A 71026-nucleotide genomic window follows, 5' to 3' on the forward strand; every position below is an offset into this window, starting at 1 on the left:
CTGCAGCTATAGTGGGAAAATCTAACCTAATGTTTCTTTTAAAGGCTAAGCACCACTTAATGGACCTCCATGAATACTTCACATTATTTTAGTTACTGACATATATAAGTATTTAATTAAATTGACGGAAAAACCCGAGCTCGCCACGGAAATTCTTGAACGCGACCGTGACGTCACTGGTGGACAACAGCTGAACAACGCCGCAGTAAAACACCGTTATGACTGACTGTTATGACAGTATCTAGCCAAATAACCAACATTATTCATGACAATAGCCTAGCAATAAGCTAAACTCAAATGTAGAGGTACCGTTATTCTTGTAAATGTGATCGAAGTCGAACTTGAATTCATCCGACACTATAAACCTCCGTAATGCAGCTACGTAGCCGAGTATAATCTGAGACACCGAGTTTAGCAAGTCAAGCTAACGCTAACTAACACCAACTAAAACAGGCGAAGTGAGTGTCCTTACCCTGTTTACCTCCATGTTACAGAGGCTCTTGAACACCTTTCGTTGGCGTCGCCAGTGAAATGAGCTACAGATAACGGAGTGAGCGGATGGTCCTTTCCAAAGTGCCCGTTTAAAGTTGACAAATTTAGTCCATTTTCTGGATATTTTGGGATCTTTGTGCACAGATGTCCCACTGTACATTGAATGATTGCAGCCAAAAACAACACACCTTTTCGTCATTTTGCATTAAATTAAGTGCAGCTTCTAGAGTTGTTGTCCACCATCTACGTCACAGGCAAGACGCCTATTAGAGTTTCCCAACACCGTTGGGGGGGGGGGGGTCTTTTAAACCTTTTCCTTGAATTAGTAAGAAATAACATGTTTTCTGACTATCAATAAACACAAGTTAGGAACTCAAATTCCACTGTATTTGTTTGTTTGACAGTTTCATATCGCTGGTGCTTAGCCTTTAAGGGGACATCTATGATTGTAAACGATAATGCAGTTAGCCTTCTCCCGAATTTGGAGAAGTAATCAGAAACAGCAAAAATAAGTCAATATTACCCACCTTTGGAGCAGGAATAGACTTTTAGGAATAGAAGCTTTTCCACAGTAGAGTTTTCCCTGTTGTCTAAAAAGCTCCAGATGCCTTAGCTCTGCCATGTGCAGAGAGAAAGAAAAGAAAACAGACCTGAGAGCAGCAAATCGTGAAGAAACATCCTCAGAATTTTATGAAATGTGTTTTTTGATTAATTAATTGAATTGTCCTCTTGTTTGTTCTTGTCCTGGGTTAAATAACATGCCCGGAGGAATATGGTTGTGATATCAATGACAATTAATTCTTGACATGTTTTAGGGCGCACTGGGAGATACACACTCATAGAGAAATGGCGCGAGACGGAAAGGTACTTGGCCCCACATGAGAATCCAGTGGTGTCCCTGAATAAGTGGGGTCAGTATGCCAGCGATGTGCAACTGGTGCTGCAGCGCACTGGGCCCTCCCTCTGTGAGAGGCCCACTTCAGAAACCTCTGCCCTCGGGCCAGAGCGTGGTCCGTATCGCCAGAGCCTCCCACCTCTTGCCAAGCTCCGGCCCTCTGCCCCAGACCGCTCCTTGAAGCGGCGTGAACCCAAGCGCAAGTCTCTGACATTCACGGGTAGTGGCAAGGGCCTGCGGGACATATTTGGGAAGAGCCGTGAGCCGGGCCGAACACGCTGTGCCACGCCAGGCCCTGCTCCGCAGGAACTGGGCCAGCTGGTACAGCTACAGAAAGAGAAACTACGCTCACTGGAGCAGCGTCTGCAGAGCTGCGAGCAGGAGCTTCGGGAAGAGCTCCTGACAGAGGAGGAGGAGGAGGAACTGCTTCAGCTTGAGCAGCAGGTGAGGAGAATGGAGGCCGAAATGGAGGAACAGGAGTTCTGGGAGAGCGAGCTGCAAATAGAGCAAGAGAACGAGCGGCAGCTGCGGGAGCGCCTGCAAGAGCTGCGCAACCGTGTGCAGGAGTGTGAGGCCCGGCTGGCAGAGTACCTGGCACAAATCCAGTGCATGGAGGCGTGCCTCGAGGCCGAGCGGCTACAGCAGGAGCTGCGGCAGACCAGGCAGGCGGATGAGGAGGAGTTGCAGGCAAGGATGGAGAAAGTGAGGACAGAGCTGGAGATGCAGGTGCAGCAGGCTGCCAGGTTAGAAAGTAGCTGCAGGGCTGTGGACCTCTCTCTTGGACAGTCCAGCATCCGGCTACAGGTGAACAATGAAATAAAATTATTGCCCTTAAAATTTTGCAACATACAAGAATAAAAACTATTTGGCTCCATAGGTCTAAAATCTTAGGGTTTCAGCTGAAAATTTCAGTACTGACACAGCGTTTTGTAAATAGCACTGCCTTGGACCAGTCAGCACTTATTTATATTTAGTTGCCTGTTTAATTATCTTTCAAATAATGTAAGTAGCTTGGGCAGGAGTCCTGAGGTGGCTTCAACGAGGTACTAGAAGGTTGACTGCTGATGTTTTGTGTACATGTCTTTGGAAATAAATCTGTAGAATGACTTGATGATTAATAATAATATTTCTAAATACTGGTTTATAATTTTTCAAAGCTTGACTTGGCATTGTGACATGGGCATTATTGGCAGATGTTTGCATAGGAGTCAGCCACATACTTTAGCATCATGTGAATGTATTCACTAAAGGCAGCATCCAAGCCTGAAAGTGTAAACAAGTAACAAAGAAACCCCAAACTTACAAAACAAATACTTACAAATCTTTAATTTATTATACAATTAATTTTTAACTGAGGATCACTTGTGGTGACACCCCATCCTCTGACTACCCATCTGCTAATTGCTCCATGTTGATTTGGCTCTAGTTTGTGGTTTATGGGATCAGTATTGTTTGGGAGTCATGACCATGGCTAATAAACAGCCAATCAATGGGCGGCATGATAATGGAGATGCTGGAGGGGTTCACATTACTGTGTCTGTGAGCCTCTGTGAGCTATGTCTAACCATGATTCTGTATCACGAGGCAAAGATGCTGAACCAGCCTCAAACCGTTCAAATACTTGCTATTTAAAGCCTACTTTGCTGTACTTAAATACATGTAGATGAAAGGAACTCTCTTGAACTTTCCTGACCCACAGTGGGAGCTCTGCAGTGTAGGAAAGGTATGCAGATAGGCAGGGAGAAGTGTGTTTTGAGTAGGGTGTGGTGGCTGAGAGTGTGAGGAGGGGTGGAGTAGGGAAGGAGTGAATTATGTAAGAGATCAGAGTGGATTAATGAAAAGAAGAAAGAGTTGGCTAAGTTGCATCATAACCACCATAGTGTGCAATGAAATGTGAAACATTCTTTTTTCCTAGAGCATCTATCCCAAAGTTTATTGAGGTTCATAACAGAGTTTGATTATTTGTAGCTTTGAAAATGTGTGTACAGGTTTTGCATTGTGCCTTTCAAATAAATATTTCTGGTACTGCAGGAAAAGGAGCGAGAGCTGGAGCAGTTAACCAAGGAGCTGCGACAGGTGAATCTTCAACAGTTTATCCAGCAAACTGGGACCAAAGTCACAGTGCTACCAGCAGAACCTGCTGAAGAGGAGACAAGCAGAGGTACACACACTCGCACATTAGTTTAGAGGACACCTCTAAACATTAATACAGTTGCAAACAGAATATGAAGATTTAAAATATAAATAAGATATCATTAAAGATTTGAACACAGTTTAGTTTCTGATTTTTTGAAATAGAGGGAAACAGAATATGGCCCACAGCACAAACTCTGATCCGAAATATTACACACACCCCTTTTTGCTATTTAGTAAATGTAGGTAGTAAAGATTTATTAATTTTTTTAATGAAAAATTAGTGTGAATTAAATTAAAGTGAATAGTTATGTCTATAGAAAACTTGCTTAACTGCAGTAAAGGAATTGTGCCTGATGTTAGGCATGTTAAGACTTGTCTGTTTGACTGTTTGAATCAACCGTCCCTACCCTAACTAAAGGAGGTGCCAAGTACATGCTTTAAATGTTCAGTGTGCAGTACATTGCTATGTTTTTTTGCCCAGAGCCGTAGTCGAACACAATGTAACAGTGTAGTGTAAAGCAGCAAAACATCTCCCTGCTGACCCCTTCTTGTGAAGAATAGGGACAACTGCTGACGTCTGCATGGGCTTAGCTGGACAATCAGCAGTGGCAAAGGATATAGTGAGCCATCATTGATATTCTAGAACAATGTACAGTATTTAGAAATGACCAGCATGTGGTATCTTATTAAATAGTAGTCAAATATTTTAAGCATGTCTATTTATTAAATATTTATTTTGTTTCCTTGTTAGTGCAATATACACTTATTTGCATATTATTCTTATTAATGTTTTACAATTTCTAAAACACGACAATCAACAGCTTGCTCACACAGTATACAAGTGTGCTTACACAAAGAGCTCACTTTCAGAAAGGCACAGCAACTATTAAGGTGAAGGAAAGTGTTAATTGATCATCCTGCAAAAAATAAATGTCTGTGCTCTTTTGTCCCCTAGAGTCTGAGCAGTCCAGCTCTCTGAAGCGCCTAGGATCAGCCCATCCGCTCCCCAACACTTTCCGAGCACTGCAGAGCCCACTGACCTCCTCCTTCAACCCAGAGGGCATTTATGTCTGATCATCCAGTGCCAGTGGAGGTCTATGATTAGCCTGAATACACACCATTTCAAGCCATTAACCTCAAACTAAACTAAATCTTATTCAGTGAAAGTCAGCTGGATTCTTAGATTCAGCAAAGGTCTGCTACACTCCCCTGAGAATCTACTTTTAGTGTGGATTGTGATCTGCTATTTGGATATTAAACATGCTGTTTGTGGTTTTCCTATCAGGTCACACACAGCCACAGGCCATCAGAGTCCTCTGTGGAGGATCAGTGTGTTATACAATAAATTATAAACAACAGTATAAGAGAAGCAGGAAGGAAAGGCATTTGAAATAAGCTCACCTAGCAATGCTATACCTTTACTGATCAACCTTCCATTCACCTGCCATGGAGGATGCCCTCTCAGTCTACTAAATGGAGCCACCTCGTGGTCAGTTTTGATGGACCCAGCCTGCCCACTCGGACTGCATGATTTTGCTTGCCAGCCTTTTTGCTGTGAAACAGTTTCCACAGGCCACTGTTTTGAGATATGTTTGATTTACAGAATGTCGCTCAGCAGCGGACTAACAGGGACGTATTCCCTTAGCTCATCACAGACAGACTCACCTAGATCTTTTACCATGATGTTCATTGCACACAATGGTAAACACTCGGGGTTTTTTTTTTGGAGATGAAGTCTAATTCTTTGCTGCTGGATTATGAATAGATATTATACAGATAATCTACGAGGAAATGTGCACTTTATTGGCCAAAACATTTACAGTGTAATTACACTTATGTCTGAAAAAGTAGAGGAATTTTCTCCTCTGTGGTACAACAATCGCTGCTACTTTTAACTCATTATTGGGTCCTTTTTTAGATCTCTCACATAACTGTCTTGTTTTATCTGGTGCTTCAAGAACAGTAATGTTCATGCAGTAAACAAGAGAAATGCAAGATGATCATGATCGAGAGGAGAGTGAAACAGATTAAATATGTTTGCCTGTTCCAAAGGACTTAAATAAAGAATCATAGGTGTTTGCGTATCAGGTCTCCAGAGTAAGAGTGCTGATTACCTCCTACATTGATTGACACCCGTCCTTTAGTGAAGCTTCGATATTGCTTCTCTTGATTTTCTGTTTCTTTATCTGTTTTCAGGTGGTGTTAGTCTGTAGATAGCTTCATTGTCTGGGCTGAGGTCTGACTGTCCACTGACATTCTTCCTCAAGTGGCCTTTCATTCTCTCACCGCTGCCTACGTCTAAATACGGCCCATTTAAACACACTTAAAACATGCATTTGACTTGCACTGCATAATGTAAAGCCTCCAGCAAATTCACAAGACAGCCAATCACAATGCAGGGAACAAATCACATGATGAGGTTAGTTGATGGCAAATTGCTGAATGTGACTGTGCTGAATTGTTAGCCTGCTGTACTGAACTTTACATAAAAAGAATAGTCTTGTTTGTTTGAGGCTATTAATTGTCTGGTTTCTTGGCATTAATACGATACAAAAATGCTTATGCAACTTCGACTACTGATAATTGCAGGTGATTTTACATATACGACAGAAGCTAACTTATGTGCTCGCAAATTAGTGGAATTAGTGCATGTGGTTTTGATTATTTTAGAACTGCTTCGCATAACTGTCTTGTTGCACTGAAGTTATGTCTCTCACAAAATGCAACCTGCGTTTAGTTGCATGACAGTTTCGCGGTGTACAGCCAGCCTGAAGGTATAAACCTGTTGAAAGGCCTTGCACACTTAGGCCCCCAAGGATCAGTCAAATGAGTCCTCAGTTTTTTTTCCTTTAGGGTGGGTTTCCCAGACAGGGAGTAAGACAAGTCATGGACTTAAGTGGAGAACAACATTTCCAAATGCTGTTAGTGTCACGACCTGATCTCAGATCAGCACTGTTACTCAGAGTATTGTTTTGCAATCTGACAATACAAGAACACTTCTTGGTGATGTAGTCTACGTCTAGTCTAGTTTTGGCCAATAAAGCAAAACACTCCTAATTTTTATTTCATATATATATATATATATATATATACATAAACTTCTGTATCTTTTAAAGTTTAATTGCATATTAATTTATGGAAAATTATTTACTAACAAAACTATTTCAGCAAATATAAAATTTTAATGAATTATTTTATTTAACAGAATTTGTTGTATTAGGTCAAATACTAAGAAGTATATCTTGAATAAGTTGTTTTCCCTCTCTTGAACTGCAGTCAAACTTCCTGAGGAGTTAGAATCTGAATCAGGAATTCATGAACATCTAAAAGAGCATTGCTTCCAGTAGCAAATCAGTTGAAATTAAATGAGATGACTGTTGTCTGGGATTCCTAAATGAATGTAAAAGGACTAAGATGTGTCACTCGCACCTTCACATAAAACAGGGACATTTTCATGAATGTACGTCCAAGAGTTCTCAACATGATCACTCGCGTCTTTGGATCCACGTTTACATCAAAGTTCTACATTGAACACAAGCTGACTGTTGGGGAAGTCATTGGACTTTAGAGTTACAAACAAGCATTGAGTAGTTTCAGTCCTTTGTGGGGATGTTTTACTGAGTGTTTGACATCCCTCAACACTGAAACATTGTATGTAGCATGGTTAACAGAAGCTAGGCTAAGTGTAATTTGTAGAAATGAAAAAAAAACAAATCTCAAACTCAGAAAACACTGGGGCCAAACACATTAATTTTATTTGTACAAAGATACAGAATACAGTTTGTGAAGAGCATCTTTATCTCATTCACATCATAAAATCAGTGTAATGGGCCTAAAGTAAACTCTGACCATTTGTCATAAAAGCGTTATAGTATTAATACCAGTTCTCAGGGAGCTAGTCTTTACTGTAACGGTGACAGATAAGCTTTGTTTCATGAAATAAAAAGACTCCAGAAATTTCCTTTTGCTGCTAGCTTCTAATGATATAGTCATTTTCCCCCTGCCCCTTAGAAAAGTCAAGAAAAATGTATACATTTATATTGCGAATTAACATTAGGTAAAAAATATATATATAATGAGTATTTCCTGGTACATATTTGTCTGTGCCAATGCTGATACATCAGACTGCAGTATTATTATAGGGAAATAGATCATTTATTTCTTCAGGGGTTTAAAAATGCAGTAAAATATATGACCTGTAGATATTTTTACTCTTCTGGAATAAAATAAACATCAAATATCAGCCAATGTTTAACATGTATCCAGTGCTGGTAACGTATTATGCAATGACCTTTCAGTATCAGTAGGTTTCACGTATCATTGTTTATCTCCTAAGAAATACCTTTAAAATGTTACTCTCCATTGATGTCAAAGTTGATGCAGTCACTTAAAGGTGGCGCATGAAATGTATTTTGAATATTTGTACAAATATAAAATGTCTGCCAATATATTTACATTAATACATAAAAGTGAATATTTTCATTAATACAAACTATTTTTTGTTCTAAGCATTTAACAGCAAAATGTACATGTGTTTGTCACAGGTAACTGAAGCACATATGCTTCTCCAGTCTGTCCACACTTTTGGTTCTATTTAATCATGAAACCCCGCATGCACACGGTCCTTTAATCTGAAGAGAGTGGAATTAACAGATGAGCATGCCTTACTAGAAAAGAGGAGTGTAAATATCAACATATCAGTGAGTAGCAAAGAGAACTATTTTTAACATTGTCAGAAATAATGCACTACGGTCTTCTGGTTGAACTATATTCATGGCTGACCTGAACTAAATGTTCTTATTTTTACTCTTAGTTAGTTGCATGCTCTGCTATTCTGTTAAGCCCCATGTGGGGGAGCAGCAAAACCTAAAATCAGTCTTACCACACTTCGTGTAAGTGTATTAAGCATTTTATAGTGATGTTATAGAGACGTCATTGGTGTGTGATAAGTGGGGACTATGCAGCATGGACTGCCCCTGAACTTAAGCAGTATAAATATATATTTGGGTTTACTCTGCCAAATATATCAGCATGTGCTAAAGGATGGTCAGATGACCTTAGATCAGGCTGGAGGCTAACATCGGTCATCCCTTTGGTCAGCCGCCATCAACAAGCAGTACCAAAATCACTGTGGACAATACAGAGAATTGTCCAACTCTATTTTTCCAATAATAATGTTAATGGAACTATGATACTTCCTCCTTTATGAATATTTAATGCCTGGGAAAAAAGATGGAAATTATTTATATGTTCAAAATGTAAACTTGTTTATCAATCAAGCATAACATAAAGTACATTTAGAACAGTACAAATGGCTTTGAGATCGTTCTTTAATTATTATTATTATTAATGCTGGTTGCAGTCATCAGCTTGTGTGTTTCTGGGGTGTGTGTGTGGGGGGGGGGGGGTGAATCCCCATTACAGAATGTCCAACAATGTTGCATAGATGTATTTGATTTGGTAATATATTCCTGATACTTATAAATCCAGGGTCATATACATTAAATGTCCAAAAAGATTATAGAAATCCCTTATAGAGAATTCAGATATTATGGTGCACCCACTGTTCACATACACAGCTTGGAAAATCTCCACAAAAAAGGCATGAGATGAAATTGAATGCTCTGAAACTGGTGAACATGAGTTTAAGGTCATTACGATGTGGAGCCATGTAACTCTCCGTAAAGCAGCACCTGGTATAATGTCCAATCACAATATAGAGTTTGTTTGTTTATATTTGTTTAGTTTATATTTTACTAACATTTTTTTTCAAACACCTTAGTACTCTATTTGCTTTTCTATCATTTATTTAGGCTATATTTTTGCATAGATTTGTTTGATTAAAACCTTTACATTTTGAGCTGGGATCAGTTTCGGTTGGATAGCTTTAAGCACAGGTTGTAGATATTTGCTGGCCATGGCAACCCTGGGCCTTGTATGCAGGACAATGCTCTGGGCATTTGAAGTGCAGACACAGACAAACCCATACAGTCAATCAGCTACAAACCCCATTTCTAGAAAAGTAGGAATTATAAATGCAACAAAAACAAGATCGTGTGATGTGTTAAATCTCCTGAGTGAATGTTTCATTGTGTGGAAATATGTGATGGACTAGTGCCCCATCCACAGAGTGTTCCTGCCATGTGCCCAGTGTTTCAGGGTATATCCTACATCTACAGGCTCTTCTCCTCACTCTTCTCCTAATGCTACATTTCTGGAAATGTAATAATGTCATTCTCAGGCTGGTTATGTGTAATATAATTTATTCTATCACAACATGCTTTAATGATGTGTTTACTGTCATGAAATACACAATTATGAAATGATTCATTTTGCAGCTATACAAATATCTCATGACCAGTAATACAGGACACAAACTTAATTCAATTCAAAATTTATGGAATGTTTCTGAGCAAAAATCTTGGAGTAAAAGTGCTCGAAATAGTCAAAAACTTTTGCCAATTAATTTAATTTACTGCTCAAAATATTTTATTTGTAGTAAATTAAATAACAGACAAGAATGTCATTAGCTGGATAGGAAAATTCAAACTAAAGAAACCCCTTTAGAAAACACTAATGAAAATATTTAATACAATTCTGACTGTGTTTCCTCAGCATTTGCTAGCTTAAGAACCTACAGACAATTTAAACTTCAGCCACGTACAAACAATGTTTTGCATTTTTCCACCTTAAAGGACACAGAGTTTCTGAACTTTAAGAAACTTGAGAGAACATTTTTTATATGTCAGTGACAGGTCTATGATTATGGGGAACTGCTGTTCCCTCTGATTTGTTTATGTTCAGAAGCACCACACCATTTAAGGTGGAACGATGTGTTTGAGGAGTAAAATGACAGTTGTTTGTACATGGCTGAAGTTTAACTTGTCTGTAAGTTTTTCGGTTTCACTGTTTGAATTACCATAGAAACTCATTTGTAACTCGAGTTGTTTAGTTTTGTAGCATTTTCGGTCTGTGTTTGCAGTCATGCAGTTAGCCTCCCCCAAATTTAGTGTGGGGTCCTACCTAAATAATCTGAAACAGCAAACCTAAGTCAGTGTTACCCAGCTATGGAGCATGACTTTAAACATTTGGACGGCTCTTTGCTGTTTTTCTAGCATGTCTGACTGAGCCACTTTTTTTTGTTTGTTTGTTTGTTTTTACTCATTTACTGACACCGGAGCTTTGTAAACACATTAGACTGGTTTCCAGCACACAAACAGATTTTAGAGCTAGCCTTTAAAAATGCCTTTAAAGTCTATAGGCATTACAACATGAATACAAAAGCATATAATGGTTGTACTTGACCGTAGCTCAGTATTCTGCATTTAGTGGGTAGTCCTTGTGCTTGTTTGTCCTAAAAGAAAGAAACAAATTGTCACTGAGTTTTAAAGAGAATTTCTAAGCTTGGTAAACATACTCTTATTCTCTTAACTCACCACTCCATTGCAAGAATTCTCCAGTTCCTGTTGAAACTCAGAATGGTGCATATTTCTTCCTTACACAGCTTAAAATCAAAGACCTAGATTGAAAAAATAGACTATTCACGGCACGAAATAAAGCATGGTACCTTTATATGAAGTTCCCATTAGACATGTTGCACTAGCACATAATAAACATTGGAGTAGGTTTACCTGGAAATTTTCTTTGATTCTATTTGGATTGACAGATTTGGGAATAACTGCAACATTCCTTTCAATCTGGAACCTAAGTAGGACCTGGGGAGAAATTTTGTGTCATGTCACCTAGATTACGAAGCTAATGTAATTCTAAAACAGTGCAAAGCAAACAGTGTTTTTTGAGAGGCATATTCTTAGCTCTTAAGGACAGTGCCTTATTACTGTCAGACTATCTTTGTGGTTCTTTTCATGAAAGAAGATACTCAGTATATTGCTTGGACTCTGTCAAGGATGCATTTGGTCTCCGCTACTGTTTATGGTAATCATGGACAGATTATGAAGATGCAGCTGGGGCTGGTTGAGAGTTCAGTACAGAGGGCCAAATATGATTTCTCTGTTCTTTGCAGATTATGTCATCCTCTTGGCACAATCCAACAAATCTAAGACCAAGTGGGATGCACCTTTTGATGAGTGAAAAACCGGCCCCAGTTGGAGGATATTTAGGTAACTTATTTTGGAAATGTATTCAGTTGTAATAGAAAAATGGAACAGGAGGCAGTGTGAAACACACACACAAAATTATATTATAATAACATGCAGCAGGTACCTGTGCTGGTGTTTTCTTATACTTATCAGCTATGGCCTTGATCTTAGGCTCTTCAAAAAGAGATGGGTCACCTGGCTTTGCCCTGGAATAATACAAGACCACTCAGTAGAATTAAAATACATTTAGAGATGGATTTTGAGGTAATGATTAAGGATGAAAACAGTGCAAGTGCAGTTTACTAAATGAAAATACATAGAATAACCCAGCACTGGTGACATATGGTAAAAGTCCTTATTTTTGCCTACCATGGTCTGTCAGGAGAACCAAGGGGGCTGTATGCAGTCACTGAGATGCCCTTAGACTGACAAAAGTTGATCAGTTTCTCCTGCGTCAGGTAGGGATGGCACTCAATCTGAAATAAAATCAAACAAACTGAAAAAAACAGCATTTTTTGACTTGACTTTAAAAAATATATATATTTATATTGAATTGTTGACAGTGGGGGCGGCACGGTGGCGTAGCAGGTAGTGTCGCAGTCACACAGCTTCAGGAGGCCTGGAGGTTGTGGGTTCGATTCCTGCTCCAGGTGACTGTCTGTGAGGAGTGTGGTGTGTTCTCCCTGTGTCTGCGTGGGTTTCCTCCAGGTGACTGTCTGTGAGGAGTGTGGTGTGTTCTCCCTGTGTCCACGTGGGTTTCCTCAGGGTGCTCCGGTTTCCTCCCACAGTCCAAAAACACACGTTGGTAGGTGGATTGGCGACTCAAAAAATGGTCGTAGGTGTGAGTGAATGTGTGAGTGTGTGTGTCGCCCTGTGAAGGACTGGCGCCCCCTCCAGGGTGTATTCCCGCCTCGCACCCAACGATTCCAGGTAGGTTCTGGACCCACCGTGACCCTGAACTGGATAAGCGCTTAAAGATAATGAATGAATGTTGACAGTGTATTACAGTATTGACAGTATTACTGAATAATAACATAAAGACTACCTGGATGTTGACAGGTTTGTATTTAAGGTCTGGCTTGTTCAAAATGGCTTCAATCTGCGCTCTGTTAAAGTTGGAGATTCCAATGGCTTTGACCAATCCAGCATCCACCAAATTTTCCATTTCCTTTATGATAACATAAGAACATTATAATGAATTTTCTCCATTATATGCATTTCATAGAATATATAGAATCCTTCTCAAAAAAACTGTTCATGCCCAAAAAGTGCAAGCACTGATTTTTAAATGGCTTATTACAGAAATGAAAGTGCAATGGCCACATCATTTATCAAACTTCTGCAAGTTTGCAACATTTAAACAAATCAAAGGAAAAAGGAAAAGCTCCTGAAGTTAGTTATGTAATCATTTTTGAGTTACCTCCCATGTTTCCAGGAAATTGCTGTTATCAGGAATGGCTTGGCCATCATCATCAAGAGGTAATAAGGTGTCTCCAGGCTGAAGATTCATATCCAGCAGTTAGGACCCATACATATGTAATGTTTTTCACAAATTATATATTAGGAACCTTGACTTATTCGTACGACCTTAAAGCCCATAGGGAGATGCATCAAGTACAGATCCAGATAGTCCAGACTCAGTTCCTTCAGGGTCTTCTCACAGGCTCCTCTAACCAGACATCTCTCATGAAATGTGCTCCATAGCTGAAAAAATGTCCAATTAACCAAACTTAACAGTTGTTTTTTTTTTTTTTTTTTGGATTATATCTAGTGCATTTTGACACCGATGGCATTCTGAAGTAAGTACTTTTCCAGACAATGGACAAACCTTGCCATAGCGTGAATGCCATGATGGAAAGTATTTTTTAGACCCATATGTGGATATGGGGTGTGGTTACTTGTAGTCCCCCCACCTGCAGCACAGCCAAAGGTATTGAAAGAATGGCTTTTGTTTTTCAGTCTTTTCTGAAAAACTGGTCTTTAAAAGCTTACACTTTAAATTCTTTGTAATTAATAAACAGCTGGAAAGAAGTCACATCAGCCCGCAAATTTACAAAGCTCTTATTCTTTTTTTTCCATTCAAATATGTTTCGAAAAACCCCAGAAAGGCCAAATAAAATGACTTACCTTGTCAACAACAAAAAGGTCTTCTCTTTTTACCACTCCTTGGTTAATCATGGCATGGATGGCCTCCCCTACCTCTGATTCATTCTCGTAGAAATAGGCCCCGTCAATGTGACGGTAACCAGCCAGAATAGCCGTCTTCACAGCTTCTGCTACTTGCCCCGGAGAGGACTGTAGGGAAACGTCACCAAAATTGTCTTAAACTGCCACTATGTTAAAAGAGCAATCTCTCATTTTTATGTTGTGAAGCAGCCAATCTATTGACACCTAGTGGCCTGGAAATTTCAGAGGTCCAGTATTAAACCCGTTATATGAGCGACCCGCTCTATGGAGCATAAACTGATTCTATATTTATTTACTCATAGATGTTTAAAAATTCCTGATTACATTTTAAATGATTGAAATAGGTCTGTATCCATCAAAGTCTTAAAAAGGTTTACATCATCAACTGTTTTGCATTCTTAAATTCTGAGAAAACACTTTAATGCTGGATAAATAAATTAAAAAAAAAGCACAATATGTGGAATTGTAGTCTCTTACCTTCCATGTCCCCAGCCCTATAATGGGCATTTTCCCTCCGGAACTGAGAGTGATAGTGGATGCCATGATGAAGTGATTGAGAAGTGAAGCGGTGTCACAGTTACGACTCCAGCAGTGATTTCACTGCTTTTTAATGCACGCAAAGTCCAGGATAAAATGCTTGTGTCAGAATTTGATTAGTCATGTTCACCTTTATGTTACTGAAGCTTTAAGTCAAAGGGGAGGAGTTAGCAGCCGCCCCAGCAAAAGCTTGCACTAAGTAAACAAACCTAACAAAAGGTCTGTTTGAAAGATTGATGTCGAATGATGTGATATTTGCCAACACAGGCCCGTGTGGTTAACCGTGCAGTACATTTTGCACGATTAGACTTGGATCACAAAAAGCACTGTTCTTCCCAAAGGTATATGAATGAATGTGTTGAATAAATGCAGCTCACCTTGTCCACAGCCCAGTGCTTAATAAGATGCATACCCCTCTAGCCCACACATTGAGCACTGTAAATTAGAGCTCATGTGTGAAATATTCCACCACCTTTTAAGATTTGTGTGTGTTATCTGTGATCGGATTACCTCTGTACCTTTATTTCCATTGTTATATACAGTATTGTCGCTATCCAAAGAAAAGCATGCGACTCCAAAATAGTTACTTTACAGGAGAAGGAAAAAACCTTCTTAGGTTTCAATGAAAGTCAGTGTAAAAGGATTTAATTACAACTTATTTTGGAGCATTTCTGTGGGTCTTGTCATCATGAGATTTTCACATTCTGAATGTCACTAACGGAGGTTTAATCCCACAGTCCCAAAGTGTCCATAGATGTGAGTGTATGAGTGAATGTGTGAGTGTGTGGTGTCCTGTGTTGCCCTGGCGCGCCTTGTGCCCAGTTATTCTGGTTCGGCTTCAGACCCAGCACAGCCCTGAACTGGATAAGCAGGTACAGACAATTAACAGAGGTGAGACTGGATGCACACAGAAGCACAAGGAAGTTTTGCAAAACCAAAGTAGTTCCAGATTATTCAAAAAATACACAATAAATAACCACAGTACATTAAGGGAACATGTTTTATATGTTTTTCAGAAGTTAACACTCTGGAGTGACTTAGACAGGGGCTCCAGACAATTCTAAAATCTACAATGAACAAGTAGTTTTTCATGATATGTATAACTTATATATTTACATGCTTAGAGAGCCATGTGGGGCGGCACAGTGGTGCAGCAGGTAGTGTCGCAGTCACACAGCTCCAGGGGCCTGGAGGTTGTTGTGTTCTCCCCGTGTCTGCATGGATTTCCTCCAGGTGACTGTCTGTGAGGAGTTGGCGTGTTCTCCCTGTGTCTGAGTGGGTTTCCTCCGGTTGCTCCGGTTTCCTCCCACAGTCCAAAAACACGTTGGTAGGTGGATTGGCGACTCAAAAGTGTCCGTAGGTGTGAGTGTGTGAGTGAATGTGTGTGTCTGTGTTGCCCTGTGGTGCCCCCTCCAGGGTGTATTCCCGCCTTGCGCCCAATGATTCCAGGTAGGCTCTGGACCCACCGCGCCCCTGAACTGGATAAGGGTTACAGATAATGAATGAAAGAATGAGAGCCACGTGCATTATGAAAAGCATCAAGAGCAATTTTTGCTACTTATTGGCACATTGAAAGAAAACTGCCTAGTCATGTACAAGTTGCAGAATTTGGTTGCTTTTACAGGTGTTTCCACTGACAGGTGAGTCATGAATATCAGTAATCCATCACTCGTACTTACACTACACCCAGTCCAAAACAAACAGAGAGTGGAGTTAGATGCATTGGACATCTTTTCAGCCCTGTCCTCATGTTTCAGTGTGTTTAAATGTGAATATTTTGAAGATGTCTGTACGGTTGTTAAACAGACATGATATTTTAAGTGGTTTTACTGGTCTAGTGTCCTTTGTTCAGCTTCTAGTTTATAGTCTTTTTCAAGCTTTTCACAACACCAGGCTTAGAAAGGGACTGTGTCTAAGGGCATACATACAGTGTAGAACAAGGAGCACCTGAGGGCTATTGTTCACTGCAGTGACTTCCCATTATCAGGAACAAGGGAGGAGCCAGGACTAATGAGGAGAGAGGCACATAAACCAAGAACAGCAAGCACTGTAGCAGAAAAGACATGTGCAAATGTACTTTTGGATGGTGATAGCTCTCAAAAATTAGTAAGAGGTTAGTAAGTCTAGAGGGTTTTTTGAGTGACTTTAGCACATGTGCACTGACAGGACAGCAGTAATTTCTCACACTGCTCTGGTTTGTTATTTCCAGCTCCTCTTCCATCCATTCATTCATTCATTCATTCATTCATTTGTTCAGTGATTGTCTGTAATCTGTTGTGGTGGGTGTGGAGCCTACTGGGCCCAATGCAGGAACACATTCTGGAGGGGATACCTGTCCTTTGCAGGGTGACACACAATCACACATTCATACCTACAGACAGTTTTGTGTAGCCAATAAACATACCAACCAAGAGAGAGAGAAAGAAAGAAAGAAAGAAAGAGAAAGACAGAACAAAAGAGAAAGAAAGAACAAAAGAGAGAGAAAGAGAGAGAGAGAGAAAAAAAGAAAGAGAAAGAAAGAGAGAGAGAGAGAATCAGAGACAGAAAGATCTGCTGTAAAATTCTTCAACATTAAACAAATCTAAACAAAAAGCTCATATATTATATTTTTAACTTAACTGTGTCATATTAAAAGCCCATAATATCAAAACAATATCTGCAGTTATATACCTTCAAGGGAATTAACAAATCACAGATCTAAGTGTTATTTATGTTTATTTTACAAAATGTCCCAACGTTTCTGCAGATGGGTTTTGTACATGCAGTAGGTACCTGTGCTGGTGTTTTCTTTTACTTATCAGCTATGGCCTTGACCTTAGGCTCATCCAGGAGCGATGGATCATCTGGTTTTGCCCTGGATAAATAACAAGACCATTCAGTAAAGGAAAGATACATGTACTGATGGGTTTGATCTGGTCACATCCCTTCAGCAGTAATGGTTAAGGATTGTAAAATGTTAGAGAGCTATCTTTTACGGAATGAAAATTCAATTTATAGTAATAGTTTTTATTTTACACACCATTGTCTGTAAGGAGACCCCAGGGGGCAGTATTCAGTCACAGAGAGATGCCCTAAGAATATCAGAGGTTGATCAGATTCTCCTGCATCAGATAGGGAAGGCACTCAGTCTGGAGTAGGAAAGAAAACGATCAGCTATTTTTTATTTAATTTAAAAAAAATAAACACTTTCAAAACATTAATGTGACAGAGCATCTTGAAAAATGAACATTCATGAGTCCAACATCGGCAACTCAACCCATGACAAATAGCTTTAACTATTGGTCTGAATCTGACAGAACCCAACAGCTCATGTCCTGTTTAGAAAGGCACAAACATGACTTTATAAATATGTATTACACAGGTCTGCATTTTCTCCAGTTCATTTCAGTTTACTCCTTACTGTATTTTTCTACTCATATTGTGACTGGGTTTAGCACCAAAGTCCAGAACACATGAGTGAAAAGGGGGGCTGCACTGCAAATCAATTCAGAGTACAGTTTAGTTCAGTGCATGTGAAGTCTGCTATTATTAGCCCACTGTTTAAACAAGAGACAGCATGAGAACATCCCATTAGAGATAGTTTATCCAAACTAAAACATCTGAGATTTCTCAGTCACAAGACTGATCTTGGGACTGAAAATTTATGGCCTCATGCTCAACATCATATTGACTTGGCCATGTATTGGTCTCGGACCAAGCCTTGGTCGGTGCACTTCCTGCTCAGTATCCAGTCACTGAACATGTTTTATTTTGAGGAGAATATTTTGACATTATTGTTCACTAAAGGTACACACTGTGTTAATGTACCTTTAAAGGTTCAAAAGTGGTGTCTGGTTTTGTTCCCTAAAGGAACATTACCCTCTCTTCTCCAGAAGAAGAGTTGAATATTTGTAATCTTTCATTATAGAACTGTGTAAAATAAAATAACGCAATTTAAGTCCACGGTGGGGCAGCAGGTAGGTGTCGCAGTCACACAGCTCCAGGGGCTTGGATGTTGTGGGTTTGATTCGTGCTCCGGGTGACTGTCTGTGAGGAGTGTGGTGTGTTCTCCCTGTGTCTGCGTGGGTTTCCTCCGAGTGACTGTCTGTGAGGAGTGTGGTGTGTTCTCCCTGTGTCTGCGTGGGTTTCTTCCGGGTGACTGTCGGTGAGTGGTGTGGTGTGTTCTCCCTGTGTCTGCGTGGGTTTCCTCCGGGTGACTGTCTGTGAGGAGTGTGGTGTGTTCTCCCTGTGTCTGCGTGGGTTTCTTCCGGGTGACTGTCGGTGAGTGGTGTGGTGTGTTCTCCCTGTGTCTGCGTGGGTTTCCTCCGGGTGCTCCAGTTTCCTCCCACAGTCCAAAAACACACGTTGGTAGGTGGATTGGCGACTCAAAAGTGTCCGTAGGTGTGAGTGTGTGTGTGTGTCTGTGTTGCCCTGTGAAGGACTGGCGCCCCCTCCAGGGTGTATTCCTGCCTTGCGCCCAATGATTCCAGGTAGGCTCTGGACCCACCGTAACCCTGAACTGGATAAGCGCTTACAGATAATGAATGAATGAATGAATGAATTTAAGTCCTGGAGATGAAATGGGGTGTATGAACACAATTTTAAAATCTACCATTATAATAGAATAAGGTACATATACATTCCCTAACTAAAGGTATAGAATATGAACCCTCTGAGGGTACCACCTCCGTAACACCACCTCTGAGTGTATATAATAAATGAAAAACATACAAAGTTAGTTTTCTTTCCAAATTGTTCTTTTTTTGTTTGTTTTCCTGATCTTAATCTGCGCTCTGTTAAAGTTGGAAGCACTGGCTTTGACTAGTCCAGCATCCAATAACTTCTCTTAGAGTGAGTCCTCCACTCCAAGGGCAGTCTACTTTTAAAACTGATAGTGACTCTGCTGGTTCAATCCCAGGTGATGCCTTAGCCATCCACACCAGGAATCCTATGAAAGCACGACTGGCTATTTCATAAAGGCTTCAATAAAACATTTATTACAAAGATTAACCTGGTGAAGTGCTGAAATTTAGGGCTGACCAGCTGGGCCAGGGCCTAAAATGTGTTTTCTTTACAACATGTATAAATGATAAGGGTTAACAAGGCCTTTCCATGCTAAACTTCCTAGTACTTTACCTTACAATGCTTGAAAAGCTGCTTTCCAGAGTGGAGGAGACCCAACAGCACTGCCACACACAGACTTACCTGAACACCAAATTGTTTACACAGGCACAGATGTTCAGCTAACTCAGGGTTCATTAACATTTTCATGTTTCCAAAACCCCAGCAGAGGAACATGCGGCAAATGAGCAGTCAATTATCTCTCAATGGTCTTGGAAATCCTATATTTGAACTCTCAGGGTCCTTCATCGAAAAGAGGAATGCCCTGGAGACCTGTCTTTACACATGATTCTATTCCCATTCACCATAACATGAAAGAACACAAATGCTCTAGAAGACAGCTGTTGTCACACACGGGACATTATAAGTGCCGCTCACACTATGAAGTCTCTTGTGAATTCAAGAGAATATAGATGAACATGGCTCCAACGACTGTCAAAATATTCTGATAATATCTTTTTACCTTAAAACAGCAATGACAGAAAGCTCAGTCTACATGGTTTCCCTTCACTCAATCACCAGAGCTATCTTCTTGGATAAACGGAGCCATTAGCTCTAGATCAGTTTTAATCCAGACCAGTTCAAAGCATGTTTGGGTCAATCACATCATCAGTGGACTTCAGCTGCACCTTAATCAAAGTCAGATTTATGAACTTAATTCAACAGCTTATTTGTTTTTATTTTGTATGTAAAAATAATATAAACACATTTAACTCACACCTTTTTCACCGTGAACAACAAATTGTTCACTTTTTGCGTTTGTGAACAATCTACCCATTATGATGGAAGCAATTTCTTCCATTATGGCAACTGTTGGACTTCCATTCAAGTACTTTAGGTCCTCCAGTTTTCAAAGACTCTTCATAATCGATGCCGCTGCTTGCTAGGATCAAGGCTGCTTCTGGATGATCTTCAACTTTATGGACTATTTGTTTGAGGCTGACTTCATGTTGGTTCGATTCCCGCTCCGGGTGACTGTCTGTGAGGAGTTTGGTGTGTTCTCCCTGTGTCCTCGTGGGTTTCCTCCAGTTGCTCCGTTTTCCTCCCACAGTCCAAAAACACGTTGGTAGGTGGATTGGTGGCTCAAAAATTGTCTGTAGGTGTGAGTGTGTGAGTGAATGTGCGAGTGTGTGTGTTGCCCTGTGAAGGACTGGCACCCCTCCAGGGTGTATTCCCGCCTTGCGCCCAATGATTCCAGGTAGGCTCTGGACCCACCACGACCCTGAACTGGATAAGCGGTTACAGATAATGAATGAATGAACGACTTCTTGTTCTCTCCCCAGCAGCTGGTGCTGTCGCTTATGACAGCCAAGGGTTCTCAGCACAGGCGTCTTTTAATATTCAGTGCTGTTTAATCATGAATTGATAGAGCTTTAACATGGTGACCCATCAGTGTCTACACTCCCTTTTAAATTCCCTGTTTATCCACTGCCACGGTGTCTTATAGAAATTGACTCACTGTTTCAAGAAACAAACACCTTGTAATTCCCTCTTTAAAGCTAGGGTCCAGAGTTACATAAAATTACAGAAGAATCAGGGAGAATCCTAATGCACCGATACAAAAATACCCCCTAATACTACAGGTCTTCAAAAACGATTGTGCTGTTGATATGACAGACAGTAAATACATAAGCAAAAATACAGTACGAATCTTAACCACCATCTCTGCTGGTCACAGATGTTATTAAAAATCTTGAGAAACCCAAATGCGAGTATTTTTAATAAAATGACTTGAAAAGAGTAAAGGCAAATTGTTATTGAAAACATTTGTGCAATAAAAAAAGATGACCACACCATTCAGAATTACCAAATTAGAAAGTATCATTTATTTAAGATGGCAAACCTACATCTGTATGCAACTATTTTTTGCTTAAGTTGACTGTTAAACGAATTAAAAATAGACTGAAAAACTATCCTTTTTCCGTTACAGAGACTGTCTGTTTAACACTGCTGAATGTACTGATGTGAGCAATGGTAGGGAAGTTCCTAATAAAAAAGTGAAATTCAACTCGTCACTGACAAAAGCTTCAAGAAAAAACATTGCCAAATGCTCACATTGGCTCTGTTGGCCTTGTATTGTTTTTCGGTTTGTACAAATGTGCGAGTAAAAAAAAGGCTCTTCCACCAAGCAGAAAAGTGTCCTGGTATATTTGACTCAAATGTGACATCATGATATCTCCTCAGGCCATCACAGACCCTAAAGACACAGGGTACGTCCTTTATGTCACATCATCTGGCAGCCTTCCCGTTCTCATGTACATCCATCCTAGACAATAGTAGACAGCAAAGGAAAAATACAAATAAACTGGTAATAAACTCAAGGACAAAGAACAAAGAAGAAAAGGTTACAAAGTAGGATGTGAATAAATAACCAACCCATTCTCATCTTTCAGATGCTGGTACAGTTCTGCCTTGTTATTGACAGAATTAATCCTTCCAGCGAACTCCTGGTGCTTTCGAGAGTTGACTTGGGTGATTCTACTGGTCCAAATGCTGAATAGTGAGACAGGGCCTAGGAAACAAGAATGAAATTCAGATAATGTGTTCCCTATTTTAGCAGGATCCTTAGAGAAAACTTATAGAATGAATTGCTTAGCTGCACTGATAAATATCAATGAGGTGTATACCTTTTGATTTCTCCAAAGACAGTAGCTCTTCTGTGGCAAGCCGGGGCTTCTTATTGAACGGTTCTGGAGAATCAGGAGAATCTTTGATGACCTCGGTTTCACTCTGATCCTCTTTCTCTCGCTCCACTGCCCCCTTCAGTCTGAGGGAGGATCAACAGTCAGGAAAATCTGAGACATTTAAACTTGGTTTGTTGGCCATATTTATGACACTCTGTCCCCTTTTTGTTTCCTTTTATTACTCACTCATATTTTCTCACTCTCCCACAATTAAGAGATGTTTTGACTATAATGTGTGGTTGGTGATGTTATAAATACTTTAACGAAATCAAAGCTGTTTAGCCTTCTAACCTTTCTGAGTCTTGAACCCATCCTTTCTCCTCAGACTCTTTACCATTCTTCTCTGTTTTTTCCTCTTTATCCTCCCTTTTCCTCCCTCGTTTTTTCCTCTCTTCCTCTTCAGGAGGTTTGCTGCGGCAGGCACTGATGCATTCAAGGACTTGCTGGTGTCTCTCACTGGTTCCAACATGAGTCTTCACCAGTGTCTCCAACTCGTTCCACATAATCCGGTACTGCTCATCCCTAAAGCAAAGATCAGCAGTAAATGTCACAATGTAAAACAGGTCAATGATCTGAAATACACTGCAAGCAAACAAACAATTAAATAAAAGCTCATCTTGTGGTCTTCACCTTTTAGGTCCTTTGCCCCTGGAGCCCAGGGTAGAGATGGGTAACGGGTCGTTTTTCCTTTCCATGTCCACTAGATTGTACACAGTCTTCTGACAGGTCAGAACATCATCCTCTGTCAAGGAGTCTTTCACTATTAGGTTTGCTAGAGGCACCACCTGAAACAGAAGCACACAAAATGAATCAAAGGCATGGTCAAATATGAACGGTTTGTTCACCATTTAATTGTGTACATTCACCTCTGGTATCAGTTTGTGTTTTTGGAAATTGGTCATTTGTTACAATTAATAATAGTTACACTCAGCAGAAATGAATGAGAGGTAAAAGCACAGGTATCTTACAGCCTGCATATTGAAGATGGTGGTTTGGGAAATGATCATTGGCCAGTAACGTGTGTGACGTTCCAACTGAGCTTTGGCGCGTTCAAAAGGTGCTCTCCCAGCAGCGTCAACTGGCATATCTGGAAATGGAGTGAGACGGTTTTCCCTCATGAACTCGCCAAAGTCCTACAAAAAAAGGAATGTCGGAGGATGAGAGATGAGACTGTGCTCCAACCTGAAACTGAGGAACAGCAATTATGGCTGCCACACAAGCAATCATATCTATCTTAGGAATAAAATTTAAAAACCCATTTTCTTGCAACATTTCTATAATGTCTGAGACTTACTGTGATGCGGTAGTCAGTGACACGACCTCCGCAGCCTTCACTGATGGAGGGTGGATCCTCCAGTGTGGAGCGGGTGCTGTTAAGGACGTGGAGAAAAATCTCCCCGCCATGGCAACTTAGCATGTGACTGATAACCTTTGACCCAGATTTGCGAGGCTGCTCAAGAAGAACAGAACGACCTAAAAAATGGACATAGAATACGTAATACATCTCTGTTTGCAATTTAACATAATCCCTATGAGTGTCCCATTCCATGGCTCTAGACCATGACTCTGTTTGTAGTGTTAAACAAATATAGAGTAAATAAAACATTATTAATACACAGAGTAATAAACACTAATAAACAAACCATTCAACAGAAAGTTAGTGAGGCATGAGGAGGGTCTGCTGTTGACGTCCACAGGAGAGATCCGGTATGCTCCAGTGCAGTAATGCAGCTCTGAAACACAAATTTACATCATGTCAATACAAGTTCCCAGTACACATACGTTGAGCACTTCATTTCCCAGAGTTCCACTTACTGACCTACACTGTTGGTGCGTGGAGTGCACCATTTCAGCGTGACAGTCTCTTTTAAACCACTGTCTCTATTGGTGCTGCCTGCCATGTGGAGATCACCTGTACAAATAGAGTAAAAAAAACAGACTAATCAGTGCTGAACAGTGAAATACAAACAAATATATGATTTAGTTTGAAAATGTTAGTCATTTTTGGCTTCCTGGACTTTTCAGTGTTAAAAGAAATGTCTGTACAAGGGGGTCCTCGACATACGACGTTGATCCGTTCCTACGTCGCGTCGTAAACCGATTTTCGGTGTAAGTCGGAACATATGTACATACTGTAAGCACTTATCCTATCCTAACACCTATCCTCCTCTGTCCCGAGCCGCGTAACCGTGTATTCTTCCTTCGCGCACACCACACACGAAGTTCGCGTTAAGACATTTATGACGCAAAACCACTTAAGTCGAAACAAGGCTTTATACAGTAAATGGGAGATGTGTCGTAACCACGAAACATCGTAACTCGGGACTGACGTAACTCGAGGACCTCCTGTATTTGAAAATGTTCACTAGGTGTATGATAACTTGTGTTGTAGTTTTAGAAAACACTAACATCCCACTGTTAAAGCCATAGTCCACTCATTTCCATATGTTTTTCTAACACAATACATATGCTCTGGTGTGGTGCAGAGAGAATGATGTAGGCTATTGTCTTTTGAGAGATTTTTTTAGTGATTTTTTCCAGCAGTTATCTTCTATTGGATTGTGTTTGGGCACAAATATGCCTTAAGGGCTGCCAAGTGTGCCAAAGAACCAGAGTAAGTTATAGGTTTACTTCACTCAATAAAAACACTGCTTTCCAGATGAAACTCCTACATCTAGAGAAATTAAAATTCCTACAGAATAAGTGGGATTCGCAAAATGCCCTGCAGCCCCCTTGGCCTGTACGCTTTTCCAGAATCTGGTTGAATGAGAAGCTGATCACTAACTTTTAGCCATATTATCAACATTTAGAGGTATGGCTTTCAGGGAGTTTCTCTGTTGTTTTTATCTTCTGCACAGACAGAAAATGGCTTTACACACTGTTCACTGCCAATATACCTGGTTGAGAACTGGAAAATGAACAAATTCTGGCTAATTTCCTATTTCCTAAGGGATTTTTAAAGCAAAACAATTATTTTCACTTTCAAATTGAGAGCATGAAAAAGGCACCTCAGGGAATAAATTAATAAAATTAATGAATGGTACATACCACTCTTGATAAACTCCATGTGAGCATCTCGATGGTGCAAAAGCTCCACGTCATAGTTAGCTGAGGTATTTGCATGTTGCTCCTCCTGAACATAGAAAGAGAGAATAAATGTATATGAAACAGAGATAGCGAGGTCCCACACTTTTCGGTTCTAGCAGCACCAGGACAGCTGATTCATCCATGGATCTGGGCAGAATTTCCCAAAAACCACTGATGTAAGAATAAAATAATTTAAGACACACTGGAGTGTTCACAAAAACAAACACACACACACACACAAAAAGACTGCCCCCATTTCAATCATACTTAGAAAAGAGTACAGTGCAAGAGACAGTGGTCTTGTGAAACTTGACCCTATAAGACAAAGTCAACAGATTTTCCTACATCTTTTTGGTTTCATCATACCATAAACAGAAAGAGAGAGAGTGAGAGTGAGAAAGGTAAAAAACACTATGAGATGTAGAAAAAGCAAGGAGTAAGAAGACAAAATCCCAGGAAACACCAGAAACTATTAATGCACAAATAAAAAGCAATGTGCCTAAACAGTGTTTTAAGTACATATTCATTCAAGTTTAATGTTAGCTTTGACACATATAAAGAGATTCATATTTGTGTCTAGCAGCCTGCCATTTAGACAGACATCACAGAACCTTTAGTATGGTCAGGAGGGTGAGGGAGAGATATAAAGAGATAGAGACAGATAGAGAGGGGAGAGACTACAACTCCACACAACACAGAGAACCAGAGCACTGCAAGACACTAGCATATCTAGGGAAAAATATCACCTATGCAAGGGAAGGTTGAGGTGGGCAGTAAGGAAGTGCTTTCTTTTTCATCCAGCATCACACTAATCAATAAGATTCATATTCTCAACTCGGGTTTATATCTTCAGAATAATACACAACCAAATCTCTATATGCTGCCTTTCTCTGGACTCTTTCTACACTTCTTTTTGGGGGTAAACTCAAACTAAGGATTCTGCCCTATATTTGTCATAAAGGAAATTCCAAAACTGAAATTAAGGATTCTAAAATTAAGTTTCTGAAAAATGTTTATAAAAAGAAAAGTCATTCCACTGACCAAGGAACAAACCATTTACAGAGTAACACCTACAACAGTGCTCTTGGCCAAAATCTTGTCACATCCCTAGAGCCCATGCTTGTTAATTTATCTGTAATAGGTGCTGCAGGGACAACTCGTTTTATTGCATTGTAATTATTATACAATAAATCTAACATCAAAGACAACAACAGCCAAAAGGGCAAACGCATTTCAGCTGTCCATATTCTAATATTATACACACCCCCCCAAAAACTTTCTAAACTATTCTGGCCACTTGCATGAAACAAGTTATTTTTAGCCATTTGCACATGTATATTCAAATGTAGATTCACAAATGTAAAAGCTGAAAAGCCATTTTCATAAACACAGCGCATCCTTTTATAGGATCCACCTACTTTGCTTTGGCACCATGGCAACCTGATTTAATGTACTGATGCAAGGGAAATGAGATCCCATCAGTGCCTGAAGATGTCCTGGAAGTAGATAAAACTGTAAAATGAGTAGAATGAAATTTGAAAACCACTGATGTAAGGTAATGTCTATATGCTGGTCTGGTTGGAAGATTAGTGTGAGCTTGATGACAGAGGAATGCACATAACCTGAGGGTCTGAAATCATCTCTGGAAATATTATAGTACTGACCTGCTCACAGACATTTAATGTAGGCTAGCAAAACAGAAAATACACCATGAAAACAGCAGCCATGTGAAAATACAGTAAAATACACATGAAGACAGAAGTACAAACAGGCAGTAAGACAGTAAAAGATGGGGGTAACAAGAGGATTAAAGTTATCTGGTGGGGTCAGAGTACAAAAATCAAACAAAATATTAAAATAAAAAGGACTTGTACTTCACATTGTGTGATTATTTGCTGCTGCCTTTGATCAAGGTATATCAAGATACACAGCTAGTTAGACAGATGAGAAACCATAAAATAGACTTTTATTGTTGCTATGTTTACATGCTATTTAATTATGTCAAAATTATGTATTCTAAATTTTAAATGGTTTTAACAAAACTTAAAATCATATATTCATATAGTCACTTTATATTCCCTGCTTAATAAACACGCTGAACTTCTAAAATATAATTCACATGTTCACAGTCAAAACTGGGTTTTATATGAATTAGAACTTTATTGAATATTAAATAGAAAGACCAAAACATATTAAAGGCTAAGCAGCAGCGATATGAAAGTGCCAAACAAATAAATACAGTGGGATTTGAGTTCATAACTTGTGTTTATTGATAATCAGAAAATATGTTATTTCTTACTAATTCAAGGAATAAGGTTTAAAAGACCGTTGGCCCCTCCTCCAACTGTGTTCGGAAACTCTAATAGACGTCTTGCCTGTGACGTAGATGGACAACAACTCTAGAAGTCGCACTTAATTTAATGCAAAATGACGAAAAGGTGTGTTGTTGTTGGCTGCAATCATTCAATGTACAGTGGGACATCTGTGCACAAATGGCCCAAAGATCCCAAAATATCCAGAAAATGGACTAAATTTGTCCACTTTAAACGGGCACTTTGGAAAGGACCATCCGCTCACTCCGTTATCTGTAGCTCATTTCACTGGCGCTTTTCCAACAATATGGGCATGTAAGGACACCAACGAAAGGTGTTCAAGAGCCTCTGTAACATGGAGGTAAACAGGGTAAGGACACTCACTTCGCCTGTTTTAGTTGGTGTTAGTTAACGTTAGCTTGACTCGCTAAACTCGGTGTCTCAGATTATACTCGGCTACGTAGCTGCATTACGGAGGTTTATAGTGTCGGATGAATTCGAGTTCGACTTCGATCACATTTACAAGAATAACGGTACCTCTACATTTGAGTTTAGCTTATTGCTAGGCTATTGTCATGAATAATGTTGGTTATTTAACTAGATACTGTCATAACAGTCAGTCATAACGGTGTTTTACCGCGGCGTTGTTCAGCTGTTGTCCACCAGTGACGTCACGGTCGCGTTCAAGAATTTCCGTAGCGAGCTCGGGTTTCTCCGTCAATTTAATAAAATTGTCAGTTTTAAAGCAAATTAAGCTGCTATTTTCATTTTAATTCATACTTATATCTGTCAGTAACTACAATAATGTGAAATATTTATGGAGGTCCATTAAGTGGTGCTTAGCCTTTAAGCACTCTGCAATAAAAAAAACTACAGGCATGAAATCTAAACATAGGTAAATAGAGATTAAACCCAAGATGCAAATTGATAGACCTAAAATCATGTAAGAATCATGTCTATGTACCCTAATAAAAATCTGACTCAAATTGTGAAGTGTCTAGTTTAAGTATTTATTCTCAAATAATCTAATATTTGCCTGCATACTTAAACTAGATCCTCCTCCTAAAAATTAAAAAATGTATCTGAAGATAACAAAACTGTCCATCCACATTTTCCAAGAACAGCTATTGGATCAGCAATTCGGGCACTGTTTTTTTTCTATTTATTCCAAATAGTGTCACCAACACTAATACATTTTGTCAGGCCATCACATGAACATAACCATTCAACCATATTTCAAATTAGTGGTAAAAGATTGTGTCAAGCAACAACTGAAAGTTGACTGCTCTTGTGACTAGAGCAGAATAAAGATAGAATAAAAAACCATAAAACATCATGGATACACTTAGAGCCAGCTCTACCAAATAAGCAACCTTTATTTGGGAGCTGTGAACAACACCTGGATTATTATCCTTTAGTACCTTTTACCCTACTGTTGTGTTTAAAATGCTGGAGTCACCAGGGACTGCTTTATAATGTCTCTTAAAGCAAGTCATGTAGCTAAATATCCTGCTAAAAGCCCCTAATATACTAGAATTGGCCTTGGACATAATCCAGGTCAGGAAGAAAGGAAGGAGAATTTGTCTCGGAATAGTGGAAAATGCCAAGGACACGAACACAGCGAGAACAGTTGGAAATCAAAATTGCTGCAGGTCTTTTTGAGGGGGTGAACACTATGGCTATTAATTCACTGGGTGTAATGCATGAAAGCTCTCACCTTCATTGGTATATTGGTGATGGTGGTGGAGGCCAGGTCGAAGTGCTGCTGCACCAGCACGTTTAGTTTGGAAGCCAGGTGTCTCCCAGCTCGCACACTGTGCACCTCACTGCTCAATATAGATGAGACCTGGCACAGGCACACAATGATTAGTGAGCAACAACAGTGGCAAAAAAAAAAGTAAAAAATAAATTAGTAAAAAAAAAATGTAAATAATTTGTAAATCTTACTTCTTTCTTTGGCCGGTCTGATACTAGTGTGTCATCTCCTTGTGGGTATATATGAACAAGCACCAGTTCACACTGCTGAATAGCCATAAGCCTGTACAAATATGAAGATTATCACTGCACGCCAATAGTGAACTCCTTTCAACAATCTACATGTTAGATCACTATCTGAGTTTACCAAACGGGAACAAACCACCAGTAATTTACATTTTCCATTTAGTCAAATTAGCATTTTTGGCTAAAAATATTAGCATTGTGTTTCAAAATATTAAAACCCACCGGTCAGATCCAGCTGCTAGCTTGTTCTGTTCCTGAATAGTTTCAAGAACACAGTCTTCCAGCATCCGCACGTGTGTATCACTGAGGAACAGGTACATAATTAATTAAAAAGCAGTACCTTCTTAGGACTTCCAACAGTGTCAACACCACACTTACAGCAAAATTTGAAAACCGTAAAGGGGATTTTGGGGTAAAGTATTTCTCTAACACAGCAATCCCCAACCCCTACAAAGTACAACACCACCCTATCACATCTCTTAATATACACATAGCATGTAAATACTTGGTGTTGTTCTTTATTTTATTTATATGATAAAACTACAAGCAGCTTCTTTCCAGTCATTCTAAAAATCGTTTCTTTTGGTAGAAATGGGGCCTGTAGTACATCCTAAACGATATTCAACAAATTTACCTTTTTGCATTAGTTAGACAGATGATGCGCCCTCTGTTGGACACTCTGTCAGCCATGTCCATTAGAGAAGTCCGAGCCCCATGCTGGTATTCTGTAAGCTTGCAAAGAGTCTCCACCGCTGCCACGAGTCCATGCAAAATGCTGCAGCATTCTGGGTCTTCCCGTGGGTTGGGAGGCCCTACTGCAGCCAGTTGAGCCATCAGCTATAAACAGAGAAGATGACAGCTGCTTACAGAAATTGACATGCTTTGTAGTTTCCACACAAGGCCATCGACAAGGCTTACATTTATTCAGCGGACAAGATGATTGGATGAGATAAGTGACACAGGTTTGTTTTAGTAGCTGAGAGCAAAATGTACCTCTTGCACGCTCTGGTCTTCTTGTCGCCAACTATTCAGGATGTGGAATTCTGAGTCACTGACGATGTAATTCACCTAGAAGAAAGTACAAGCTGAAAAATATCCTGCACACAACATGATCACCTTGTTAATTTGTTATTCGATATATCTGAGATATCTTACAAGTTTCTTTGAAGGGTAGATATCATAGAGAATACGGCAGTACTCCATAGAGCACTCCACAGCACATGTCCAGAGAGATTTGGAGACAGGAGCTAAAGGGATGACGCCTTGTGCACGACTCTTTGTCAGCATGTCAAATTCAATCTGCTGCCTGCTGGACTCAGCCATGTAGGGGCAGTGGTCCACCACAAACACGGTCTTGTGCGAGACTGAGAACATCTTCATATTGCTGGTAGTCAAGGCTGATTACCTGTAAACAGGTAAATCAATTTCAATATCATGATCTAAGCATATTATGAATGAAGCAGACTTAAAATACAGGATTTCTTTAAGAAAGTCTGTTTCATTTAGAAATTTCATGCACTACATATAGTTTAGAAGTATGTTCATTTATGTTTACATTTGTTCAATCCTGAAAATGGTGGAAGGATTTGAACGATTAAATTCAACAGGGATTTTCATTCATTCTTCTGTAAATGCTTTATCCTGATCAGGGTTTTGCGGCGATGCAGAGTCTATCCAGATTCATTGGGCCCAAGGAAGGTACACACACACAGGGTGCCAAGTACATCACAGGGAAATACACACACATCCAGTCACTTATACCTGTGGACAATTCCACACAGCCAACAGACCTACCAACATGCGTTTTTGAACAGCGGGAGGAAACCCCAAACCTCACTAAACCTAGGATCCTGAGACCCTGGAGCATTGATGCCACCTTCCTACAACTAGCATCTTTGTAACACGACTATTACCAATAATGCACTCTTAATTTCTAACGAAACATAGTAAACCACTTCGTTTCCTGTGTGTTTTTGTTTGTGACACTATTTTGACAATTTCCACAATTGTTTGGATATCTATGTGATGACCCCAATAACCATTTGAAAGTCTCCCGCAACCTAGCAGTTATTTCCCTAAATCAATTCATACACTTGCAGACTGTTAAAAATGACAACTAGCTTTTGGGTTTTAACTACTCTTGTCTTGCTATTTGCCCAAAACAATACTGTAGTAAACAATAAAAGCTTCGTTGCACATGGGGGAGCAGGCTAAACGAACACAGTTTTGACTGGATTAGCAAAAACAAAGTTAAAGATGGAGGGATGGAGGAATAGGTTAGTCGGCGCTTTCATTTTTTAATTGTCCGTTCCACCTTAAATGGCGCTGCAGTTACAGGCACCACATTGCAACTGGCTCCTGTAACTACTGCATCATTTAAGGTGGAACGGAAATATCAAAAACTTCAGCCTCAATGGATTGCTAATGTTACTAGCTGTAGGTAAGTGCCTGAGTTCCTGGTGGTTGTGTGTAAATATATGCTGTTATTGTACAGTATATCTTATTCGATATTAATCAGTAATTTACCGCAGATTTGAGGAGTTTCTGTCCCGAAGCCGATGACGGTAAAGACGAACTAGCCGAGCATTGTGAGGACAGCTTGCTTTCTGCTCCGCATAAAATGTCTACGGTGTTTACTTCGTGTGTTAAGAGGCGAACAATGTCACGGGCACACTTTTATTTTCAAAGGAATCTAGCTTTTAAGCGAACAGTTTGCAGACGTCGGGGCTGTAGTCCACAAAACATAATGCAATGTAGCACAGCCCCTGGCAGACGCGAAGACAAGCCGAACGGTAACAGACAACCTGAATGGGCCCTGTTCCAATCCCTCCCCTAACCCCCTATGACCCTCTTTTGAGTGTACACTCCTTTGCCGTTGGCACCACTGAGTGTAGAAATGTGTCTGCCCTTGTTTATGCACCCCTGCCCAAAAATCAGTAAAACTTTATTTTGCACTCATTTTGCATTTCATCAGCTCCATTTACCATATTGGTGTACTTTGTTTTACAATTACAGACTGCAATCCATCCGTTGCTCTGCATAATGTTAACCCCCTTTTCCCTTTCAGTTGTCAATGGAGAATAATAAATTATTTAATAAGTCCTACCAAACATAATATTCTGATAATCAGATTGTTTAAAGATGTATACAAATGTTATATTTAATTGTCCAATTTGTGATACTCTCCTTTATCCACCCAATTATTCTGATCACCATAACCCTGAGCAGGATCAAGTGATTACAAAAGTTTAATTAATGTTATTATTTTTTCTTTTCTTTTTTTCTACACAAAACGAGAGTGGAATCACAGTGGCACTATTTGCTTTGTCAAAATAATTAATGTATTATTATTGTTATTATTATTATTATTATTAGTAGTAGTAGTAGTAGTAGTAGTAGGATGACCAGACGTCCTCTTTTACCCGGACATACGACGGAGTTTTAGGGCCACAGCGGTAAAAAAAAAAAAAAACAAGATTCCGAGATTAAAGTCGGAATAATTCTGAGAAAAAAAGTCGGAATAATTCTGAGAAAAAAAGTCGGAATAATTCTGAGAAAAAAAGTCGGAATAATTCTGAGAAAAAAAGTCAGAATAATTCTGAGAAAAAAAGTCAGAATAATTCTGAGAAAAAAAGTCGGAATAATTCTGAGAAAAAAAGTCAGAATTATTCGCTGCGTGTAATGGAGCAGACAGTGTAACTGTGGAACACAATGTGTTGCTTAAGTTATGCTATGGTATAGATTTCAGGAATAAACACTCTTCTCTTCCACATCAGGGCCACAGTGTGATTAGTGTTTAAATCCTGAATCGGTGCACGAACACAGGGCATGTAGTTTCACGAAACAATTAATGATCACGAAAATGATGGATACAGAACAAGTAGAACTCCGGCGCCCACGAAGCTCCATCGCGTTACTGCTCGGACTCGTACAAAAAACTAAAGCCTTATGCATGAATTATTTATTAAACGTATTCACACGACATGACGCAGCCCCTGACTGAGATGCATAAAGGCTTTAGTTTTTTGTACGAGTCAGAGCCGTAACACGATGGAGCCTCGTGGGCGCCAGAGTTCTACTCTGTTACACTGTGTCTGCTCCATTATAAGCAGCGAATTATTCTGACTTTTTTTCTCAGAATTATTCCGACTTTTTTTCTCAGAATTATTCCGACTTTTTTTCTCAGAATTATTCCGACTTTTTTTCTCAGAATTATTCCGACTTTAATCTCGGAATCTTTTTTTTTTTTTTTTTTTTACCGCTGTGGCCCTAAAACTCCGTCGTACGGACATGTCCTCTTTTTTAGACTTAAAAAAAATGTCCGGGCGGAATTTCACAAACGTCCGGGATTTTGTTTTTCTAGAACTTACCTAGAACTTCGAGAAGCGTTTCGTTCACAAACTAGTCCCGCCCTCCCCTACTCCGATTGGTTCGCTTGAGTGAAAAGGGGGCGTGGTGAAATAGCCTAAAATCTTCGGATTGGACGGTCTGACTGTAGAGCTACCGTTATTGGTCGATAACCTTCTCTTTAAACATTTAATTGGTCAGTCTGCACGTCAGTAGTCCTTGTTTACGTCAGGCAAAGCTCATGTACCTACCCTCATCTCGAGCAGCTATGCTGAAACGTAAATGTAAACTCTCGAGTGAATTAACAAAGAAATTCACGTTTTCCCATGTGTAGCAAATAAAGATGTAAAGGACCTAAAAGCACAGATAGGTCCAGCTAAGCATACAACAGCAGCGAGGAGCGAGAGCTCCACCCCCACAGCCTTCAGAGAAAATAAAGTTTTGTTGTTCTATTTTATTTTTATTTTATTTTATTTTTCTTGCAAGCATGTCTGTGTTGTGTTTTCTATTGCTAAAAGGTGTATTGTGCATATTTCTAGTCATCACCATGGCCGAGCGTTTCCACTACTGCTAAAACAACTCATTTTATACCAAGTTCATAATAGTTTACCGTTAATATGCACTAGCTGAAAAAAAGACATAAAATTGCCTCGAGCACCATTAAAGAAACACTAGGGATTTTTTAAATCTTGGGCTTCCCTTAGAGATGCAGAATTTGCATTTTTTTTTTAGCAATGTCCTAAGATCAAGAGGGAAGGAAAGGGTGGCATTTAGGGTGTGTTTTCTTAACACCCTCCAGAAGTTACATAGTGCAGTTTCTGCAATGCTGAGCCCGGAATAGCAACGACAGAGTCTCTGTTCTCCCTATTACAGATCAATGAATAATCACAGTTTTATTATTGTTTAATTATACGGTCAAATACTACAGAGTTAGTTTATGTGAAAACTTTTATTTTGAAATGATTCGCTGCGGGGCGCTGTTCTTCTCGAAGCTCCTGTTCATCATATGATTCCCGGAGAATGACGTAGCGGAGGACGCCATTAGGCCGCAGACAGGAGCGCGACAGAGGCGGAATACGGATCTGGGATTTGGGTGTGTTATTCTCCGCCGAGCTGGGGAACCTAATTCGCCGCTTTTCCCATTGCGCCTCACATCCATGTTAATATCTCATGTAACAACTGGTCTACGCTGAAACCGAGCTGAAGAAAGGCTTCTTCCTTCGCCATGGCGGCTGGCGGAGCAGCGGGCTCCAACAAAACCTACTCCTTCAAGGTTGTGTTGCTTGGGGAAGGATGCGTCGGCAAGACCTCGCTGCTGCTGCGGTACTGTGAGAACAAATTCAACGACAAACACATCACCACCCTTCAGGTACGGGCCTCTGTCCAACCGCTCTCTAACGTTAACCTGCCTCGGTGTCGAGGGCTTCGCTTGCCGTTCTCGGAGAGGGCCACAATATTAACCTAACAGTTACGGTTTTACACCTTTAGTCCTGTATTCATTACTGTTGTCAGCTCGGTTGGGTTCACTCTCTCTGTAACTTTACCACAGGATTGTCACAGTGGTCAGTAACGTGTGTGAGACTCGTAGACTCACAGCGGTGGATTTTACTGTGGAAGTCAAAACATAGCTGAAGTTTAACCTGTTTATCAAGTTCACACCTTCAACAGCAGCCCACAACACTTCCCCCTTAGAGCCGTTGTCCACCCACTCTTCTTCACAGCTGCCCCTTTCTGATGGGACAGTTCCTGAACTCAGAGTCCGGCGTTTAGCACTGAAGCAGTTTCTCTAGAGTTACTAAGTTTCGTTTTTTACTTCTTTCTGAAACCAGAACAGTTTCACTTTTCACACAGCTATCCATTGCTCCTTTTTTCCAAACTGTCAGGTATTGTGACAGCTTACACTTTTCCTCACGCCTCCTCAATTTTTATTTTGTCTTATTTATTTTTGAAGAAGAAGCATGGATTCAATGCCAAACGATAACATGTACGTGTGTATTGTTTGGTTTATATACTGAACGGTCACAGGATTAGGAACAGGGCTGTAAGAGTTTTTTTTAAAGCCCATAGTGTCACTGCTGTACTGAAAATATTCCAGAACCAGAGGACGAATAATACAAATTGTGCAGCAACAGATGAGCTACTGTCTCGAACTTTATATCTACAAAGTGGACCTCGAGCTGCACTGCTGTGTCTGATCCACACACCTCCACGTCAGTGTCATTGCAGCACTGAGAATGATCCACCTATCAAACCATACCAGCTCTGTGTGGGGGCCTAGCTTTTATTGAAGAACAGGCTAAATGGGAATGAGGAAGTATGCAGAGAAACAGGTGGACTACAGTCAGTAACTGTAGAAGTACAAAGTTCTTTTGTGTGGTCAGTGGAGCTGATGAAATGGATAATGAGTGTAGAAACAAGGTAGATGTTCCTAATCCAGTGATCGTTCAGTGTACTTGGAGATGAATTGTATTCCCATCATTGAGAATGAATAGATATAACACTAAGGTGATATAAGTAATAGTAGTCATCGTCATAATGTAATTGCTATTGTTGTTTATTAGTAGTAGCCATTACTTGTGATTATTATTATTATTTGTAGTATTGCTCAGTTCCTAAAGCAAGACAGAATGTCAGAGGAGGCGTAGCTGGAAATCATGGTGTGTTTGAGAGAGTACTAGCTAACAGATGTAATGCACAGTGACTAAATAAGTGAGAACATAAAAAAGAGACACATGAAACCTTATTTTGACAGAAGACGTATAGCACAACAGCAAAGCAGATGATCTCTACAGGCCTTTGGTTTTTAGAGCTCAGAGACACTAGTCCATCATTAAATGATAAGCACCATCTATGATCACCTTTGCTCACTCTCTGCCTGTTAGGATAGTGCCTTGGGGCAAATGTTATCATATGATATAGTGCTTAATGACATTTATCTCGATAAAGAAATCTGCAACTCAGTGTTTGGCATGTTCCCATTGTGATGTTGAAGTAATGACTGCAGACCTATATTTAAGAAAATATATTTTCATCGTCATGAAATATGGAGGTTTGTTATGTTAATGTTACTTGTTATGATGAGACAAATATCCTTTCTCTTCTCTTTAGGCATCATTCCTTACAAAGAAACTCAACATCACAGGAAAGAGAGTTAATCTGGCTATTTGGGTGAGTTTATTCTAATGTTTATGTTATGATTATTAAAAAATATCTATAGGAGTTGGTGTGTTCTCCCTGTGTCCGTGTGGGTTTCCTCCCACAGTCCAAAAACAAACGTTGGTAGGTGGATTGGCGACTCAAATGTGTTCGTAGGTGTGAGTGAATGTGTGTGTGTGTCTGTGTTGCCCTGGGCCCTGAATAGTTTTGTGTCACTGTAAACACACTGATGATATCTACATGTGTTACTGATGGTATCTTGTGTGTGTGATTTATTAGTGTTTTACAGTAATAGGTTTGTAGCCTTTATTTTTCCGTTATATATTTTGTTATTCTTTGTGTTTTCTCCATCTGAGAGAAAAGTAAAAACTGAAAACTTACTGAAATTTTCACCTAAGCAGTGCAGCAAGTCCCAGTTCTGTGATTGCTTCTATTCTGTTCTTAATTTGGTTTTAAAAATGGTAATAATAGCACAGCTGTTACACACTTGTATTGCTGCATTAACAAGTCAGAAATACAGTTTTTTTCTGTTGACTGGAAAGATCAGTTTATTTTTACAGGAGCATTTACTGCAAAATATTGTTATTATACCAAAATATTTGTGGATGTTATCGATGTTATGTGCATTGTGTATTCTACGTTCTGAAGTAGCTTTAGTATGTTTTACACTGGAAGTCATCCTGCTACATTTTTGTTTTTATTGCAGGACACAGCAGGCCAAGAGCGATTTCATGCTCTCGGTCCAATCTACTACAGAGACTCAAACGGAGCCATTCTGGTGTATGATATTACAGATGAAGATTCCTTCCAGAAAGTAAGGTTCCCCCTTATTTTTATACTAGCTTTTATTCTGCATATGGATTACATTATTCAGATGAATACACATTATTGCTTTTTTTTTCTTAGTGAAAAAATGTTAGCACAAATTCAGACCAAATTAAAGCACTGCAAAGATGGCACTGTTTTTGATACAGTACTGCGGAACAGGCCAACAATTAGTTACCATTTTAAGAACACACACATTTTGTCTCAGTTCTTGATACAAAGCACTGAAAAAAATACAAGGTTTGTAAAGCTCTGTAAAGCTAAATAAATGTTTATTAAAAGCTTGTCTGCTGGAAAACAGTGTATTTAAAATATAATACAAATTTAAAAAAATAAATATAATAATTTACATGTAGCTGGTATTATCAGTGCAGTGGGGAAAGCCTGAATAATTAATGTGCTGCCAATTGCTGTTCTCTGTTTCTGTGCTTGTTATGAAAAGAAATAATTATGAAAAGATCATGGATATTAATGTGCGCTGAAGTACAGTGAAGCCTTGACTTACGAGTGAATCAACTTACAAATTTTCAGAGATACGAGCCAGCGCATGGTCTAATTATGTATTTATTGATTGATTGCCTTTATGATGCAAGTCAAGAACTGAGTTACAAAGGAGCGAGCTTAGATCACCAGCTGCTATGTGGCCCAGCAAGTGGTCAGTTCATGTAGTTATCTTTCCATGCAGGCATCTGTGTAGTATTGCTGTTTTTTTGTAGCCTTAAATATGTAGTGAGTAAGTTAAATTAAGCGATAGAGCACGAAAAAAAAAAACTCTGCCAATCTCCTCCACCTCCGTCAGCGTTTTCGTCTGATCGTCAAGGTAAATAAACGTAATAGAATTACGTTAATAAATAGAAATGCGAATAAAAATAGAATAGACCTTTTATACATCGTTTGTTATTTATTAAGTACATTTTTCTTATTAAAAAAAAAACACGTTACTAAAAAAAGCTGTGTGGTTTTTCGGGGCCTGGAACAGATTAATTGCATTTCAAATCATTTTAATGGGGACATTTAATTTGATATAAACGAGCAAATTGAGTTACAAGCTCGGTCAAAGAACGAATTAAACTCGTAAGTCAAGGTTTTACTGTATGACTTACAAAATATAAAATTACATTTAAAAGTGGTGTTATTTTAATATATAATTAAATTATGGCATTTATCCCATGTTCAGCCTGTGTTCTATGTCAGTTGGTACTGTTATTGCAACAAACAGTTTATTTCCTGTTCTCTCATTAGTGTGTATTTTTGTCCCCCGTTCCCATTTTATGTTCAACAGGTGAAAAACTGGGTCAAAGAATTAAGGAAAATGTTGGGGAATGAAATATGTTTATGTATAGTAGGTAAGTCTTTCTGTATTTAAGCCAGTTGCATTTATGAAAAGTTAATGGGTTTGAATAATATTACTGTTGTGTCATTTAATAATGTTGAACATAATCAGTGTTGATTTTTTTTCTCACAAAAAAACAGAGGAGAACAAAGTTACAGTAATTTTTTTTTTTTTTTTAAACATTCTGTGAATAGGCTGTCGGTCTGTTCTTAGACACAGTCCCAGCTTGTATCGATGAGGTAGCAGTTTATATAACTTGTGTTGCACCCCTTTTAAGGTGTTCAGGAAGCCAGCAAATATCATAAATCTGTCATGACTCGAGCCATTGTTATAAGAACAGTCAAGTGGAAAAACATTCAAGCTTGTTGTCCATTGTGCAGCTCTTATAAAGGACCTCAGGAAAGGGGACCTAAAAGCCATGCGGTGACCCGACCTCTCAATTGTGATTTGTTACTAATCTTAAGAATAGAATGCAGAAACCAAACAAAGAAAAAGACAAATAAGTAAAATGAATCCCACATCAGTAAAGGAGCAGCTTTATTGAATTGTGCACTGTGTTGAAAGCATCTGAGCACTGCAACTGTTAGTCACATGACTTAAGCACTGATCATTGCAATACATCACACTACTCCCATCATGTGATGCACAGAAATGGCATACATATCTCTCTGTCTTCACTCCCTCGTAAACCATCTTGATCTTGTGCTATTTTTCACGTACCCGTAATGCACAGAATATCACACAGCCTTATGTGAACTGAAGGGTACTGGCTTATTAGGAGCCTTGAGAATGTTTTCACTGGTCGAACTTATTCATGACTTCAGACCCTTGCTTTAAGGTCATGTTTTCTACAGAATAAGTCTTGCTCAGATTTTATTACTTGCTCTTGACATCTGTGATGGTTTTATCTTGATATATGTTTCCCTATTTGGTCTTCAGAGACCTCCAGAGGTTTAACACTTCTGCTGTATTCCTGCTCCCAATATGACTGTGGTTTCTGGTCACATCCATTCTTGATTTCTTTTTTTTTTATTGCTTTATTTGTTCAATCACTTGAATGTTTATTTAATTGATAAAAAGTACATGTTCTACAATTATCGGGTCATCTGTTAACAGGTGACGTCACCGTGAGTGAGTGTAGTTGGAGCATCCAACAAAAGCTTAGTCTTTGCAAGCAAGAATGGTTTGTGATTCACCACTTTGTACAAACTGAGAATCCTTTCATGAGGTCTGGCACAAAGACGATGGGCAAGATTACAAAGAATTTGTGTTTCACTATCTGCATTTCATTAAATCAAGCCATAAAAACTGTCATTTAACAGTCCACTACTGCATCAGGAAATGCAACCTGTACCTTTGTTGCAGAAAGGGAGCCATAGATTAATTTTCTGCAGAAACATATGAGCTCTCTCGGCCTGTCCAGTGGTCAGTTTTAGTTGGCCCTACACTATGTACACAACAACGTAGAGGTGTAGTAGAATTACTTTTATAAATTTTTGAGGTGCACTATTTATTGAGTAGGGCATTGTTTGGGAGAGCATAGTTTACATAAGGAGCCAGGGAAAAAATAAACGCAAAGCCGTTTTTTTTTAACCCCTCAGTGTTCAGTCTTATTGTTCATCCCCAGCATCCACACCATGTCTAAGGAAGTCTCTCGCTGTGAATTTGCTGCTGTCTACGGTCTCTGTAGTATCGAGGAGAGTAATTAATGTTTCTATGCTACTTCGTAGCATATGTGTTTGACTACTGACCAATCATAGTGGTTGCAGTCTGCGTTGACACGACTCGTAGATACATTTTTGGAGAAGAGTGCTTCAGACTGCGACATAGGCTACAGCTTAGGTGTTAATTAGTGGTATCTTTGAGAAACACATGCTGCCTTCAGGACAACCTCTTGTCCCAGAAACTGTATGGTTTTGTAATGTGTGTGTGCTTGCCTGACCTGCATGCTGTCCAGTCCTGTGTCTGAAATGGCTCCCTATTATCTGTTCCCTTTATTATCCATAATTATAGAGAGCGGAATTGAGGGACGTGAATGATTTCGGACACTACCTCATGCTGTTATTTTTAAAACCAAACAATGCTGTGGATGATGGGTAAACTGCTATCTGCTAGTGTACATTTTATTTTTCTAATTGTCTGCTCTCCATAATTTTCCTTCTAGGTAATAAAATAGATCTGGAAAAAGAGAGACATGTATCTGTGGAAGAAGCTGAGAGGTAATGACTTGTTTTTACATATGTTTAAATTTTATATGTATGTCCAGAACTGTCTGGACTCTCTTTCCGCTTAGCTAATTTAGAACGAGACGTATTGGCCATAACGCCAGGTGCCAAACATGGCATCATATTTCACTTTGTACCCCTCTGCAGCTAGAGAGTTAAAAATCTTTCCTGCACTGGCCTATGGAGAAGTAAACTTGAATTTTCTGGTTTGGCATGAGGTAGAGTGGTGTTTAAATTCCCCTATCACTAAATCCCTTGTGGCTGTAAGCAATCAAATTCTCACTGCAAAGCTACAACATTTGTAGTTCTAAAATGAGTAGGGGCAGTTATTGCGACAGTGGTGTAAAAGCTCCAGTAGTTTATATACAGGGTGTCCTGGACTTACGACGTTGATCCGTTCCTATGTTGCTTCGTAAACCGATTTTCGGTGTAAGTCGGAACATGCGTACATACTGTACGTAAATAACATACTGTAAGCACTTATCCTATCCTAACACCTATCCTCCTCGGTCCCGAACCGCGTAACCGTGTATTCTTCCGCCGCGCACACCAAACACGAAGTTCACGTTACGATGTTTACACCGCAAAACCACTTACGTCGAAACAAGGCTTTATACAGTAAATGGGAGATGTGTCATAACCACGAAACATCGTAACTCGGGACTGACGTAACCCGAGGACCTCCTGTATGCCAGTATTGCATTGTGCACCTGCTTTATATTTAAAGTTTGTGTTTTGTGCCTGCCAAGAGAACACCCAGCCTTAAACACACTGTCCACACACATTCATACTTTGTATGTTTTATGATGAATGTGCTCTGAAGTGTCACAGAAAAAATTATTCACATTTTTGTTTGTGATATGTTCAGTGTTTAAAATATTGTTTGTATCACATTCTTAAGACATTCATTCTAATTTTCTAAATTATTGTACATCCTCTCTCTCTCTCTCCCTACAGCTATGCAGAATCAGTTGGGGCAAAACACTATCATTCATCAGCAAAATTAAACAAAGGAATTGAAGAAATGTTCCTTGACTTGTGTAAAAGTAAGCCACACCCCTCAAAGTAATAAAGTTCAATATACAAACCCCATTTCAAAAAAGTTAGTACAACTGTGCAAATCAACCCTGTATTTGTTTGAAAACTGTACAAAGTCAGTGTCAGTTAGAAAGTTTTAGAAACATTTAGAATTTGATACTACCAACACTTTCCAAAAACGTTGGGACAGGGGCATGTTTACCAATGTTGCTGGTTCACCTCTTTTAACAATGCACTGTAAGTGTTTTGGATAGTGTTGTACCGATACTGCCACTTAAACACGTAACGGTATCGTGTACAGAGAGCACCGATATCATAGGTGTGTTGGAAATGGCCCCCCAACTCACTATTCCCTACATGTAGTACACAGGGCCCTTTTCGGGACACACCCCATGAAGCAGATACTGATGCGCATGAATGCCGCTAGATGCATCAATTTAAAGTTGGGAAAACAGTGCGGTCTCTACACACTGCAGCGGAAGATGGAGATTAGTAGAATAGCACATAGTTGTGGCTACGTTCCACCTTAAATGGTTCAGTGCCAGTGTTTCGTCATTTAATTTGGAATGGAAAATTAGAATTTAGTAGCTCATCATGTTCTCCTACAGGTAATACTTATTATTTGGGGACATGTGCATCAAACACTATGTAATATGTTGTAGTTTTTCATAGTTTTACTGTTTAATCTGTCCTCAACTGTAGAGCTCCGCTGCACACGGCTGAGTTTATTTTCTGTTCTCTGTTCTCATTGGCTGTTGAAGGGTCTCGTTCATCCTAGAGTTGGTGGATAGTTTACACTAGACTGGGGAAATTCAGGTTGAGCAGCAGCAGTTCTTAGAAAATGTATTTAACTGTTGGACAGATTCTCATAACAGTGTAAAAAGCTGTTCAGACATGCTAGACGATGCCCTCCTATTGTACTTGTTACTGCATTGTGGAAACTTTAACATTTTTTAATGTGCAGTTAATAAAGTAAAAAATGTTGTTTATTCAAGCTTATATCTTTATTAGCGATACAGAACACTGTTTTAACAAAATAAATCTGTAAATATAGCAATATAAATATCTGGATTTATAGGCATCTGTCTAGTAGTTAAGATAGATAAAGTTGGTATCCGTACTCGGTATCGGCAGATATTTGAACATGGAATATCGGTATCGGAAGGGAAATGTGGTATCGGTGCATCCCTAGTTTTGGAACTGACCAGACCAACCGCTGTAGTTTTGAAAGTGGAATGTTTTCTCATTCTTGCTTGTAGGATTTCAGCTGCTCAGCATCTCAGGGACTTCATTCATTTTTTCCCCCTTTCATAATACATCAGTTGTTTTTTAGTCTTTTAGCATTACCTAAAATTAACTATTTTTTCCTCTCTCAAAAAACTAATTTTCTGTTTCTACATTTGAACTACAGTCTTTGACTTTTTAAAATTAAATATTAGGGTTTAATTTTTGCACCTCATTGCCCTTGCATTTTATTATCATTTTGCACAGAACCTCAAATTTTCTGGAAATGGGGTTTGTACGTTAAAGTCTGCGTACACCAAATGTATTTATTCAGCAGATTTTATCAGCCTAAGAGTATATTTTAATCTCTACACACTCCTTACTTGAACTCTAATTCCCATGTGGTGTGTTTTGTAGGAATGATGGAGACAGCTCAGGTGGAGGAGAAGTCAAAGGGGAACGGGGCAAGTAATGCAAGCACAGGGCGAAGAGGCGTTCAGATCATTGACGATGAGCCCCAGGCTGCTACAGCTGCAGGAGGTTGCTGTTCATCAGGCTAGGACATTTCTCTCTCTTTCTCTTTCTCTTGCCCTTTCCCTTTCTCTCGGTCTCTTTCTCTCCAAAAAAGACTGCCACTTCTCATCCTCCACTGGTTGTTTGGTGAGGACACTCACGTTAACATGTATGTTTCAAAGCGATTCATCCATTTGAAAAGCTGAAAGCTCCAAAAGCTGATAGACCCTTTCTGTTTCTCCTGACCTTGGCTGTCTGATGCCAAACGCCAAAGGCAACCCCCTGTTCTAGACACACACACACACACACACACACACATGCACACGCACTCTAACAGCACACTGTCCTTACAATCTGACTTTACAGCCTTTTATTTTCTTTTGCAAGGATGTTGTACATGATGGGTTGATTTCTGTGAAAACATTGTTTTCTTTTAGTTAAAAGATGATTATTTAATAACTTAAACATATACAAGGAATCTGAAGTCCTCTGTACTTGTGGTAATTAGTGAGATATCTTTTGTCTTTGTTTTCCTTTAAGAAAAAAAAAAAAAACTTCTTAATGTTTCCCTTTTGACTCATCACTAATCAGAACTTTTATTAAACTTACTCTCTTCTTGTATTTTGAATTTATGTACAACAAACGAGAAAAATGAAAAATGTACTATACATACTGAATATTTTATCTGCTTTTACAATTTTTGGGAAAATCATAAATACCGCCACTTGCAAAAGTATTCAGACCCCAATTGAGTTTTCTAAGTGTTTAACAGGTTCTACATTTCTTTGGTCGTTTGTTTTCTTAAATTAACGTTAAGCTCACATTGTCAGATTGCAAGAAAAACAAGCAGTAGTATATACTTTAAAACTACCTGAAATGTGCTGATTGCAAAATCATTCTTAGCTTCATGTTAATGTAGGACAAAGGAACAGCTAGTTTTTTAAAACTAGCACTTTTTTGCACATTGATTGGATGTGGTATGTGGTGTTTTTATTACTTTCCCCAGATTCTGTGCAACAGTTATTGGTTATGAAGGCGGTTTTAATTATTATTATTATTTTGCATTAAAGGAAAATTCTGATGTTATTTTGTGTATCTTTTTTTATTATTATTAAAATTGACAGCACTTGGGTCTGAGTACTTATGCAGCCAATGTTTTTCAGCATGTCATGATGCTTGAAGTACAGCATATTTCATTAAGGTTTTTTAATAGAAATACAGGTAAGGGATGTTGCTTTGCAGCAGTCTTGAGTTTTGGCTAAAAATGTCCAGCAACTATTAAAGCTGCTTTGTGAAATACCCACCATGTGTTTTGCATGCAGGTGTTGCATTTGTTGATTAAAATAATTGTTTTATTTGAAAATACAACATTTCAATGATTTCCAGGGATTTGAATATTTGTCCAAGGGTAATTAGAAAATTGTAAATAATTGTATTATTTTACTGGGAAGCACTTTTCTTTCGGGGGGGGGGACAAGACTTGTTTTACCTGTTGTTGCAGAGGAGGGTGAAGAATGACAAAATGCGCAAGTAAGAATGTTTGGAAAAGCAAACTGCAACTGCATAATGTTTTATGTGAAAATCTGAAGTGACCGGCAGAGGAAATCAAAAAATTGGTCTCGCACCCGTGAACCTGTTGCCATTTCATTGTTGTTTGTCCTTCCTTGGTCAACTTTTGGTAGATTCCAACCCCTGTGTACCAGGGACTCCCAAAAAGTCCAGCCATTTTGGACCCAAAATGCAACAAAATTGAGGACTGAGTGTTCGTTTGTTGCCGTATTTATATTCCACTTGACGGGTAATATTTTATGCAGGTGATAGGTTTCATTCATTTGACCTCTCTGTGGTTTTAGCCTAGTGGCTGATTGGTAAATCTATGTATAAAGGTTATTAAATCAGTTCCTGTACAGACAAGGAACGGCAGATAATTAAGGACATGTTCAGCAGCACTTTAGGGTATTTGCAGGGTACTACAGTGAAATCTCTGTACTGAAGTCCATAGTCCAAAGGGGAATAGATGTCTGCCATTGAGCAGTTATATTTCTGCTCATACAAAAGCACTGTGATAAACTGAAAACCTCACCAAATTCATGGATACTACCACATAGAGCTCAGCTGGTAATGGGCAATTCAGCAAGCGCCATATAAATGTTACAAACTACAGTCCAGGCCTGGTTTTGTGGCTGCTCTGTTAGAGCATAGATCATGGTCTTTAGACAGTTCGCCTTGTGGCAGGGTGAATCAAGCATTTCAAAAGTGGGGGTGTAAATATTCCTTCTCTTCCCATACTACCATTACCCACGCATTTCAACCTCTTAATACTTGTGAACAACTATTAACTGATTATACACAGGTTTATAAAATCCACAGTCATCATCAGGAAAGAACATAAACATCAGTTCAGTCTGCCCAAAATACTGCAGTGTTAAATGCATGAACATTTTCACTGACTTTTTCAGCAGGCTTGCTTTACTTAGGGTGACCAGACGTTCTCTTTCACTCTGACATGTCCTCTTTTTTAGACTTAAAAAAAAAACTTGGATAAAAAAGATTAAAAAAAACTTCTTAGATAAAAAAAGTATCCCGGCGGAATTTCACAAACGTCCGCCATTTTGTTTTTCTAGAGTTTACATAGAACTTTCGAGAAGTTTCGTTCACAAACTAGTCCCGCCCTACTCCGATTGGTTCGCTTGAGTGAGAAGGGGGCGTGGTAAAGTAGCCTAAAATCTCCTGATTGGACGGTCTGACTGTAGAGCTACCGTTATTGGTCGATAACCTCTGTAAACATTTAATTGGTCAGTCTGCACGTCAGTAGTCATTATCAGGTTCTCTGCTGCATAATACTATTTCAACTAGTGCATCCTCTTCAGTTCGGTTAATTAAAGGTTGTAACATGCATTCAGTTAAGGTTTTTCTTTATTTTTTGTCTTGAAATGACACTCGCCGTCGGGAAACACACTACACCTTCTCGTGTGCATAGGGTTGCCATGTTTCTGAAATCAAAATAAGGAACGCAGAGGCAAGGGTACCAGTATTATGCACTTATAAATCCTTTTCGACGGTAGTCAATCCGATAAAACTGTTTTTTTGTTTGTCAGGCATTTATTAAGCCAATTGTATTTGTACAAAACGCAGACCATGTGACACAGATTGGGATGTATTCATTTGTGAACAGGAAAACATATTTGTGACTTGTGTTTAACATTAACATGTAGATTAAAATTTATGCATTTGTAAAGCATTTTAAGACTAATCTCGCTCCATATGTGTTGGGTTAAATATCACCCCTTTAAAACAACTGGACGCTGATGATACAAAATGGAAGGTCCATCCGTCTGAAAATTGCAGTCTATACAAAATAATGAATACTTTAGACATGAACCATAGGTTGTAGTGTAATAAATATTGTGTAAGTCCCAACAGATTAACCCTTTCACTGCCCCAGCCATGTACCTCTGTCCTGGGGTTAAAGGGAATGAGCACTGGGTGAATTCAGGAAGTTTGCGTCATAAGTGATTTTTGGCAGTGGCCCCATTTTTTTTTTTTCACAATATCAGTAGCGCAGTAGGAAAATGTTAATTGTGACCGACAGGGGGAGCAGTTGTAACAGTTTGTAAAGTGTCTGCAGATACCTTTTTTATGTTTTCAAAACGCTTATTTCTCTTAAACTTTATATGTTCTCATAAATGTATAATTATGTTTAAAACGTTCAGTTTAGGCTTATAGTTATTTGTATTTTTCTACAATTTGTAGTAAAAATTTTAGATAATCTTGTGTAAAAAAAAAAAAAGTAAATAAAAAGCAACAAAAACAGGCAGAAATTCAAGCCACATTTTGCCTCATGGCTCCGGAAAAGAGGAAGAACCAGGGGCCACATGTTTCTGTGGTAAAAAAAAAAAGGTCATAAATCATAGGTGGTACTTGGGAGGTTTTGTTTTGATAATGGGGTGGTACTTGGTCTAAAAAGTTTGAGAACCACTGGTCTATAACATAACACAACCAGGCCACCCTTATACATACAGTACTCACCAGAATAATCACAGTTTTAAAGATATTGGAGCAGAAAGCAGGCAGCGTTTAGACAAAAAAAATCATTTCATAAAAAATTCCCCCCACCCCACACACACCCCCTTTCGTTTCAGAAACAGCCAGAGATTCACAGAACAGAAACTTAACACACACAGCCTAACTGTGAAATACCGCCCACATTTTAAACACTGTGGTACATTACCATTATAATGCACAAACATACCTTTGAATGGGTACTTTGTGATAGAGAGCCGCAGTGGAAAAGAACATGTCAAAGAAAAGAGAGAGAAAATCTTGTTTTTAAGAAATACTACAAATTTTAGTTAAATAAAGCTAATGTGAAACTTAGCTTTTTTATGAGAAAAATGTAATGATTTTATAATAATAATAATAACCAAGGACCTACACAACTATCATAAAAGTGTAAGTGGTTCAAACAAAGAACTGTGTCTGTTGATTCACACCTGTTACTCAATGGTCAGGACCAGCACAGAGCAGGTATTATCTGAGTAGTGAACAGTTTTGGTTGAGGTGCTACTCTCAATCCAGCAGTGACAGGTTTTTAAAAACTCAAGCAGCATTGTTGTGTCTGATCCACATCTGCCAGCACAATGCAGTTTAATACCTCTGTTGATGCACACTTCATCAGAAATGTTACCTGGTGTGTGTCAGGTCATTTGAATGATAGACACACACTGTTCTAGAGGCCTTGTCTGCTGCCTCTGTACTGGTTCTGGTGGCTTTGCTCCGTCCTATTGTAGCCACAGCTGACAGAAAATTGATGTGAGAATCTCTCTACGTAAAATACCCATAATTCAGCACAAATAATTTATCAATTCAGTGAGCTCAGTGAGGTTGGATGGAGAGTGTTTGTGAACAGCAGTCTTCAGCTCTTTCCACAGATTCTCGATTGGATTCAGGTCTGGACTTTGGACCTGGCAGTTCCAACACCTGGATATGTTAATTTGGGAGCCATTCCATTGTAGATTTGGATCATTGTCTTGTTGGAAGATAAATCTCCGTCCCAGTCTCAGGTCTCTTACAGACTCCACCAGGTTTTCTTTCGGAATGGTCCTGTATTTGGCCCCATACATCTTCCCATCAATTTTGACCATCTTCCCTGTCCCTGCTGACGAAAAGCAGGCCCAAACCATGATGCTGTCACCACCATGTTTGACAGTGGGGACGGTGTGTTCAGGGTGATGAGCTGTGGTGCTTTTACGCCAAAAATATCGTGTTGTATTGTGGCCAAACTGTTCAATTTCATCTGAGAAAGAGCACCTTCTTCCACGTTTGGTGTGTCTCACAGGTGGCTTGTGGCAAACTTTAAACGAGACTTTTTATGGATGTCTTTGAGAAATGGCTTTCTTCTTGCCACTCTTCCATAAAGGCCAGATTTGTGCAGTGTACGACTGATTGTTGTCCCATGGACAGACTCTCCCACCTCAGCTGTAGATCTCTGCAGTTCATCCAGAGTGATCATGGGCCTCTTGGCTGCATCTCTGATCAGTCTTCTCCTTGTTCGAGATGAAAGTTTAGAGGGACGGCCAGGTCTTGGTAGATTTGCAGTGGTCTGATACTCCTTCCGTTTCAATACAATTGCTTGCACAGTGCTCTTTGGGATGTTTAAAGCTTGGGAAATCTTTTTGTATCCAAATCCTTCTTTAAACTTCTCCACAACAGTATCTCAGACCTGCCTGGTGTGTTCCTTGGTCTTCATGATGCTCTCTGCACTTTGAACAGAACCCTGAGACAATCACAGAGCAGGTGCATTTATACGGAGACTTGATTACACACAGGTGGATTCTATTTATCATCATCAGTCATTTGGGACAACACTGGATCGTTCAGAGATCCTCATTGAACTTCTGGAGTGAGTTTGCTGCACTGAAAGTAAAGGGGCCGAATAATATTTCACGCCCCACTTTTCAGTTTTTTGTTAAAAAAGTTTGACACATCCAATAAATTTCATTCCACTTCATGATTGTGTCCCACTTCTTGATTCTTCACAAAAAATTAAAATTTTATATCTTTATGTTTGAAGCCTGAAATGTGGCAAAAGGTTGAAAAGTTCAAGGGGGCCAAATACTTTCGCAAGGCACTGTCATGTACACTTTTGCTGTTACCCTTACATCAGGTCTCAGATTACTCCCCAGGTCCCAGACGTTCTCAGGATTGTTCTGTCAGCTCATTTAATAAATTAGGCCTCACGTATCTTCTCTTACCTTCTACGCTCTCACTTCTCCTTGCTATTTCCCCATCTCATCTTGGAGACAGGGCTGGCTACAGCAGTTCACGTCACCCTTCTCCAAACAGGATGCATGTATGATATTTTAATTATACTTCTCTAAATCTTACTTACAGCAAAGCACTTTCGCTCCTCGAAAGGCGAACAAAGGTCATGTATCCAAGCACAGCATGTTCTGTATCATAATCACTACACAGTTAGTTTACATTTTCCCACACACTATTAAGGAAAATAGTACTACAATCCTCCAGTTTTCACCAGGTGGTGGATGAGGACTCCAGAATCTAAAGAGAAGCCCAGGAAGGGGCAAAGTGCCAAATAATTGTTTCCAACTATTTAAAAATACTTTACATATTTGATAGTGAGGGGCATTTCTCATTTTAAACGCTGCACTGAAAAATTGTCTTGGCTGCAACTTTTTTCAGAGAAGAAAAACAAAACAAAACAAAACAAAAAAAACCCAACAAACTTGTCCTACATTTAGGTTTCTGTGGTGAATTCTTAAGAAGTTCCCAGCGTGACTGACTGGAACTTAAACCAAAACCTGTGCAAAAGCTGAGGTTGTGGCTGTGAGCAGCTTGCTTTTTTAAAATATAAAAACCTCATTGTTTCAAAAGCACTTTTGAATTTTTCATCTACAATGAACTAAAACCTAGGTACAGAGAAAGGGGTCTTTTGCAGATTGCACAGTAAAACAGACATTTTATCCCCTACTGAGTCAATAATTGTGGCACTGAGCTTGAATTTTTATTTATTAAATTTCTTGTGTTATGACATGCAGTCAGTTATTTTTTTTTTCTTTAAAAAAAAAACCCACTTCAGTGCTGACAAATAGTTAAGTGCTATTTGTAACTCAGAGACAACATCTAGTAACAAATCAGGTACGTTTAAGCAGCTGAAATGACTAAAGCTGTGCTGGATGTGTTCCATCAACTTAAAGGAACTGGTCCATTTCACATCATGTGGTCTTCAGCTGTCTTTATGCTAGACTCATTGTAACATTAAAGAGAGAAGCAAAGTAGACAATACATCAGTAGAAAAACATTGAAAAAAAAAACAAAAAATAACAATAACCCAAACCTCTACACATTATTTTTGCATAGAAAAAATTTTACTCAAAAAAACAAACAATCCCTTTTTATGCCAGTATAAACATGTAAAAAATATATATATTATTTCAAAACCTTAGAAGCGTCTATGAATTCAGCAGTTTGTTTACATGACCTAACATAAGCAAACAATGCTTAAAATAATCATAGGCAATATCAAAAAAGACAAGTGCAAGTTACGGATGATCTTCAGTGAACATCCAGCAAAGCTCTTTGGGATAAATGTTTAAGTAAATGTGAAAATGACAGCCTGAGGCCAAGTGCTTTTACTAGGCAGTCTGGATTAGCTCTGAGTATTTTGGTGGATGAGGACTCAGACTGAAGACCGCTGGAGGGCTGACAGTGGGAGAGGTGATGCGGAGAATCATTGCAAGTGACATCACAGTTCCCAAGATCTAGAGAGAGAGAGAGAGAGAGAGAGAGAGAGAGAGATTTAATTAAACACAGTTATATTAAATTACATACACACACCCCTTATTATCAGGGACATGAACTACAAGGACCCTTGTACATGATTTACACGATTACACTTCCCATTATTTTTCACATTAAATTTAAAATTCTGAATATTCCATTGTTATCTTGAATCTTCTTTTACAGCTGGGGGAGTGAGAATTAAATTCAGCTACCAACACACTTTCATATTCGCCCTGACTGGAAATGAGAACCGGGTCTGTGACCACTGGAAGTAAAACCTCAAGTACCACAGACAATAAGATTTTATTGTTAAACAAAACACGTATTGTGCCCGGTCTTAAACTACAGCAATTACCAGTGAAAATATTATTCATCAGCACAGAAGATTAACCCTAATTGAGAAATAATTACTGGGAAACGTGTTTTGAATAATATAAAAGTACTGATTAATTAATGCAATTATAAAACTTTATTTAAATTGCATTGTGTTCCTAAAAATAAACTTGAAGTACTAAGTCATTTCCTGGTTATTTAAAATACCTTCTAGAGTTAAGCTTATATGATTTTGGTTTACAAAGTTAATTTCTAAAAATGTAAATGAAAACTAATTGCAAAATGTGAAAATAATGTGAATCCTTCATTTAACATTATAAAGAAAACATTTTAAAATGTGGAAACTGGGAAAGTGTTTTTTGAAAATAGGCCCATTTTAAAAGCTGGATGGGTTGGGACAGGGAAATATTTACCACTGTGTATCACCTCTTAATTTAACAACACATTATTAATGTTTGTAAAAGGAGGAGACAGAATGCTGTAGTTTTGAAACTGATGTTTCAAATGTTCTGCCATTCTTGCTTCTTATAGGCTTTCGGCTGTCTGTTTAAAATCTCAGGGTCTCTTATGGTTTTTGAACTCATAACATGTTTTCGATCAATTTAAACACAAAAAAGCTTTTAATAAATTATATATAATATCAGCACAATGGAATAACAGTTATTTTAGCAGTGTCTATATTTAAAAATATAATTACAGCAATCAACTTAAAATGCTAGTACTTCCTTGAATTTTTGGGAGTGAGATAAATGTGTAGTGAGCAAATTAAGAGATTCTAATTGCCAAAACATCAAAACAGCATAGATATTATAATATTGTGAAAACAGTAATATATGTGTAGTTTGGGTGTTTTATCAATTAGGATCTTATAATTTGCTGAGTATATTTTCCCAGAAGAGCTTAGCATTGGACAAAAAAGCTATTATGGAGAAAATACTCTCTACAGTGCAGCTCGTTGCTCCAACACGGAAACATGAGCGCTCTCTCAAAGTTGTTGCACTTTCATGGTTTCAAGTCCTAAATGATAGTATCAAAATTAGTTTAAGGTGTACTTACAGCTAAAGCTGCGAAGCCAAAGAGCAAACCCAAGGTGACGGCAAAAATCATGTCCAAGTATTCCATAAATATGAAGCCGCATGGCTACAGTTACGAGAGAAAATACAATTAATGAAATGTATAAAACTAATATAATCATAATCACAAAATCTTAATAAAATGATGAGACACTTCACCTGGGTGTAGACCATTCTTGGTTTCAGATATTCCTGCAGGAGGTAAAATGAATATTGTGAGAGACCTTTGAAATTACGCTATACACAGAAATATATTTAGTAAGTGAACCACAAACGTGAATTAGTATGTACCCCCAGGTAGCCGTAGGTGGTTATTTCCTGGCACTCATCAACCTCAGTACTTTGACAGTTGCATGAATCAGGAACATTACTTCCCCAGTCCTGGTAGCCTTTAAACAGCCCACAACACTTAATCTGGTAAAAACAGAAGTAATTCATTACGATGATTGTGAGAGCAGGTGTGTATATAATCCTTAGCAAAACAGAAACAAATGAAAAATAACACACTGCACTGAACAGTGCATTCTGAAGCTGTGAGATCGATAAATAGATGTATGATGTACCTGCTCCTGAACAAAATCCATAGTTTTCTTGAAATCTGAACTGGTATGATCCAAAGGTGGCAGCTTTTCCAACTCCTGCCTGGTCACTGACATCACCTGATTGAAATCAATCAGTTAAATAAAACAAATGCAGTTATTATCTGTCCATTCTAGAACTAAGCAAAGCCATGACCACGCTTGCAATCACTTGCACACAACACTGCATCATGATTTAGTTGTTTAAACAATGCTATCCAGAGCATTTGGTGGTGGTTTTGAATAGTTGTGATTGTGCTGGGGTATAACAAAGCTGGGTTCCTCAGTTTAGACACATAGCTTAAAGGTAATACCTATTATTTTGGCAAGCTGCAGTTCTCTCTGGTTTGTTTATGTTCAGAAGCTCGGCATCTTAAGGTGGAACGACTGCTGTTTTTACATGGCTTAAGTCTTCAGTCAGTATTTTACCACAGAAACTTATTTGTAACTCAAGTTGCTTAGTTTTGTATAACTTTCAGTGTGTGTTTACTTTCATGCAGTTAGCGTCTACTGGAATTAGAGTGGGTTCCTACCTACATAATCTGAAGTCGCCAAAAAAAAGTCAATATTAACATATGGAACAGAAATAATGCAATATCCTCATCACTTTTCAAATAATTTTCAACGTTTGGTGGGTTCTGTTTTTTTCTTTATTAATTGTCTAATGACAGTAGGTTTTCATAAACATACTAGACTCGCTTCCAGACCCCAAACACACTGGAGAGCTAACAAATGGTAAGGAAACATCTTGTGAATTTTATTTAAAAAAACGTTTGTGATTAAAATTGTGAACGTCACCTTTATGCCTGAGATCAAATCAAAAAGAATAATAGCTGTGGGAATTGGTTTGTGCTCAATTATCGGTTTGTGGCCTTAAATAATTAAGCTAACTGACCCAAGTAGCAGACACATTTGTGCATAATCTGTGCCACTTCTGGCACTTACATCTAGTTATGGCACTAGCAAGTGTTGTATGGGCCACCTGTCGATTTGGCGAGGGTGGTGCTCAGGCTGAGGTGAGGCAGCCAGACACATTCAAAACCAAATGTGGGCTATAGAACTGCAGATCTGGGTCACATTTTGGCCAAACATTCATTGCTATCTGAGGAGAAATATTGCTTTGTTGTACACCCAACTTGTTTGTATCACCACAGTTAACATTACATTTCTCATAGGCCTTTTTCAGACCAAACTGCTCTGAATGGCTGTGTTTATAATTCAAATATTTAATTCTTGTGAAATGGGAAATAAATCCATAGGGCAAGGGCTAGTTTGTTTACTCCGTGAAGGAGCTGAAAGTAGCAGCTATGTCAGTTCACAGAACAGGAAAAAGGGTCAAATACCTCATCACGATTTATAGCCATCGGAATAGCTATTCGCAGGAGAATAATGGAACCAGCACACATTAGGACAAAAAACTGAGAGAGAGAGAGAGAGAGAGATGGGAAAAAAGTAGGGTCAACATAAACAAAACGCCATTTTCTCCCAGAAAAAAAAAATGCATCTAGCAAAACGTCACCACAGCGATTTTCACGTTTTACCTATTTTTCAGGGACTTTCTTGTTTTACACTTTGTGTGTATGTGTTACATATTAAATACATGTGTTTTAAAAATGGTTAAAAGTAGTTTAGGAGTATACTTTTCCCCCCAACTGTTGGCATCTCAATACTTTATTTCCAGTCTTCGTTTTGTAAAGTGGACACAAAGGCCGGAAAACCAAAAGGAACAGTTCAAGCCCGTTCCAGGTGACGGTTAGGAATGTAGCACACACCAATATCGCAGCGTTGAGCCCCATTAAAACACCGCAAGAGAAATTCTTTCACAACAGCGACAGCCCTAGTTTCACTTTTACCTCAGCTAAGGGCCGTGTTGCGCAGATAACAAACTTACCGCGATCAGGACATTCTTGTTTTCTTTATGAGCGCCGTAAGCTCCCAAAACTGCAACGATGAATGTGACGGAACCGAAAATGACCAAGACGATGACTCCTGTAAATTTGTGCGAATCCTGGTGAAGAAGACGACGTATAAAAACAAACATCAACATTTAGATTAAAATATGGGAAGCAATAAATTCGCAAGACAAATTTAAATAAAATCCATTATTCCTAATCCACTTTTTTTGGATGTTTCATATGGCCCTTACCTGGTCATCGTACGGCTGGAGATGTCCCACAATGGCCAGGCCCAATATCACCAGCCCAAATATCTAAAAAAAAAAAACGTTTATAAAGAACAAAAACAGTCGTTAAATTCAGTGCTTCAAGTGTTACTCTTCAGTGTAAAGCAGCCACGCCTTCAGCGTTTGCATAAAATAACTGACATTCCAGTTTAAATTGCGACCATTTTCACAGTTGAATATTTAAAGCACAAACATTGGATAAAGCCGTAAGTCTTACCGCGAAAAGGATGTTAAAGAAAACGAAGGTTTTCTTAAAGCACGGGTTTAAGCTCGCCATTGTCGCTGCTGCTCCTTTCCTCTCAGAAGTCTCCCACAGAATGATGCCGGGGGGGGGCACTAAATTCTTCGGCAAACAGGGGGCGGAACTGGGACGGGCTTCCAGTAAGAAGTAGCAAATAATACATTTAAAATGCAGACGTAGTTTAGAGGAAATGTTGGCCCAGCACACGAGGATAGTTCATGTATATCAGAAAATTTTTAATGTTGCTCAATAGAAGCAGAGCTTCACCGTTTGGAAACGTACGGAAACACCTAGAACCTCCCTGTTTCAAAAAAGAAGAAGAAAACAAAACAAAACAAAACACCACAGCCCTTTACTGAAGCTACCCATACAAAACAAGTACTGTGTACTTAAGTTAAAGTTAAATGTAGTAAAGTGATTTGATTTATTTCAGCTTTATTATTTCCAACACAACTGCAGGGCCTTGTGATTGAAGTTTCAATGCCTGCTTTGCGTCACTGTGTGTATTTTCTTATCAGTATCTGTGTTTGTTTCCTCTATCCGCTACAGTTTCCACCCACAGAGCGAACACATGGGTTGGTGTGTGAACTAGATACGCAGTAAGTGTCCACAAATGTGAAAGTGTGAGTCTGTGATGCCGTGTGTCACCATGTGTACCTTCCTTGACCCAGTGATTCCTGGTAGTCTCCAGACCTTCCACCAGGATGAAGTGGTTACAGAATGTAAATGTATACATGAAGAAGCAAGTGATATGAAAGAGAAACAAAGCCACTCACAGGACTTTTATAACACATTTTAATGGAATATATTTTCACATAAGCAGACAAAAATGAACAGCTTTTGTTCTTCAGCTTGAGGAAATGTAGTGTATTTGCTCTGATTTCACTCAGGAACAGTTTGTCTCCCACACGTGAACATAGTAACCACTTTAAATCTTCTAAACTCATTCTGTGGAATTCCCCACTGAGAGTCAAAACAAGTTTCACATAGGAACACAATGGCCAGGGTCAGTCTGCTGCTGATCTCTTATGGACTCCGTACCACGGTCTGAACCAGGGTTCATGTTTTGTTACGCTGTAAACATTGCTTTTACAGTGCGGTATATTAAGCAAACGAAAGAATTTACGTGATATCCAATGTCCACTATTTTAAATGTAAAAGCTTTATTTATGATTACTATAGAAACACAGCATAAAAAAGAAAGACAGTCAGTGTGTGAGTCTGGAGAGGGGCGTTATATTAAATAAATAGATCTCCATTTTTGTCTAGTGTGAAAGTTCCATGATGAGTCGAGCAATAGAAGTAAAGCTACAGTTTTGGGAGGTACATGTTCTTAATTGGACAGCGGCTATATGTTATTAATCCTCATGTGTATAACTCTGAGCATTAAAACTGTGTAACCATGGAAACATGATTCCTATCAAATGTCGTTCAACGTTGATGCACTGTTTTCAGTTAAAGCAGCATGGTAGGGGAATGGTAATGGATTTACAGTTGGTAATGAATTCTACTCTTTTTATAATGTATTCAGTGAGTAAACTACATGTTTCTTTCATTTACAAAGTCTGAACTGTCCAAAAACATGTTTTCTCACTGCACACTAGGGGTCGGCGATATGGCCCTAAAATAATATCATGATATTTCAGGGTATTTTTGCGATAACAATATTTTTGGAGACATAAAAAAAACACTCTATTCATTCATTCATTCATTCATTCATTATCTGTAACCGCTTATCCAATTCAGGGTCGCGGTGGGTCCAGAGCCTACCTGGAATCATTGGGCGCAAGGCGGGAATACACCCTGAAGGGGGCACCAGTCCTTCACAGGGCAACACACACACATTCATTCACACACATGGACACTTTTGGGTCATCAATCCACCTGCCAACGTGTGCTTTTGGACCGTGGGAGGAAACCGGAGCACCCGGCCGACACAGGGAGAACACACCACACTCCTCACAGACAGTCACCCGGAGGAAACCCACGCAGACACAGGGAGAACACACCACACTCCTCACAGACAGTCACCCGGAGGAAACCCATGCGGACACAGGGAGAACACACCAAACTCCTCACAGACAGTCACCCAGAGCAGGAATCAAACCCTCCAGGTCCCTGGAGCTGTGTGACTGCGACACTACCTGTTCCCAAAAACGCTCTAAATTATTTTATTCTTTTCAAGAACACATTATTGCATCAAAATAAATGTTATATTAATATTAACTATATAAAATTAATAATATATTTATGTAAATTATATTTAATTACATTTTATTTTAGTACAAATCTAACAATTTCAAACATTCAGAAGAAACAACAAATAAATTTGCTTATTTTGTAAGCAACCGTAACTTACCAAGATTCAAACATTGTATAAGGAGTATTTAGAATATTGATATTTTATTTCCAAACCACCTCCACACGACTGAAATCACTCCTCTTTGGGAGCAAATTTTTGAATGAGGAGCAAATTTCCACCGTACCTGTTGCTGTGCCTAAATGACGTAATGAATGTACGCCATATTATGTGTAAAAGCAATGATGCTTAATGTAAACAAGTCAGAATATCGTGATAATCACAATATAGAGTTTTATTATCGTTTAAATTTTTTTTGCAATATAATTGCACACAATACAATATGGCACAGCCCTACTGCACACAAACCGAACCATGGTTCAGAGACCACCTCTTTTGGTTGGAACACAGTTTAGTCCTTTGTCCTGGACTGTGGTCTGAGCCAGCTTACACACATGCTAGTTTGATTTTTACCAAACTGAAAATCAGAGGATCTAGACCAAACATTGTATGTGTGAAAGCACCCTTAAAGGAGCAAGAAGTCATTCTTACTTCAGAAAATAAGCAAACCCTCTTATATGAAAGTGATATTTTTAAAAACAAATTTTGCAGTGTTTCTCTAAAGTGCAACTCACATCAAATCAAACTGCTTTGTAGTCCCTGAGTTAAACAGTTTAAGCTCCATAGAGTGGATCACAAACATGGGGTCGGCCATATTTAAAATAAGTTTAGGGCAAAATATTTGACACCTCCAAGTCACTAGTGTCAGATTAAACTTTAAAAAAAAACAGTGTCATTACAGAGTGAAGAATCACTGGAAAGATAACTGATTGACACTTTACAGTGGCGGATACTGGTCTTTCAAGGAGGGGAAGCTCAATTTTGGCCACATCATAAAATGTGTCGGTTCATTTATACGTAAATTCTACCCTCCATTCCTTTTCAAGAAAATGATCTGTGACCCTGTCGTACCAACAAGGCGTCTTTTCCAGGGACTTGACTAGTGTCCTCTCAATGGCCAGCAGAGCTAGGCTGCTTAAACGGCCTTGGCCCATGTGAAGTGTGTCCGTCTGTGAGTGCTTTGTGACGGTGGAGGGGCTCAGCAGCACCCGCTGGACAGAAACTGCGATAGAAGTCAGAAAGAGTGATAGAAGTCAGTCTCCAAACACAAGCAGCTACAAAAAACCGCACCAGAAATAGAAGCTCGATTTGTCGCTAGTCGTTTTTAACAAAGAAAATGCCGCTAAGAGGATTAAGAAAGTCTCCGGTTCAACTCAGAACAGAAAATTGAATGCTCCCACGGAGCTTTACACCAGAGGATCACTGATTCGCTCATTTCACTGTCAATCAAAAAGGGTTTCAGCCTCAGACAGATCATCCAATCATCATGCAGAAGCTGAGCGTCCGGGCCAGCCGAGGCCAGCCCACTGCCCCATAGACCCCCAGAGACGCTGAGCGTCCGATGGGCAGGACAAAGCCCAGCATTTATCCAATGACTTCGCTATTGAACTCTGTAGACGCTCAGCGTCCTCACTGTTTAAAGCACTGTGAAGCTGCGGGAATGATTGAGAGGAAAGTCGTGTCTTTACCAGTGATAAGAAGCTGATTCTGAACAAAAGTTGAGCGCGTTGTAGTGCATATTTATTCAATGACATGTACACACACCAGTATATATTTGATCACTTATTTTTTTACATTTTAGGGGAAGCTGAGCTTCCCTTGCAGTCTTAGAGCAATCACATCTGACCCTTTACCATAAAACTGTACAGAACTGAGTAGTTGGGACAGTAGCTCTAATATCTATTTATTTTTATGATTTATTTATTTATTTTGGATACAAGCGAAGGCAGACAAAATAGCTAACTAAAGCTCTTAAACTACACAATCCATAAATATTTTTGCTCAAAGTCCTCAGGAGACCTATTAGTGGTTCTCTTATAAATTCCTCAGGAAAACCAGCTCTAGACAAAAACAAGACATGAGATACCTCCAGCAAAAATATTTTTTAACAAGAATGTTACTATCTAACAAAATCTTAATTGATATCTCTGGTAAAACTGTGAGGAAGTGCAAATGAAATGTATTCAGGAGGAAGTTGCTAGAGTTTCATAACCCAAAGCTGTAGATTTATGGGTTTATAGATGTTTAGCAAATATAAACACACATTCAAATATGCCTTGTATAGCAAACTGCCAAAACGTCCAGCAGACGAAATTAGGACTGATTTCAATGTTCATCCTCACATAATACTATCACTACAAGGCCAGACTGTACTGAGCACCGACTGCTTTCTCAGCACTTTAAACCGTATGGAGAAGAAGGCCCTGTGGTGGTTGACCAGAGCTCCATTGGCACCATATGAAAGAGGAATAGTCATACCACAAACCAACAAAAGGGTTTTTTTAATATGTTTTAAGAAAAGTGTTAAAGGAGAACGCATTACATTGGAAAATAAAATCTCAACTAGACAATAATCATTAATTAATTAATACAATTACTGGTCCTAAAATGCTAGTTTTATTTAATTTTATTTACATTTAGGTTTTTATTTAAAAAGCACACTTTCAGGGCTATAGTTATATACTCTAGACGTTTGACTGATTTATACATTCATCAACATTTACAACCATTTACTCTTTCTATGAACTTATAATTAGCTTTATGTTCATTTAATTGCTCTTCCATTTTGGACATTTATTCTCAAATCATATTTTTTTTCTACCTTCCATTTGTTCTGCATTGTTTACAGCATGTTGTGATAGGGCCTGTCTCTCAAGGTCACTGAACAAGCATAATATTGCTTTCAGACAAAAGCCTTTTTCATTTTATTGAAGAAGAAAAACAACATTGTTTAACTTCATTTAAAGGAGCACTAGGCAATTTCACCAGAGTTCTGTGTTATTGTAGTCCATCTACCTACTGACCAAATGCTGTGCATCCAGAATCCTGACCTGTGAACTAGTGCATTAGTCAGAGCATCCTCCTCTAGCCACTCTGCCCTGTAGTAGTTTTCAAAACAGGCTTTCCCAGACACAGAGAGGTGGCACAATTGCTAAACTAACAAATTCTAATTCCTTTTTTTCATGTTTTACAGGTTGTAATCATCCAGTGTCCCCTGAGTTTAATATAAAGCAGAATGGTCTATATGAGTCTGTATGAGTAAGGCTATATAAATACACAGTTATCATATTGTTTAAGTTAAGCTCGTGTCCTGGTCATAAACACATGAACGATAGGAAAATTTTGGCCTTGCTGATATCTGAACTCATTTGCCTTCCTTTTTTTTCTCTTCAGGAATGAACGGTAAGTCTTCACTGTAGTACAAGTAACTACTTTGGCAGAATGTTCAGAAACGGCCTTCTTAATATTCTCACAGTGGCCCATGGTGTATCCAGATGAGCTCGGAAGTTAACTACAGATGAAGCAAAACATTGATTTCATATTGCCATATTTGGTAAGCTGACCATGGTGGCTGAACCTGAGTGTTAAGTGTTGCAGGCTGAGTCTCATGTTACTCTCGAGCACTCGATAAGAGATACAGCTGAGTTGAGTTGAGTCCATGAATTTTGTTACTGTTTATGAAAACCGAAGAATGTTATATACATAAGATAATTCGAGTGATGTGAAGGGCTAGATATAATTGCTATATAACAAGTAAATGTAGGTTTAGTTCTGCATGGCATCATTTTTTGTTTCTTATAATATGGAGATGAATTGTGGTTGCCATTTTACACCTATATCAGAAATGTGTGTATGTAAAAAAAACCTGGATAATTTCCAACTATTTTGTTATTATTACAAATGTGAGTCAAGCAAGTCATTGAAAGCATAGTTTTTTCCTCCCTCATACCTCTTCTGAATTCCTTCCATTTCTTACTTGTCATTTCATGCAGTCCTGTTTTTATGAAGGACATCTAAAAATAAAGCTTTTATTAGCAAGATACCATTATCTCTAGTAACTGTTTTCCAGCAACAACAGAACATAAATCAGTCAGAATCACCAAGAGGAAGTTGTGCACTAGAATACTGTATATACAGCCGTTTTATTGCTGGTTCCCTAATTTTTGGCTTAATGGCCTGTACATTGTTTTTTGTCGGACTGCCTACTGGGCCAGCCTAGAAGAAGTGCATTTCTACTGACATAAACTGATTCACAAACAAGAAGAACTTAGTTCCCAGCTGGAACCAAGTTAAATAATAGTAAATAAAACAGGTACACACTCTGTTTGTGTGTGTTTCTGGGGCTATGTTTGGCTCTGTGTTAGTTAGGTTTCTCTGCTGTTCACAAGCTCAGCAGGAACTCTGCAACATTCACACACGTACTGTATCTCACAGAGAGAGAAGGACTGCTGAATTTGTCTTATTTTACGTGAGCGTGTGTTTTTGTGGAGGGTAGACATTTTGTGGAGTTAGTGTGTTTATGAAACTCCACATAGCTGCCCACATCTACATTAAACTTCACATGCTTTATTCTAACCTATTACATTGAATAAATAAGTAATTGTGATTCTTAACATAAACAAAATGTTGTTGTTCTTCTTTGTTCTTTGGTGGTAGGTCATCTAGTATTTAGCTTTAAATAAAATTAACAAGAAAAACACTGATGCCGGGCGGCACGGTGGTGCAGCAGGTAGTGTCGCAGTCACACAGCTCCAGGGGCCTGGAGGTAGTGGGTTCGATTCCCACTCCAGGTGACTGTCTGTGAGGAGTTGGTGTGTTTTCCCCGTGTCCGCATGGGTTTCCTCCCACAGTCCAAAAACACACGTTGCAGGTGGATTGGCGACTCGAAAGTGTGTGAATGTGTGTGTGTGTGTGTTGCCCTGTGAAGGACTGACGCCCCCTCCAGGGTGTATTCCCGCCTTGCGCCCAATGATTCCAGGTAGGCTCTGGACCCCCCCGCGACCTTAAATTGGTTAAGCGGTTACAGATAATGGATGGATGGAACACTGATGCCAGTGTTATATATAATGAACAAAGCTTTGTGTTCCTTTTTTAATTTCTGCATTTATTACCTGCCCTCCATATTTTCTGTACAACACAATCACATAATAAATACCACATGTAACAAAGACATTGATATGAAGCACCAGAGCTTCTCCAGACCTTCCAAAGGTAATACAAGGGTATGTATTTTGGGCTTTTCTATTTTTTGAAATGGCAGAAAAACCTCTGTGACAATGGTTATATAGCTAATAGCGGTCCGGCTAAACTAGGCTGGCCTAGTCTTGTTCTTGTCTGTGTACACAAGAAACTTAAAATGTGAACGTAATATTTAAGGTGCTATAAAATGCCTTTATAATATATTTAATGTTGTTCTCTTATTTTTATATAAATGTTATGTGGAGAGGGCGGCACGGTGGCGCAGCAGGTAGTGTCGCAGTCACACAGCTCCAGGGGCCTGGAGGTTGTGGGTTCGATTCCCGCTCCGGGTGACTGTCTGTGAGGAGTTGGTGTGTTCTCCCCGTGTCCGCGTGGGTTTCCTCCGGGTGCTCCGGTTTCCTCCCACAGTCCAAAAACACACGTTGCAGGTGGATTGGCGACTCGAAAGTGTCCCTAGGTGAGTGTGTGAGTGAATGTGTGTGAGTGTTGCCCTGTGAAGGACTGGCGTCCCCTCCAGGGTGTATTCCCGCCTTGCGCCCAATGATTCCAGGCAGGCTCTGGACCCCCCGCGACCCTAAAATTGGATAAGCGGTTACAGATAATGAATGAATGAATGAATGTTATGTGGAGGGCGGCATGGTGGCGCAGCAGGTAGTGTCGCAGTCACACAGCTCCAGGGACCTGGAGGTTGTGGGTTCGATTCCCGCTCCGGGTGACTGTCTGTGAGGAGTTGGTGTGTTCTCCCTCTGTCTGCGTGGGTTTCCTTCAGGTGACTGTCTGTGAGGAGTGTGGTGTGTCTGCGTGGGTTTCCTCCGAGTGCTCCAGTTTCCTCCCACAGTCCAAAAACACATGTTGGTAGGTGGATTGGTGACTCAAAAGTGTCCGTAGCTGTGCAGGGTGTATTCCCGCCTTGCACCCAATGATTCCAGGAAGGCACTGGACCCACCGCGACCCTGAAATGGATAAGCACTTACAGATAATGAATGGATGAATAAATTAATGTTATGTGGAATAAAAAGAGTCCGTTTATAAACTGATTTCTTCATTTAACCCATACTTGGTACCAAATACACAAACACACTCTAATGAGCATTTTTTTTAACCACACACACTACACTCTAAAAAATGGTTAGGTTTAAATAACCAAAGTTGGGTCAATTTGGCAACCCAACACTGGGTCCAATAGGGACAAACCCAGCATTAGTTATTTTAACCCAAAAGGGTTTGACCCAGGGAACTGGGTTGTTGGGCCTTTACCCAGCTGCTGAGTAAAAGCAAATACATGGTTGGGTTACAGCAACCCAAAGTGAGTTACTGATATAATGTAAATTGATATATGTAAATTATAAATGTTCTACTCTTGTTCATGTAATGCAACGTTCATGTAATGCTTGTTTGTGTAATGTGCATGTAAATTTGCAAAGTGTGACCATACCGGTTCAGTCTTTAGAACAATAATTTGGAAGAATTACATTTACTAAGTTTTAAGGAGAGTTGGCTTTTCCAAAGCAAGCTGATTCACAGCAAGAAAACGCCTTCGGTTCACAGTGCCACGCTCCTGTACCAAGATGAAGAGCTTCTTCTGTTTCCTCAGGACTCAAACACTGCTCCAAGAAAAAAAAATCAGAGATCAGAGAAAACAATATTAATGGCAGTTGTGTTATGACTACTGTGCAGTTACTCTCTATAAAGAATTTACTTTTTTTTGTGTAATATTGAGCACAAACACACAACTGGAGAAGTGCCAGCCATGGCACACGGAGCATTTTGGGGGTTATGTGCCTTGCTGATGTGCACCTCAGCTATAAATGAATTCTTCCTGCTGGTCCTGGGAATTAAACCAGCCACACTCTTGGGTTGTAGATCAACTCTCTAAACTTAAAGGGTACATTCACTACTGCAATATAAAACACATTTTATAAAAACATTTTCTCACTATTTGCTAGCTCTTGAAACAGGTCTTATGTGTTTACAAAGCAAACAAAACATGGTGTCTCAGTTCAATATACTAGGCCTCTGGAGTTTTTTAGACAACCGCGAGAACTCCATATGTTGAAAAGCATGAACTGAGTTGAGGGTTTTGATTGCTCTATTTCTGCTCCATAGGTGGGTAATTACCAATGCTAAAAACCTAGCTAAAAACAGCTATTTATTTTGGTGTTTCAGATCACTTAAGCTGGAAATATCTCCAAATTCGGGAGATGGCTAACTGCATGAATGTAAAAAGGCCAATATTACTACAAAATAAAACAACTCGAGTTACAAATGAGTTTCTTTAGTAGTTCAAATAGTGAATAAAATCTTACAAATTAAACTTCAGCCAACTACAAACAAGAGTTTGTCTTCAAATATTTCATCTTAAAAGACGTGGAGCTTCTGAACATAAACAAACTAGAGAGAACTGCAGTTCTCCACATTTGCAGACATTTCCTTTAAGGCCACAGCTGCCCCCAAATGTACCTTTGGTCAGAGTGAAAAATGCGCACCCATTCACAAAACTATGATTAGATCCTGGAATAAAACAAGCTACTTTGCCTTGATTGGAGGGATCATGAATAATGTGATGAGCTCCGTTCTGATTGGCTGCTTATAGTGAGGCACCGTGATGGCTCCCACAGGTTCAACATGTCCAGATAAACTGGTAAAAATTTAGGCATCCAAGTTTATATTATTGCTGTCTGATGAAAAAAGTATCTCAGAAAAAAAAAATTCCAGGAACATGAAAAAATTATTCTTTTTTAAATGACATTTCTTTTGTAAATTATGACTTGTGTATGTGCAAAAAATTGTAAGAAAGCAGTTTAATATTTAAAACTTCTGTGTAAATTTATGTGTATTTCTGACATCTGTTTTCTTTTCATGGAATAAAACAAACTACTAAACCTAATTTATTTTTCAAATTTTATGGCAGTGTGGCCAGTGATTTATCATTTATGATCACTGAGCTAGTCTGAATATATACTTTTACGCCATTTTTAATCTAACACAAGTTTCTGATATTAAAATTGATTTGTAGCATCTGTGGGGACCTCAGTGCTACGCAGAGCAACTCCTAGATTTCCCTGCTCCACTGGTAAAAGAGATGCTAAATTTATTGTTGTTTATTGCTGCTGTTGTGAATTTTATTTATCATTCATTCAGTCATTGTCTGTAACTGTTTATCCAGTTCAGGGTCACGGTTGAATTTTATTTATCCATTCAATAAAAAGAATTTGGCCCAAATAAGCAGTGCTTTCCTCACTGCCTTCTCTTGGCTAAACCAGATGATCTTCATGACTAATTGAAACGAAAGTGTGGTAGAAGTCACATTAAGAGAGTTGTGTGGTATGAGTGGGGGAGTATAACTTCACTGGTACTTTGAAATCTACGTGTATCCTTCTGCTTTACAGGAATGTTCTCTTAATCTTTAATGAATCAGTATCCCATAAAAAGGGGTTTAAAGGGTGTCTCTACAGAAGCAACAGTGGCCTTGGGTTTTGGAAAAGTTTAAGGCAATGTTTGTGATTTTAATTCAGTAAATCTTAAGGAGAAGATTTAAAGAAGTTTTCCTTGTAATGTGCTACATTTCTGGTCTGTTGTTTGTGCGCTGGAAAAAGTCACAGCGTTTCTGCACAACAGTGGCTCAGCCTGTGAGGGTTGTGCCGATGTCTTTGTTTGTTGGTGACTGAACCACAGCCAGGAAATGGCATCAAGAGGCAAGGCAAATTTATTTATAGATCACTCTTTGTAAACATTGCAATTCAAAAAATTGGAGATTAAATTAGAAATAAGCAGTGGCAACATGGTGGCGTTGCAGGTAGTGTCGCTGTCACACAGCTCCAGGGTCCTGCGGTTGTGGGTACTAACCCTGCTCCGGGTGATTGTCTGTGAGGGGTTTGGTGTGTTCTTCCCGTGTCTGCATGTGTTTCCTCCTGGTGCTCCGGTTTCCTCCCATGGTCTAAAAACACACATTAGTAGGTGGACTGGAGAGTCAAAAGTGTCCATAGGTGTGAATGTGATAGGGAATGTGGGAGTGTGTGTCGCCCTGTGAAGGACTGGGGCCTTTTCCAGGGTGTGTGTTCACCTTGCGCTCAGTGATTCCCGGTAGGCTCTGGACCCACCACGACCCTGAACTGGATAAGGGTTACAGATAATGAATGAATTAATAAATGTAAGCAGTAGTGTTATATCAAGTGCATTGTTAAACAAAGGCTTTGGAGAACAGAAAGGTCTTTATTCTAGATTCGAGGATTGCAACATTTGGGACAAATCTGATCTGCGGGCAGCGTTTGGACGGTGTTTTGATGACTGAGGCACCACTGAATGTTGAAAATCATAAAAAAGTTGAGGATCTTGCTTCATAAGGAGTTGGCTTATTTTGCTGTTTCAGATGGATTGCTTAAAGTGGAACTGACCCTGACTGCTAACGTTTCATGAAAATACACCTATACTGAAAGCACTACCAAATTAAACCAGAGGGGAAGTTTATTTTTCTGTGAGAACAGCACATCTCAAGAAAGGTCTATGTAGCCTTTACATTTTTATACATGATACAAAACAACTGGACTGCATTAATGTAGATCTACACAAAGTAGCAAGCTCTGCATCAGTCTAGTCCCAGTCCAGTTGTGGCACTGTGAAGGCAAAGCCAAATAAATTATTACATATTACAAATTAATGCTTACTACTGTTGACTAATATATGGCGCTAGTAGATCTGCTGTATAAAAAAGATTGAGAATAGCACTCCTACTTGTGTGATATTCCTTTTTTATAATACTGGATGAAAAGTAAATCAGCTTATACTTGATATGGGCCTTCTAATGTCACCACATGTCCCTTTGGTATTTCTAAAATTAACAAGCAAATTTTATGAATTAATGTAGTTTTCATTTATTCATTCAATATCTGTAACCCTTATCCAGTTCAGGGTCACGGTGGGTCCAGATCCTACCTGGAATCTTTGGGCACAAGGCAGGAATACACCCTTCACAGGGCAACACACACACACACACACACACATCACACCTATGGAAACTTTTGAGTCGCCAGTCCACCTGCCAACGTGTGTTTTTGGACTGTGGGAGGAAACTGGAGCACCCGGAGGAAACCCACGCAGACACAGGGAGAACACACCACACTCCTCACAGACAGTCACCCGGAGGAAACCCACGCAGACACAGGGAGAACACACCAAACTCCTCACAGACAGTCACCCGGAGGAAACCCACGCGGACACAGGGAGAACACACCACACTCCTCACAGACAGTCACCCGGAGCGGGCCTCAAACCCACAACCTCCAGGTCCCTGGAGCTGTGTGACTGCAACACTTCCTGCTGGGCCACCGTGCCGCCCTGTTAATGTAGTATTAAAAATTTTAATATTTGTCTGGCAAAATTAGTATGTAAACTGCAATAAAAATAATAATCTGTGATTTATCAATTCTCTCAAAGCCCTGTTTAAATTGACATTGGGAGAAAGAAAGTTTGGGAAAGTTTTAATCATTGAAATCATTTTAAATAATCCACTATAAACATGGGAATGTACAAGCTATAAAATAAGTACCAGTTAAGAAAGGACATTTCCAGTGCAAGACTGCAAAGAATTTAATTCGTTCACAGGCTACATGTATATAATATTATTAAAGTTTCAGGACAAGGCTGGAAACCACTGTTAAATGTGCATGAATTTTATGCCCTCAGACCAAGGGCGTAGAATTAGCACGAATGGAAATCCAACGATTATTGAATTGTCCCCACAAATAATTTGATCCCCTCCAAAAAAGCAAAAACAAAAAACAACAACACAACAACAAAAACCCATCTCATTAACCTAGAGGTGCAGAAAGGGTTAAATCATGTTCTCTAGTGGAGTCCTACCTACCCATTAACACAGATGACCAGTGTGACTGCCTGTGCCTTTCCCTGCTGTCACGTGAGTCTCTGTAGTTTGTTTGTTAGCAGTCCCAAGACTCAGGTGCATCTTGGGTGAAACATGGGTGTCAAAATTGAGTGAGGATGGTAGCAAAAATTAGCTATTTTTCAAAGAAACATGTATGTCATTTAAATCAAGTTCACTAATGAAATGAGTCCATCATAATAACAGGTGGATTCATAAGTCCCCACCAATGTCAAAGCAAATCTACGCCATTGCCTCAGACAATGTTGCATAATAAACTGTAACAATAATCTGACCATAAATATGGCCACATGGCATGAAGAGTACCTCAGAAAACACGTCATGAATTTAACTTGAAACTCATGAGGGTTAGGGTTAGGGTGAGTCCATGTTTCAGCTTGTTTTCTGGAACAAATGATATCATGTGCTTTTTTTACAATTCACTTGAGCCATTATTTAAAGGAACAATCTATATTTACTGTACAATGTTATAAAATGTCCAGGGTGTGTGGTCATGGATTAAGGAAACAGGCTAGATTGAAGCACTAGCAGACCCAAGAGCAGTGGTGTATTTCAGAATTGCCCGGTACTGAGCAGAGATGTACAGGAAGTTCAGCCTTGGAGCCTGCCCTCTGTCCAATCACACTACAGTCCAAACCCACTGAGTTGCCAGGTATACAAACATAGTGTCTTGCAGTCATGAAATGACCAAGTGAACAGAGTTAATCTTATATTTTACCAGACCCAAAAAGCCCCATTGCACTTCTAAAATAGTTCATAACCAGAGAAACAAGACCAGGCCAAAGAAAGTGAGGCATCGTGTGTTTTATACAAAGACGGTGATTAACAACATGTTTGAAAGGTGTAAATACCATTGTTTATTTGTTTTAAAGAAATTGAGACAGATTCATGTGTATTTGTGGCGTGGCGTGTATTTTAAACAAATTATGGAGTAAGAATTGTGTTTGAAAAGCCTCATATATTCACCTATTTAAGGTGGAACAGAGAAATCAAGCTTGGTATTACACAGCAAATATATGCATTTCAATAGTAGGTAGATGTTTAGTGACATGATGTACACTTAGGGTGACCAGATCTGAGAAGGGGGGGGGGGGGGTGGACATGCAGGCTGACCAATTAAATGAATTAAATGTTTACAGAGAAGGTTATCAACCAATAACGGTAGCTCTACAGTCAGACCGTCCAATCAGAAGATTTTAGTCTACTTTACCACGCCCCCTTCTCACTCAAGCGAACCAATCGGAGTAGGGGAGGGCGGGACTAGTTTGTGAACGAAACTTCTCGAAGTTCTATGTAAGCTCTAGAAAAACAAAATCCCGGACGTTTG

The 71026-nt window shown here is 39.2% G+C and overlaps 5 protein-coding genes across 10 annotated transcripts in view; 2 read left to right on the forward strand and 3 right to left on the reverse strand.

Moving 5' to 3' along the window:
* The window catches only part of rassf8b (Ras association domain family member 8b), a 22177-nt gene extending 13354 nt beyond the window's left edge, over positions 1–8823 (forward strand). For 4 of the 5 annotated variants that reach the window (XM_066669156.1, XM_066669157.1, XM_066669154.1 and 1 more), the window contains 3 exons: positions 1308–2191; positions 3419–3548; positions 4479–8823. In XM_066669156.1, coding sequence (XP_066525253.1) covers positions 1308–2191; positions 3419–3548; positions 4479–4597 — 1133 coding nt within the window. In that variant the 3' untranslated portion in view covers positions 4598–8823. The remainder of the gene's footprint in view (positions 1–1307; positions 2192–3418; positions 3549–4478) is intronic. The other variant, XR_010802259.1, reaches the window with a different exon arrangement.
* A 2011-nt stretch (positions 8824–10834) lies between these two features.
* Positions 10835–14380, reverse strand: LOC136694543 (aldo-keto reductase family 1 member B1-like). The gene is made up of 10 exons (XM_066668199.1): positions 14287–14380; positions 13750–13917; positions 13210–13326; positions 13043–13120; positions 12668–12790; positions 11992–12098; positions 11747–11828; positions 11155–11238; positions 10960–11042; positions 10835–10877 (listed from the first exon to the last, which is right to left on the reverse strand). The coding sequence occupies exons 1-10, from the start codon at positions 14350–14352 to the stop codon at positions 10835–10837; spliced, it is 951 nt and encodes a 316-aa protein (XP_066524296.1). The 5' UTR covers positions 14353–14380.
* A 6890-nt stretch (positions 14381–21270) lies between these two features.
* On the reverse strand, positions 21271–32342 carry ints13 (integrator complex subunit 13). 2 transcript variants are annotated; one of them, XM_066668413.1, is made up of 17 exons: positions 32057–32342; positions 30686–30935; positions 30524–30598; positions 30165–30367; positions 29753–29833; positions 29477–29567; positions 29247–29375; positions 25179–25263; positions 23950–24042; positions 23774–23863; positions 23425–23603; positions 23099–23263; positions 22761–22915; positions 22422–22652; positions 22074–22213; positions 21823–21958; positions 21271–21712 (listed from the first exon to the last, which is right to left on the reverse strand). In XM_066668413.1, exons 2-17 carry the CDS (start codon positions 30908–30910, stop codon positions 21676–21678), a joined length of 2115 nt encoding a protein of 704 aa, XP_066524510.1. In that variant the 5' UTR covers positions 30911–30935; positions 32057–32342; the 3' UTR covers positions 21271–21675. The 2 variants fall into 2 exon arrangements, with proteins under 2 accessions (XP_066524510.1, XP_066524511.1); XM_066668414.1 differs by lacking the exon at positions 32057–32342 and adding an exon at positions 31086–31224.
* A 2550-nt stretch (positions 32343–34892) lies between these two features.
* Positions 34893–45531, forward strand: rab21 (RAB21, member RAS oncogene family). The gene is made up of 7 exons (XM_066668282.1): positions 34893–35246; positions 36986–37045; positions 37740–37847; positions 39141–39204; positions 41356–41410; positions 42374–42462; positions 44096–45531. Exons 1-7 carry the CDS (start codon positions 35103–35105, stop codon positions 44236–44238), a joined length of 663 nt encoding a protein of 220 aa, XP_066524379.1. The 5' UTR covers positions 34893–35102; the 3' UTR covers positions 44239–45531.
* A 6109-nt stretch (positions 45532–51640) lies between these two features.
* On the reverse strand, positions 51641–56533 carry LOC136695717 (tetraspanin-8-like). The gene is made up of 9 exons (XM_066669964.1): positions 56378–56533; positions 56125–56187; positions 55870–55986; positions 55322–55396; positions 53964–54059; positions 53692–53814; positions 53560–53592; positions 53384–53467; positions 51641–51972 (listed from the first exon to the last, which is right to left on the reverse strand). The coding sequence occupies exons 1-9, from the start codon at positions 56435–56437 to the stop codon at positions 51847–51849; spliced, it is 777 nt and encodes a 258-aa protein (XP_066526061.1). The 5' UTR covers positions 56438–56533; the 3' UTR covers positions 51641–51846.
* Between the last annotated feature and the right edge of the window lie 14493 nt (positions 56534–71026).

This window comes from Hoplias malabaricus, chromosome 4 (genome assembly GCF_029633855.1).
Source record: "Hoplias malabaricus isolate fHopMal1 chromosome 4, fHopMal1.hap1, whole genome shotgun sequence".
NCBI classification, from domain to species: domain Eukaryota; kingdom Metazoa; phylum Chordata; class Actinopteri; order Characiformes; family Erythrinidae; genus Hoplias; species Hoplias malabaricus.

Excerpts from the sequence above, each read along its gene's own strand:
- LOC136694543 (XM_066668199.1), bottom strand. The coding sequence starts at position 14,352 with ATGGCATCCACTATCACTCTCAGTTCCGGAGGGAAAATGCCCATTATA. Across the intron at positions 13,918-14,286 it reads TAGGGCTGGGGACATGGAAG|TCCTCTCCGGGGCAAGTAGC; the intron begins GTAAGAGACTAC and ends GTTTCCCTACAG. Across the intron at positions 11,239-11,746 it reads ATAAGAAAACACCAGCACAG|GTCCTACTTAGGTTCCAGAT; the intron begins GTACCTGCTGCA and ends ATTTCTCCCCAG.
- rab21 (XM_066668282.1), top strand. The coding sequence starts at position 35,103 with ATGGCGGCTGGCGGAGCAGCGGGCTCCAACAAAACCTACTCCTTCAAG. Across the intron at positions 39,205-41,355 it reads AATATGTTTATGTATAGTAG|GTAATAAAATAGATCTGGAA; the intron begins GTAAGTCTTTCT and ends TTTTCCTTCTAG. Across the intron at positions 42,463-44,095 it reads GTTCCTTGACTTGTGTAAAA|GAATGATGGAGACAGCTCAG; the intron begins GTAAGCCACACC and ends TGTGTTTTGTAG.
- LOC136695717 (XM_066669964.1), bottom strand. The coding sequence starts at position 56,437 with ATGGCGAGCTTAAACCCGTGCTTTAAGAAAACCTTCGTTTTCTTTAAC. Across the intron at positions 55,397-55,869 it reads ACAAGAATGTCCTGATCGCG|TTTTTTGTCCTAATGTGTGC; the intron begins GTAAGTTTGTTA and ends TCTCTCTCTCAG. Across the intron at positions 54,060-55,321 it reads TGGCTATAAATCGTGATGAG|GTGATGTCAGTGACCAGGCA; the intron begins GTATTTGACCCT and ends GATTTCAATCAG.
- ints13 (XM_066668413.1), bottom strand. The coding sequence starts at position 30,910 with ATGAAGATGTTCTCAGTCTCGCACAAGACCGTGTTTGTGGTGGACCAC. Across the intron at positions 30,368-30,523 it reads AAGACCAGAGCGTGCAAGAG|CTGATGGCTCAACTGGCTGC; the intron begins GTACATTTTGCT and ends CTCTGTTTATAG. Across the intron at positions 24,043-25,178 it reads CATGGAGTTTATCAAGAGTG|GTGATCTCCACATGGCAGGC; the intron begins GTATGTACCATT and ends CTATTTGTACAG.